We start from the raw sequence: 72,089 nt of genomic DNA on the forward strand, positions 1-72,089 counted from the left end.
TCAGCCCCTGGGGCCAGACCATCCATTCATACATCCAGCAGTAGCAGCGGCCCTGCTCATCCTTCCAATTGCTCCCGGAGCACGGCTGTCTTCCCACTCAGCTAGCCACTCCAGGCAGAGGGAGGGAGGATGAGTCTCCCTGCATGGCTGCTGAGTGGCTAGCCGAGCAGGAAGAGAGCAGTGCTCCGGGAGCAATTGTAGAAAGATGAGCGGGGCTGCCACCATCACCAGATGCATGATCTGGACCCAGGGGCCGGGCCTTCTTTAAGTCCAGCTGTGAGAGGATATTCGTATACAAATACGAATACTCCATTTCTACTCATCTGTAATATTTGATATATATGCTCAAGAAATGTCACATGTTGTCTCTCAGTCACTCAGCATCACTCACTTGCATGTTCTCACCATGTGCAGAAATATCAGTTATTTGCTATCAGTTATTTTCATAACAAATTTTCTTTGTTTTTAATGGAGGCTGTAGGTGAGCACCCACAAACCAGGCTCCGGGGAGGCAGTGGAAGACAGGAGGGCCTGGCGTATTCTGGTCCATGGGGTCATGAAAAGTCGGACACAACTTAACAACTAAACAACAACAATAAGTTAGAAAAGCCACTTTCTTTCTTTCTTTCTTTCTTTCTTTCTTTCTTTCTTTCTTTCTTTCTTTCTTTCTTTCTTTCTTTCTTTCTTTCTTTCTTTCTTTCCATTTTAACTGCAAAAGATCATAACATTTCTTCAAGCCGTCATGGACCCCCTGTGAGGATACTGCAGTCCTCTGCAGGTCCACGGACCACAAATTAAGAACCTATGACATAGCACAATTATCATAAATCTCATTGACTGACTGCCCCAAAATTAGAAATCAAGCAGTTGCAACCTTAGTCTGCTTCAGCATGCAACACCAAATTCTCACACTAATTGTATTTTGCTGGTGAACACAAGTAGTTGAAATTTGGCCAATGTAAATTATCTGGAGAACCAGTGGAGTGGATAGAATGTCAGACTAGAACTCAGGAGGCCAGGCTTTAGGTACCTGCTCTGCTGTCGAAACTCACTGGTAGAACTACTCCTTAAATATCTCACATTCTTTGAAAACCAAACAAGGGTTGACATAGGTCAGAACAGACTTGGCAACACGTAACACAGATTAAGAATTACACTAGCTGTTACAGAAGCCACATTGTTTTCTAAGTGTCCCTGAAATAATAACTGTTCTGTTCCAGAGAACCAGAAGATGATTAGGGAGAGCAGGTGGTTATACTTTGATGGTATAATTTTGAACATGAATCATGATCTTCTGACTTCTATTCAGACAAATTTGCTTGGAAAACAAGACAGTTAGCACTGCTGGTTCTACAGAATATAACACTGATCTACAAACCACAAAATCCCTCTCCTTGAATATACGTTCCACATAAACTTCACTAGATGGGCTTAGACAACCCCATCTCCCCCTCCATGCATCCCCCAGAACTGCAATATATGAGTAATAACACAGAACTATTTTGCAGACAGTTGTTAAGAATTATACCAACAATGTGTGTAGAACATTTGAGAGGTTTATGTAAATTTGAAAAATTATTAAGTCCTCTTTTCAGGCAGATTTTAAGTCCTGTTTCTTTTTATTCCTTTAAAAAAAAAAAACAATGTTACCATATTATATATTCTTTAATTCTTGAAATAATATATTGTTTAGCCATTGAAGATTTCAGTTCTCTCGATATTTACTAGAATCACAAAATTATTTTCCTTTTTCCTAACCCAGGTCCTAGCATTTCAATGTTCTATCACAGTTTTCTCATGCTGGTCAAAAGGATGTAGATCAACCTGACCAGGATTAATGGTGCCGTTAAGATAAAGGATCATCAAACTGGTTTTTTAAAAAATAAATTTACAGCAGAGCTGAGGTTTCGGGAGGAGTTAAATTCTACTGTAACAATTTTGCAGCTTATTCTAATTATCTTAAGAGAACATCTGAGGTTTTGTAGCATGGCTTTGTTTTCATCTGCCAAGATCAGCTCTTGAAAAATCTTGAATTACCAGTAGCACCATTTGGGAAAACTTGTTATTTAGAAAAGTAAACATCTAAAAACATTAGGGACTTTTTGTTATAAATACAAGTGGCATGAAAAACATGATAACAGAACTGGTCATTAAAGCAGACAAAAGATTGGTCAGCTTCGGAAGTGACAAAATACACTACCTTACATTTGATCACAAAGAGCAGAGCTGACAGATGTGATATACATCAAGCGTCATGCCATGTGACCCCACCTCACTATCCGTTGGTTCTCAGAGGATTCCCACAATTTTTTCCACCACCAGAATGACTTGGCAATACTCATAAGAGCTAATGGTGGAAACAGAGCCACCATCATCATCTACTTCCAATTGCTAGGTGAGGTCAACCTGGATTTTTGTGTGTGGTGTCATCAGTATGAAAAAACATGAATAAAATGTATATGACATGGAAATGAGATTGGACATGCTTTGAAACTGCCACTTCAATATCCAGTCTGCTTTGATGCATGAACAGGAATTATATAACCATCCTTAAAAGCTGACAATTAGCATCTAACATACAAATAAGTATGGCTGCTTTCTTGACAATAGTTCTTACTGAGTAGCATGATGTATCAAACCACACAGCCTTGGAGATAAACCTTGCTAATCCTAGTTCTCTGGTTAGAAGTTTGTGTTGGGCTGTTTCCAATATTGTGATATTTGAAAGGGGCCATATTGGGGCTCCATAGAACATCTAAGAGAGTAATTCATCTTTATACAACTGTATTAGAGCCACCATGATTTTTCCACCTACTCCAGAAAAAAATAAATTGCATTGGCAAGACAGATTGTCTGGAGTTTGGGGATTAAATATCACCAGCATGCAGATAACACCCAACTCTCTCTCTCCTTGCCACCTAAATCTGAGGAAGCTGTTTCAGCTCTAAATCAATGTTTGGCATCAGAGGACGAATAAACAACAAATAAACTGAAACGTAACCCAAACAAGACAGAGGTGCTCCTGGTCATCTTTTGTCCTTTTCTAATGAGAAAGGTGGGGTAAAAATATTTAAAATAAATTAAATAATAAATAAATACCATGGTGGCGCTGCGGGCTAAACCGCAGAAGCCTGTGCTGCAAGGTCAGAAGACCAAGCAGTCGTAAGATCGAATCCACGTGACGGAGTGAGCTCCCATCGCTTGTCCCAGCTCCCGCCAACCTAGCGGTTCGAAAGCATGCAAATGCAAGTAGATAAATAGGGACCACCTTGGTGGGAAGGTAACAGCGTTCCGTGTCTAAGTCGCACTGGCTATGTGACCACGGAAGATTGTCTTCGGACAAACGCTGGCTCTATGGCTTGGAAACGGGGATGAGCACCGCCCCCTAGAGTCGAACACGACTGGACAAAAATTGTCAAGGGGAACCTTTTTACCTTGGCTGACAGAGCTATAGCTTTTAAGTTATACAACCATGTTTCTGAATTTTTAAATGGCACTCCAAGATATTTATACAAATTTGGCTGCCTTTCAACTGCCATCTGTATTTCTTCTTTTCCCAAAAAGTAAAATGTTGGTTTTGGTGTCATCAACCTGGAGATGTTCTTTGGTGCATTAAGTACCCAAGGCCATAAATAGTCTTCACATCCCCTGGGTATATGACAGGAGGACAGTGTGATCTGCATACAGAAGCACTGAAATATTCCTGTCCTTTACATGGGGCAGAAACACCTTGGGGCTAGATAAGGAGGAGACTATATCATTTAAATATAAATTAAATGGAAGAGGAGCCAATAAACATCACTGGTGCACTCCCTTATTTACAAGGATTAGGTCTGAAAGATTGTCACCAGAAGTGACTCTTACTCATAGGATGGTATTCTCATACTGGATTTGCCTGAGCAACCTCTTATCTATATTCAAGGATTCAAATTTTCTCCATATACAGGGTCAAGATATTGAGCCAAAGGTTGCTTTAAAGTCTACAATAGTCACAAAAAATGAATGGTAGGGATGAGAGGTATATTTCCCCACTAGGTATTGCAATAAAAAAATCAGTGGTCAATTGTCAACCTGCCACAGCGGAATCTTGCTTGTTCTTCTGCCAAGAGGTTATCTGAAGAATCTCTCATATCTATTTTTAAAGTAAATAAGGCAACTATCATTGGGGTCCAAAATTGTGAATCAGGTTGGGATGCCATTTCTGTCTAAGGCCTTGCCCAGGATATTAAGAAGCTGTTATATGCTGAGTCAGCTGTTGATCCACTTAGTAGACGCGCATGACTGAAAGAGACTGGTGGTAGCATTCCATGGTCTCTGTTTGGAATTTTACCCACCCACCCCATCTGGAACTCTAACGGTTAGACAAAGCAGGAGCTCTAACTTCACTGAGCCGCAGCCCTTCTGCTGCTTCTGTAGTACGACATGAATGTTCTTTAGCCGGCACAGACTCAAGAAATAACAACAAACACATTCAAATGTTGTAAAACAATGCCCAGATTTGCATAGCCATCTATGTGCATATTGCAAATGACAACATTGTGGACAAAGCCCATGAATGATATTAATCATGTTCAACATATAATCTGGACAGAAATGGTGGTGTCCGTGGGGGAGGAGGGATTCAACCATGGATTGAGTGCTGGTTTGCTGGGCATCCTTGCAACAAAAACTAACAATGGTCCTTCTGGTGTCACAAGCTCTCTACCTTTCCATGTAGGACAATTCTGATTTTACTTGTAGTTTCTGATTGTTAACTTGTAGTTTTAGAGTGGGTGACACATCATGGGAACACTGGAAGTTACTGTAACACCCATTGGCCCCTCTAGCACAGTATTGTGATCTGGCAAGAACTGGCTCATCCTGTATGAATCTAGTCAACTTTCAGTATCTTCTGGGGAGGCCCTTCTCTGTTTCACTACCTTCCTAAGCTTGTTTGTTGAGGGAACGAGAGATAGAGCCTTCTCAGTGGCTGTTCCAAGGTTTTGGAATGCATTGCCCTGAGAAACCAAGCTGGCCCTCTCCCTCATGTTCTTCTGACATCAGGCAAAGACCACTGCCTTTAAGCAGTGAGTGGGTGTAGCAGCAATGCTATGATTATTAAACTTAGAATGCTATATTTGCTAAATGTTTCAAAAATGTTTTTAATCTAGGTTTAAATTATGCATATATACATACATACATACTGTATTGTTACAGCATCAAGCCATACATAAAACAAAATTGAATGCAGAGCTTCAAGTAGTGACATATACTGCAAAAAGCCAAATTAAAAAACAAGAAAAAGCAATAAAATTACAAATATAACAATATAGGTTTTAATTATGACAAATATTTTATTTTTTTATAATAATGTATTTTTTAAATATTTCAAAAAATGTGATCATTGTATAGTTTTAGTTGTGAGCTACTTTGGGTCCCCTATAGGGAATAAATAAAATTAAAAAAAACAATCAATTAAAATTAAAATTAAAAATCATCATCATCGAACTGAAGATGTTGTAAGCCGCCTAGAGTGGTCGAAATGACTAGATAGGCGGGGTATAAATACAATAAATAAATAAATAAATAAATAAATAAATAAATAAATAAATAAATAAATAAATAAATAAAATAAGAGCTGGAAGGAACCTTATGAGTAATTAAATTCAGCCCCTGTCAAGGAGGTACAGTCGGGAATCAAACCTCAAGTTCCACAGCCAGATATTAGACATAAACTTTAACGAACTGTAAGTTACCTCTTCAGATGCTACAGGCCATGAAGGTTTATGCCAAATACATCTGTAAGGCAATGACTCTTTGTTGTTTTTGGTTCAACAGAATAATACATTTATCTTCTTGGAAATTAATGTTTTGCCATTAATTCAAATGAATTATTCATTTTGTGCAGTATACCATTTTGCTTGTCACTTTTACTTGCTACATTTTGCTGTCATTTTAAATAACTTTTAAACCATTGAGGGCTATTTTTGTGTTTTCAAAGACTTTTAAAAGGGTGAATGGAAAGAACTAGTACTATGGTACTTTTGAACCAGTAAGTAGTGAGAGAGAAAAAATTAAAAAAAGAAAAGCAACAGTAACATTAACACATTGTATGAGCTAAATCCAATTATTAGTCCTGATTAACATTTTTAATGACTATGGTTTTATCACGCAATTTTAATTTCTTGGATCAAGAAATTAACCAACAAAGAAGTATTAAGAAGGATGAACAAAGGCCAAGAACTCATAAAATGCCTTAACTGCAGAAATCTAGAATACTTTGTCGTTTAGTGAAAAACAAAAAGTACAGACAGTTACAGCTGATCATTCTATACGAGATAAACAGAAGAAGTTTAGGAGGATGAGGGGAAGAAGGGAGGAGGAAGAGGATCTGGACTGAAAAAGATTATTTAGGATACACCAAAACATCATTGTTTAGAGCTGCCACACCCAAAGTCAGAATAGCCACAATTATCTCCAATTTCTTCAGGAGAAAAGAGGAGGAGGAAGAAAGAGAGGGTGAATTTGTAGCTAGAGTGGACCCACTCAATCAATGGGTCTTTGGTAAGTCAGTATTCCTACTTCAAAGCTATGACTTTTCAAGGGGATGAAAAAGCCCTGGAAGAACACTGAAGATTCTCAATGGATTGTATCACCATATCAACCCCATGAAACTCTGAGTGACTGAAGCCTAGTTATCCCATTCATGTAGAAGCATCCTACTTCTGTTACCCTATAGACCACAAGTGCTTCCAAATGAAAGGCACAGTGTAGGAGCACACTAAGTCATCCACAGATGCTTACAGGAGGTCCAGATGTTGTCTCCCATAACTGGCAGCCAGTTTTCCTATTTCTTTTTACTGTTTTCTTACCAGAAAGCAAAATTTCAGGGTGAAAAAGAAAAAAGATCAACACAGTGCCTTTGAATTGTGAGCAGTAGGAGTTTTGTCTGGAAGCACTGATGCCATCAGTTAACAAAGAAGAATCTTGGTACCCTGAATGTATAAGGTTAAAGAGGGGGAATAACAACTTCCAGGCCACCCACCCACCCATGGTCTTGCTGGTTAATGGTTTCTGGATATTCCAAAATGTGACTTTTCAAAACACTCTTAGTATCTAGAATTAAGCTCTATTCTTATAAGTCCTCAAAAATAAAAAAAAACTTATAGACTTACCCTTTGAAATGGAGACCCCCTCTGAGCCAGGCTACAATGCTACTCCATAATACTATCAAGGTCCTTTGCCAGAAAGAGAAGGCCAAGATCATGTGAATCCAATCTTGGGAACTCTTTAGAAGACTCTGTTGCTCCATCCTGAACAAATACACCTTTGAGCTAATAAACTTTGCATGGAATTTGCACCTCTTGATGACAGCTGCAGGTGAGGCCCACAAGTGCTCTAATTCAGCTCACGTAATGTTCTGGCAGATAACAAGCAGTTGTGTGACACTGAGCTAGATTAGAGGTTCTATGGACTACATTAAAATACAAAATAAAAGGAACCAATGGCATATTTGATTGAACAAGTCTAACAAGTCTCTGTGATCAACATTTAGGGAGTATTGCGGTTCTAAGGACGAATGACATTAATTTTTTAATTTTACTTTTGAGATGAAGAAAACAATTGCTCTTCTTTGCTTTGTTTACCCATACTACAATGTCTTATCTGATAAAGCCTTTTTTTCCTTTTTCTTTTAAATGTTTTCTGTTCTCAACCCTCATCTCCTGTATGCCCACATAAGAAGCTACTTGGCCTCAAATTAATCAGTTGTCCATGTCGTGTCTACACTGAAGGACAGAGTTTCAGATGGAGACTATCAAATTAGCCACACTTGAAATTTTTACCATCATTAGCAACAGTTTCTCTGTCAAGCTCAACAAATATAGGTCTAGTTTCTTCACCGTGTCGTATTTAACGCGAAACAAATACTGTAAGACAGCTAACCAGAAACAACAAAAATTGTGTCCCATAACTTTAAGGATAGCACAAAAACCCCAGATTTTAATAGAGTTTAATTTTTAGCAAATATGGTAGGTTACTGTCACTGAACCTTTATTTATTATATACTGTTACACTTTTTTTAAAAAAAAGTTGTATTTATTTATTTACTAAACTTTTATCCCATCCATATAGTGGCAAGGCCATTACTCTGGGTGGCTTACAATAACATCATGTAAACATATAATAAAATTACAGTAGTAAACTAATAAAACATCACATGAAACCAAATTCTAAAAATAAAAGAATTAATGCAAATAAGTGTCTGTGTATACAGTGTACACAGAACTGAGTACAGTCCCTCACCTTTCATAAATATTTTAGTATATCTTTTCATGTGACAACACTGAAGAAATGACACTTGGCTACAATGTAAAGCAGTGAGTATACAGCTTGTATAACAGTATAAATGTGCTGTCCCCTCAAAATAACGCAACACACAGCCATTAATGTCTAAACCACTGTCAACAAAAGTGAGTACACCCCTAAGTGACAATGTTCAAATTGGGCACAAAGTGTCAATATTTTGTCTGGCCACCATTATTTTCAATTATACTACCCAAGACTGGATGTTCACCTCGACTCCTCAACATCATCAGGTCCTTTCATGAGGAAATGAAGGGCACTCTAGTTTTTGATGGCTCAACATCAGATCCCTTTGACATCCGAAGTGGAGTGAAACAGGGCTGTGTCCTCGTGCCAACCCTGTTTGGGATCTTTTTGCTGTCATGCTGAAGCACACCTTTGGAACTGCAACAGAAGGTGTCTATCTCTGGACTAGATCAGATGGAAAGCTCTTTAATGTCTCTAGACTGAAAGCAAGTCATGGGCCAGGACATGGACTCACCTCCCTCTATTACCATCTCCACACAAAAATTGGAGGTTGTTCATGACTTCGTGTACCTTGGCTCAATGATGTCGAGCCGGATAAACACACTGGCAAAGCAGCTACCACGTTCTCTAGACTCACAAAAAGAGTATGGCTTAATAAGAAGCTGACGGCATATACCAAGATCCAGGTCTATAGAGCCTGTGTCTTGAGTACACTCCTGTACTGCAGTGAGTCCTGGACCCTTTGTGTATGGCAGGAGAGGAAGCTGAACACGTTCCATATGTGTTGCCTCCGATGCATTTTTGGTATCACTTGGCAGGACAAAGTTCCAAATAGAGTAGTCCTAGAACGAGCTGGAATTTTTAGCATGTATACATTACTGAAACAGTGACATCTACATTGGCTCAGGCATGTCGTGAGAATGGCTGATGGTCGGATTCTAAAAGATCTCCTATATGGAGAATTAGTGCAGGGAAATCACCCCAGAGGGAGACCACAACTGCGATACAAGGATATCTGCAAGCGGGATCTGAAGGCTTTAGGAATGGACCTCAACAGATGGGAAACCTTGACATCTGAGTGTTCAGCCTGGAGGCAGGCAGTGTTTCATGGCTTCTCCCATTATGAAGAGACCCTTGTCCACCAGGCCGAGGCAAAGAGGCAGTCCTGAAACCAGCCAAATCAGGGAGCTGGACAGGGGACAGATTGTATTTGTGTTTAGTGTGGAAGGAATTGTCACTCTCGAATTGGCCTTCTCAGCCACACTAGACTATTCCAAGACCTCTAGTCAGAGCACATTACCATAGTCTCTCGAGACTGAAGGATGCCTAATCTAATCATCATTTTCCAGCACTGCCTTAACCCTCTTGGGCATAGAGTTCACCAGAGCTTCACAGGTTGCCACTGGAGTCCTCTTCCACTCCTCCATGATGACATCACAGAGCTGTTCGATGTTAGAGACCTTGTGCAAGTCCATTTCCATTTCAGGATGCCCCACAGATGCTCAATAGGGTTTAGGTTTGGAGACATGCTTGGACAGTCCATCACCTTTACCCTCAGCTTCTTTAGCAAGGCAGTGGTGATTTTGGAGGTGTGTTTGGGGTCGTTATCATGTTAGAATACTACCCTGCGGCCCAGTCTCCAAAGGGAGGGGATCATGCTCTGCTTCAGTATGTCACAGTACATGTTGGCATTCATGATTCCCTCAATAAACTGGAGCTCCCCAGTGCCGGCAGCACTCATGCAGCCCAAGATTATGATACTCCCACCACCATGCTTGACTGCAGGCATGACACAGTTGTCTTTATACTCCTCACCTGGTTGCCGCCACACACACTTAACACCGTCTGAACCAAAAACGTTTATCTTGGTCTCACCAGATCACAGGACATGGTTCCAGAAATCCATGTCCTTAGTCTGCTTGTCTGCAGCAAAGCGTATGCTGGCTTTCTTGCGCATCATTTTTAGAAGAGGCTTCCTTCTGGGATGACAGCCCTGGAGACCAATTTGATGCAGTGTGCGGCGTATGGTCTGAACACTGACAGTTGGACCCCCACCCTTTCAACCATGGGGTGCCATGTGGAACTTCCAGTGACTAGTCTGAGAGAGTGAGAGCAATAGCACCTGCTCCCCCTTCACACCTGAGACTTGTGACACTAACGGTCTCATGACACCAGGGAGGAAAAACGGCTACTTGGGCCCAATTTGGACATTGTCACTTAGGGGTGTACTCACTGTTGTTGCAAGCGGTTTAGACATTAATGGCTGTGTGTTGCGTTATTTTGAGGGGACAGCACATTTACACTGTTATACAAGCTGTATAATCACTGCTTTACATTGTAACCAAGTGTCATTTCTTCAGTGTTGTCATATGAAAAGATATACTAAATATTTATGAAATGTGAAGGGGTGTAGTCACTTCTGTGATATACTGCATGTATATGTATATGTATGTGTATATATATATATGTTTGTGTGTGTGTGTGTGTGTGTATATACACACACACACACACACACATACATACACACACACACACACACACACACACACACACACACACACACATATACACACATACATATACATATACATATATATATATATACTTATACCTACCTACCTGCCTACCTACATACATACATACAAACGTACATGCAAACATACATACATACATACACATGGCTTTCCCACATCTAAGCATCTTCTGCAGTAGAGTGCATGGGGCAGCTGAAAGAATGACCGTTTTTTGAAGTTAGATGCTCAAAAACCCATGGCCACGTGGTGGCAGTAAAGCCTCATAGTCATTTTTATAACTGCTAAACTGTTCAGCATTTGTTGGGAGTTTGATTCTCCATTGGGGGTCCTAGGTGAAAAGCCACCCTGTATAGCTATCAGCAAGATATCCCCAAAAGAAGGGAATGATAAATCATTTCTAAGGGCTCTATACTTAGGAAAGCCTGGAGAGGGTCACCATAAGAGAGAACTGACTTGATGGTACACTGCCTTGCCCTAGCATTACTTTCAGTTTTTACCATCATAAATCTCAAATTGTCAAAATACGTACTTCATAGCTATTGCATTGCCTCCTACAGCAGATAATCTCTGCTGGAGGAGAGGGCATGAAGTTGAAGAAACCCACAAAGTTATATCATTTAAGAAAAATAAGCTACACAAATGATTATTTCTCTACTGTAATTGGGTAATTTAATAATTAATTACTGTATATGCTGTCCAGCCCATTCCAATTTGTGGTGACCCTTTGCAGGATTTTCTAGGTGTAAAACACTCAGAAGTGGTTTACCATCCCTTGATTCTGGTGGTGTTCTGAGAGTGTGTAGCTTATGCAAGGCTTCTTGGGAAACCCAGTGGGAAATCAAACTCCCAAGCTATGGCTCTACAGCCAGGTACCTAACTCACTGAGCTATCGTGGTAGCCTGGTAATTATTAGTCCTGCAAAAAGACAAGCGTTTGAGACAACGTTTATCAGACTGGTTGTTTCAAACTTTGGGATAGAGGGAGAAGCAGAAAGCTTCAAAAATCATCCTGGCCAGATGGTTTAGCAATGGCCATAGTGGTTACTTAAGTCCTAGTTTCAACATGTGTCATTTTTTGAGGCACAACCAGGAGATACCCCATTTCAAGTTGACTCTTCAAGCCTGCAGTCACCATTTGGGTCTTTTGTAGCTATAGTTCCCAAGACTATAATATCTGGTCCTGATAATTCTGGGGGAATCATCTTGACCAGGTTGTCAAATGACAAATTTCTGCTGTGCCATGCCAGATCCTGAGTTGCTATTGTTTAACTGAGGCATTCAGCCCCAAAAATTTTTATCAGTTGGTGAGGTGGGGGACAAAAACAGCATGTGGGTTAGGGGTTTTCCTGCTATTTTTATGAGTTAGGAGAAAATCTAATTATTGGGGTCATGATTGTTCACTATGTTTAATTGAGTTTACTATCTTTATTAATTTTTTTAAGAAGTCTTGTACAATGCTCCAAGTCCAGTGGCTTTCCTCCTTGTGGGCACATCTTATGTAGCATCAGCAGCAAAATCCTTAGTAGAAAGAAAGAAAAAACCTAAGAAATGATGGTTTACCCTAGTGAAACCATTTCATAGCCATTGCACGCTCCTGAAAAACAATTATATGATCCTCCTCGCACAGGGTCATTTCCATAATTGCCAGTGATAACGCAGAGAGCAGCTAAGGATTTTGCATTACGGTTAAGAACACATTCCATTAAAATACTGGATGCAAGTCAAACTGGATTTCTGCAAGACTCTATAAGCTAATTTGCACCACAAATGTAGGAAATTCCTGTCTCCCACTACAGTCATAACTGCCAAGGCAGTGCCTGATTGGCTTGACAAAAGATAATAGAGGAGGAGATAACAAAGGAAGAGATAATAACACCTGCAACAGGAAGCAATATTATGAGAAGGGTTGCAACCCATAATGTTCAAAACATGCCAGGAAATAAACTAATTGTCTTTACAATCACTCCATCATATCATGTGAATTTACGATGAGCATCTTTGATTTGACCTTTGTAATTTGACCTGCTTAGAGTGAAAAAAAAATCTTTTCATGTGTTCTATTTCAAAATCTACATTATCTCAGTTTACAAGATTCTTATCAAATCAGGGTTGTGATTCCCGTGGAGCAAGTAGAATATCACAAAGGAGAACTATATAGAGCTGCCACAACATGGTCAAATACCGTGGGATTTCCCCCCCCCCCCGCTTATAAAACAGGTGAATTCGAAATATTTTTATTGACCTCATGATGCACAGGCTGATTCCAATCAATCCAGCCCTATACAGAAAATATATTCGGTATGAATAAATATAAGAATAAAGTTCACACACACCATATATGTATATTCTTAATTTTCATTGGTTCTTGGATTTTTTTTAAAAAAATGGTAAGAACAGGCAATGGAGTCCATTTCAGGAATTTGCGGGGAAGGGATAATCTAAAACACACATTCTCTTTCAATATTTTGCATTTGGGTAATTGTGTGTGTTGTGTGCTGTCAGGTCAAAATTGACTGAAAATGGTCCTAACAGGGCTTTTAAGGTAAATGAGACATTTAAAAAGTGGACATTCCAACTTCCCCCACCCTGGTGAGATTCTATGATGAGCAGAGATTTGAACACAGGTCTGTCAGATCTTTTGAGCCATACTTAGAGGAAATCAAACAATAGCCTGCAAATGATACATTTCTCATTTTTGCAGCTTCAATAAAGCAATGTTGTCACCTGAGTAATTTTTTAAGTGGAATATGGGAAAGAAAGTACATACACCCACAACTGCTGGATTAAGAGATGTATTTTGTGTTCAACACTCTGGTAAAATGAATTTTAATTGATTCCAAGTTGTTATTTACAAATTATAGTCATAGTTAGTTGGGACTGGGGAGGTGTTTTTATTCAATGGCAGAGCATCTGTTTTGCATGCACACATTTCTGGGTTCAGTCTGGGTCTCCAGACTTTCAGTTAACACTGGGCTTTATGGACCAAAGGTCTGACTCAGGATAAGGCAGCTTCTTGAGTTCATCACAAGGCATCCTGAGCTGAAACAGAACATAATGACTACAATATTTTACTGCATATAGACTATTGCTGATGCACTGCATCAGTTATAAAACAGTGCTCTTTGGAGGCTGCAGCATTACAAACAGCGGGCTAAACAGCCCATGTAGTCAGCCTCCAAATTAGAGTATCTTCTTGTTATAGTCAAATACGCAGTCTGTATCTTTGAAAGAAACAACACCTTGACTTCTGACATTTGCCCTCACTTTCCCCTGTAGCTTTTCATGCAAATGAAATCCCCATGTTTTCCTTGTGGAGGAATTTTATGGGGTTCTCATGGATTTATTGTTTTTGTTCTTTGTTTTTTGTTTTCCTCTTGATAAAAACTGATGGTGATAATAACCATCTCATGAGTGTATCGCCAGAAGGCCATGTTTCTGGCCAAATAATGTATTTTCTTTCTTTATATGCACCAGGGATGTGTATGACGAATCTAATCCCTTACATACTCATGAGGATCTTGCTCCAGAATGGGCCCTGCAGAATTAATTAAGGGAAGAAAGGTTCAGTTGCAAGCTATGTATTTAATATATAATGTCGCCTTTAGCTCCTCAAAGTATTTAAAAGAGGAAAGAGGATTACATGTATTTATCAGTGTTATCGGTGACTTGTAATTATCCTGGCTGTGTCATACTTGCTGGCTGTGTAGGCATCTGGCTGTGGAGTCAGAGATTGGGGAGTTTGATTCCCCACTGTGCCTCTGGGGACAAGAGCCAGCTGTGTAGCCATGGGCAAGCTGCACTGTCCGAGACTACCTGCAGAAGAATGGAATGGTAAGCCACTTCCGAGTCCTCTCTACCTAGAAAACCCTGGTAAGGGTTGCTGAAAGTCAGAATCAGCTTGACAGCATGCAAGAAAGAAATAAAATAAATCATACCTGCCATTTCACAAGCTTGTACAAGAGGCCATAAACAAACTAAGTGTTAAAAAAATACCTCAGAGCTTTTGTTCTTGGAAATCATCGAGTAAATCTGAGGAATACTGAAAAAACACAATAAATACAAAGTATTTTCCCGGGGTCTGTGTATTGTTGTCTAATCTAAATAAGATTATGCTTATGCCGTTTTGTATGCTTGTTTTGTATTTTGTATTGTAAGCCGCCTAGAGTGGTCACAATGACCAGATAGGCAGGGTAGAAAGAAAGAAAGAAAGAAAGAAAGAAAGAAAGAAAGAAAGAAAGAAAGAAAGAAAGAAAGAAAGAAAGAAAGAAAGAAAGAAAGAAAGAAAGAAAGAAAGAAAGAAAGAAAGAAAAAGAAAGAGCAATGGAAAAGCATTGTTGGGCACTTCTTCCACAGAGTCTATGTAAGCCAGCATTCTGGGCCCAGAGAGGCACCATACCTATAGGAAGGTGACAAGCAGACACGCACAACAGCTGCCCCCCCCCCCGTTATTTCCTGACAATTTGCAAGGAGAGACTTATCTCCTCTGGAAATGAGAACACGGGAATTGCAATGGTTCCCACCAACCTTTGAACTCCATAAGTAGGGTTGCCAGATACATGGGTACCAAAAGGAGAACATAGAAAGACAAAAAAACAAAACAAAAAAAGGACAGAAGAGGACGTATTGATTGTTTCATTTGAATCATTCCAGATTAAACCTGCAATCAACATAATTTTATTACAATAGCTGCCAATAAAAGTCTCTTAGTGAACTGACCAAGAAACAGTCACGTTAAAAAATAAAAATAAATAGAGCAACTTGTAGTACTAGGCTGCCAGCTTGCACAAAAATATATTCCTTTAAAAATACAGTCTCCCTGCTTAGACACTCCAGAGGTTGTTCTACAGTCCCCCATTAGCAAATTTTGGGAAACCCTTTATTTATTTACTTTAATGTTAGCTTAGTGGGTGTTGGATTTCAACACCATCTGGAAGGCCACAGGTTCCCAAGCTCTGAAAGACACCCTTCTCTTCACAACCGCTCCTTTGGTTCACGACGACGGCTGCTGCTGAAGGAGGAAGCCCAACTCTAAAGAGTGCCACTGCCCCTCCTTGTTTCTTACCTGACCTGAGCAACTGGTATCAGCCTCCTTCCTAGCAACCAGGGAGACAACGAACAAAGCAGGCACCCTCTGATCACAGGACTTCCAGCCATTAAAAAAAAAAAAAGACTATGGCAGAACCAATTAATATCACAGTCAGTGGCTAAGTTTTTATTCTCAGTTTTAAGAATCTGTAAAGAGTTGTGTTAAGACAGATGCATGATTCAAGTTTTATATTCCTGTTATCTTCTAATATCTAACTTATTTTGTATATTTTGTGTAATATTTTTATCCGTGTATTTTGGGGTCTATGACTGTACAATAAACTCAAGTCAAGTCAAGACTATGGCATGATTCCACTATGGGTTCACTTCAGCTCTTACAAAATAATTCTTCATTACGGTGTCCCCTTAGTTCCAAACCATCTGTTTTTCCTTGGGTAAGACGAAGAGGAAGATGATGATGAGGAAGGCCATGTAGACAAAAGCTGGACATTTTAAAGGTTTTTAGCTTTGCCTGTCAGACGGAGGACATTAGGCTAAAAAGGAGGACATGTCCTCCTTTTGCTGGAAGTCTGGCAAACCTGTCTGGAAGGTCTTGGAATAAAATTCCCAGAAACACAGAGACATACTATAGAGTCATGGCTGTGTTACACAACACTGGATTTATAGGACCCAGGTTGGGGCTAATGTGTAAAAGTCTAGCCTTCTAAAGGAGGCTCCCCTTTGGGGAGGCACAGTGCAGACTTACAAGTGCCCTCAGCAGACAGGACACTGTAACTAACATTTTGCTTAATATATTCATACATTTATTTCATCATTGCTAACATTTGATGATAACTAACATTTAAGGAAAGTGTGATATTTAAGGAGTGGTTTTACTGGTTCCACAGTCCCAGTGAGGTTCTGTGGCTGAGCAGGGATTCGAACCCAGGTTTCTGAGTCCTAGTCTCTGATTCTATCTGCTACAACACTATTTATTTATTTATTTATTTATTTATTTATTTATTTATTTATTGATTTGATTTGATTTGATTTGATTTGATTTGATTTGATTTGATTTGATTTGATTTGATTTTGTACCCCTCCCATCTGGTCCATAAGACCACTCTAGGCGGCTAATTGATATCTGGGTCCCTTTATCTTTTGCTGTACATTGGATCCGTCAATTCATTGGCACCTAACCAGGGGGCAGGAGACTGTGAGAGCTTCAGTAACAAAAAGTAAAATAAAAAAATATTTTAATCACTTTTATTAGCATAAACATTGTCCTCAGTGTGGAAGGGATTGTCACTCTCGTATTGGCCTTCTTAGCCACACTAGACGCTGTTCCAAAAATGTCTGTGGTTGTCTCATTAGGATTTCTGAATAAAGGACAATTTGTGTTTAATTTTAATTTAAAATTTCTTCATTACATTATGAATTTATTTTTAATTTTAAAGTACAAAGTGGATTTTTATGAAAAGGCAGTGGGATGGTAAAGGAGAGGTGGGAAGACGTGAGGGTTTCTCAAAAATCAAAAAGATGGTTATGCTACTGAAAATATTTCAGAACCACTAGCTGGTGAATATGTTTCTCTACGTGAAAATTGATTGTCCTGAACTGTGCATTTTTCTAACTTTAAGTTTAATTTCTCACATAAAGTACTGGAGGAATCTGTAGTGCTTTAGCTTCTTGCGGCTGATTGATGAGGCTTTTGAATAATAGCAGTAGTAATAGCAACTCCAACAATAAAAATAACAATAATAAGGAATTAGGGCAGCAGATCATTCCCGTACATGCCTATTGAAAAGTGAGCCATGCTTAGTTCAATAATTCCACAATACTAGGTATAGGATTGCTGCCCTAACCATTTTAAGACTTTAAGAAGTAGTACAGTACTTTTGAATACTTGAATGTAAGTCTAATTCAGTAGAGTGATATTTATTTTTGAAAAATTGTATGTATGATTGTCCTGGAAGATAATGAAACTATTTTATTTTATATCTTAATACACATATCCAATACACTTTTATCTTAAAGTTACAGTTTGAGACCCTGCTTGCAGCCAGATCGGGCAGCTGATTTGGTGGTGGACAGTTTCCTGACCTGCCCTTTAAGACAAAGCAAAGCAAAGTTTTTTTAAAAAAAACATTCTATATTGCAGTGAATTTTTGCTGCCCTAATGGACACCAAAAATAAAAATCACTTGCTCTACCATTCCACTGAGGAGCAGAGGAAATGTTTAATTAGCCAGTATACTAAAGCCACTTCATGATACTGGCAAATCAAAAGAGGAAGGCTTTTTGGTTTGTTCCCAGTGATCACACACACTCTGGAAATGGACCAAGAGAAAGAGTGATCCTCACTGGACCACAGCAGTAGTGGGTCTAGAAAGAGGCAGGTTAGGACCTCTCTGGGGGCAGGCTGGTTTGCTTCAGCAAAAATATTATCTGATCGTCTTTAGGAACAAAAGTGGCAAAACAGCCTCTCAGACTTTAGAAGACCCAGGTTATATTCTAGACAGGACAAGAGTCTTGAATGCTGCTTTGAGCTCATTAAAGGAAAAGTGGGATATAAATGCAAGTCAATCTCCTTGGAGCTCCCATGGAACTTGGCATAGGCTACCCATCCTCTCCCTTTGCAGTGGCTGCAGAGGAGAAGAAGATCTGGGGCTCAGGCATATTCACGGAAACTCCTCAAAGTTTTTTGACTATAGCTGCCAGAATTCTGGTAAGGGGAATTTGTGGTGAATGGTGGTAGTTGAAGTCGGGGGAAAAAATCCTAAAATCCCATGCCTACTATTCACTGCAGGTTAGTGGCAAACAGGCACAAGATTGCTTGTAAGATAAGCTCAAGGTTTAAGGGGGGGGGGGCAGAGGTGAATCCCCAGCCTTGGATCCTGAGCTCCCTGGAGGCTCTGCAGGGTGCTTCCTGAACAGCAATGGGCTCCTTATGTTTTATCTTAAGTAACTACCCTTCTTAAGTTCAGAATAGCCCTGAAGGTATACAAGAACCAAGAGATGGTGAACAGGGAAGGTGGGGAAGTGTTGGGCAGACGACTGGTGGAAAAACGGGGTGGCCCAATAATACCACCCAATAAGGTGGTCCCATCACCTCCTGGGAAATAGAAGGGGAAGATATGGAGGCAGTGACAGATTTTATTTTCCTGGGCTCCATGATCACTGCAGATGGAGAGAGCAGCCACGAAATTAAAAGACGCCTGCTTCTTGGGAGGAAAGCGATGACAAATCTTGACAGCATCTTAAAAAGCAGAGACATTACCTTGCCAACAAAAGTCCGAATAGTCAAAGCTATGGTTTTTCCTGTTGTGATGTATGGAAGTGAGAGCTGGACCATAAAGAAAGCAGACCACCGAAGAATTGATGCCTTTGAATTGTGGTGCTGGAGGAGGCTCTTGAGAATCCCCTGGACTGCAAGGAGAACAAACCTATCAATTCTAAAGGAAATCAACCCTGAGTGCTCACTGGAAGGACAGATCCTGAAGCTGAGGCTCCAGTACTTTGGCCATCTAATGAGAAGAAAAGACTCCCTGGAAAAGACCCTGATGTTAGGAAAGTGTGATGGCAAGAGGAGAAGGGGACGACCGAGGATGAGATGGCTGGACAGTGTCTGCGAAGCAACCAACATGAATTTGACACAACTCCGGGAGGCAGTAGAAGATAGGAGGGCCTGGCGTGCTCTGGTCCATGGAGTCACGAAGAGTCGGACACGACTAAACGACGAATGTGGTATAGCCATGAAAACTGGACTGCAAAAGAGCTAGGTTAAGCACCATTTTGAACAGTAAGAAGGCTTGGTATTGTATGATATGGCACGTCACTCCTAATTCCATCCGGTTTTTCCCAACATTGTAGTTCTGGCCCAAGATACCCACCCATTCAAGCTTTGGATCAGCTGCTTATAACTGGATGAGGATGACAAAAGTTAATCTAGACAAGACAGACACAATCCTGTTTAGCTGAAAGGTAGTCTTGGGTGATGTTGTGCTCCTGTTGAAACCTCAGGTTTTCAGTCTGAGGAAGATAGACAGAAGTAATTGCTAATGACAGGATGTTATTTTCAGTTTTGCTCTGCAATTAGTAACGATAATATGTTATCTGGAATGTGTCAGAAAAAAATTCCTCCCATGAACCTGAAAAGCCCTGAAGGGTTTTTCTTTCTTTCTTTCTTGAAAATATCTCCCAAGATTACAAGGACTTTGAGTGAAGGCGTATTATAGGTTGGGTTAGACTAGTTGGGTGGAGGACGGAAAGAAGAAAGAAATAGCTCATTCACAACAAGGCGAACTTTGCTGGGGTGATTTTTATGTCTGCATGTATATTTTTGGCATTGCAATCTACTGCACTTCTAACATCCAGGGATCCATGAGAATCTTACCAAGGCATTACAAATATAGAACAAACGTTGATAAATCACAAAGTGTCTGCAGACTAGGCTGTGAAAGTTGTAACCCAAAATGGTAAGGTAAATATTCGCATTCCAGTATTTCTGGAATAGCTATTAATATAGAATCTCAAACCTGATTATCTTAAATTCCTACAGACAATTATATGCTAAATGCAGCAATGTTAGCATTACTACTTCAACCAGCCTTCTTAACCTGGAACAGCCAGCTCTGGAAAGGCACCTGGAATTGGAATAAAAGTGGGGTGTTTGCCCAACCTAATGTTTTGTCTTGTCAAATAATCTCTCTGTTGGTTTCTCCCCCATACCCCAAATAGGTTGCAAAGTCTTATTGGCAAGTGTAACATCTAGTGTGGTCCATAACTTCAGAGGTTACTGTTCATATGTCTAGATAGTGATTTCCCACTAACGTAACTCACTACAAAAGCTTACAGTCAGACTAAGAGTTTTTAATAAATGGAAAGCATTCATCTGATTGACATTACACATAGGAACCTTTAGAGACATTTAAACATTAACATGTATAGGAGATGAATCCATGAAAAAGCAGACCCCATATCAGGACTGTAACATCTGTGAGTATCTTAGATTGATAAATATATAATATATTGTACTGAACATGAAATTGTATTTTACTGGGAATTCTAAGCAAACAGCTCATTGGAATTTTTAGAAATCTTTAATTGAGTACCAGTGAAGGAAATTGTGAATACAAATCTGTCTCTACTTGGTCAAGTTGCCCAAGGATCTAATAGTTTCACAGTTAATCAATTCCAGCTTAAATTATTTAGTTCATAGGAATCTTATTTTCCAGAAAGTTGTTTTGTTAAAAAAGAACCAAAATAATTGCCACAATGTGTGGCAAAACAACTGGGATCATAGTATTTCATTTTTGTAAAGCTTGCCTGGAAAACATGCCAGCAGATTAATTGTGATCTCCCTGTCTGACAGAAATGTGTTCTCTGACTGCTCTTCTTCTCCTTCCTGCCTGCCTGAAATTTTCACTTCATGAGGTTGGAGTTCTGTCACATCCAAGGAAAGTGTCTGTATCCTATATCTAGAGTATGAAGCCAGAAATGCAAAACAAAACTAGATCCTGATCTCACATTTAGGTCTTCTGTGTGTAGGAAAGTTGTGACTGGTGGCAAACAATGCTCTAGATGCAAGTCTGTAAACACAAAAACAAAAATCCAGGGTTGCCTAAGCTGTATTTTTGAAATCTCCCACATCAAGTTCTTGTTTGAAGTCTATTCTTCATTTCAGCAACAGAAAAACCCTCAAAATAATCCAGTGAACAGTTCTAGTTTCTGTCATCGTGTGGACAGAGCACCCCTATACAACCTGATAGCGACTAGGAGGGACAACTAAGCAAGGTGAATAATTCAGAACATGAAGGGTAATTACTTTCTGACTAATGAGACGATGGCATCCAACTTAGTTGCAGCCTGACATGTTGACTGAGATGACAATGAACTCTTAGAGGTTTGGACAAGGGCACATGCCTTTTTATGAGTGTAGCTTCACAATCCAGCATAGCAGCTCTCCTTTTTTTTTCTTGCTCTTTAGCTTTCTGTTACTACATCCAGGCATCCTGACCATTAATCTTCTGCCAATATATGGCAAAAGGCAAGCTGGGGGTGTCATCTTGTGAAGAAAAGACATGTAAAAGATTTGTTTGGCTTGGTTGTCCAAATTTAAATTATTTTGCACTATGTTAGGACCTCACCAGGTAACCTGAATAGCTTGTCAGATAGGAAGAAAAGAAGAAAGGCAAGAAAGGTTTGAGTCTAATGCAGCAACTAATAGGAAAGGGGGGAAAAAAGAAGGGACAGGAGGCTTACATTTGCTTTTGAGCGACTTACTCGCCTCCTGTTTATGCGAATCTGTGTGAATAATGCACATCAGAAACAAATTGAAGCAAGAGTTCCTTTAAGTCTTATATTGTGTATGAAAATGCCATTATTTGTAACTCTAGCCAAGTCTTCCCAAGTCTGGTGCCCTCCATGGCTATAGTTAAACCAAACTGTAGAACAACATACAGTATTGTGGAAAGCTACTTTAATCCTGTTGAACTCCAGAAGGCTCAAGTATTTTTACTCAGAAGTGAGTCCCATTGCAAGACATTAATTCCACTGTATATATATAAAAAAGAAAATCCCAATATGAAAAGGTTTATAAACTTGAAATGTGAATTAATCACAGGATGCTAAGAATTCCTTGGAGATCACTGACAAAGTATTATAGTATACAAGCAAAGAAAGAAATCATAAAACCACACACAGTTGACCCTCGACTTACAGACGGCTTGACTTACAGACTTCTCTGGCTGCAAAATTTAGGTTTGACTTGCAGCCAGAGAATCAATCTACAGACTGAAAAAAAAAACCCCAAAATGGAACAAAAACGGCCAGTTACAGATTAATCGGTTTTCAATGCATTGTAGGTCAATGAAGCGTCGACCTACAGACTTTTCAACCTGCAGCCACTGTTCCAATATGGGTTAATTCCATAAGTTGAGGGTCCACTGTAATACAGAAAATTTCACTCACAAAGAATGAGAAATGAAAAGTATAGATTGTTACAACTAATTATTCAAGGTAAGATAAATGTAAAAGAAGTACTGTACATGAAGGAGAAGGATATATTAGCTAAAGAACACTGAAGACTGGTTTGGATGCAGCATAAAATCACTGTTTAAAGGCACTGCATCAGATAGTATAGTCATGATGATGTCCACTCTCTGGTATAAGAGGAACCACAAGTTCTACTAAGCAAAACTTCCATTTAGGATGACAGCCTTAAAGGACCGTACTATGCCTATCTGACATGACCGACCTGTGCCAGATTCTTTCTCACAATGTTTATGTAACTTACTTGGGTGCAGATATAGAGAGTGGCAGGGGAAATATAAAGGGACACCACAAAGGACTCTGAGCTGTTTCAGCCTGTGTGACATCCCTTTCCTATCCACCATTCATGAATTAAGGTGGACTTAGCATCCCAAGATGGCACATTATTGGCTATGAAAGAGAGGTCTTGAAAGAAAGAATCCAGTGAAATACATCCAGTTTCTGTAAGATAATGTGCAGTGATTTTCCTTGAATAAAATAGCACACTTTAAAATATGGTCAACAAGTAATAAAAACAGATATGGTTGTAGGAGATCCACAGCAATCAAACAGAGTCCCAATGGTGCCATGTTTTTAAGGCCTGAAAGAACTATCATCAAATGTCTTTTGGCAGCTATAATTCTATGCCTCCCTCTATTCTTCTTCCATTACAGAAAAATAAGGTTGATACATAAATAAGGCTGGTGGACTGGGCTTAATTTGGCAAGAAAGTTATGTTGACAGCTCCAGCAGAGACACCAGTGCAATCTCTTGGAACCAGACCAAAGCAACAATATCTGTCTGAAAAAAAATATTGAGGTATTGTCCAATTTTCTTGGTTCCCAGGTGTGCATGTTGCTTGGGAGGCTCATGCTTCCTGTCAACTTCAGATCCCAGTCTTGGAAGTGATCCAGTCTCGATAGTAAGTCACTCGTGTATAGACTCCGGGCTTGTTTGGCTTTGCGCATTCATCACCCCAACTCACTATGCCAACTAGGTACCATATTCTTCTGGGATCAGACGTAACCAGTGGACCACCAGAATCACCCTAGAAATGAAAAAATTAATAATTATATGCTGTCAAGTTGATTCCTACTTATGGCAAACTTTCTAGCATCTTCTAGATATTAAGTTCTCAGACATAGTTTCCCAGTCCCTCTTCCTGGTGGCATCCTGTGTCCATGCAGCCTGACCAACACTGCAGATATAATAGAGCATGTTATCCCTTCAGCCACACACCGTCTGGGTGATCTCAGCTGGCCTCTCTCCTGATAGGCACAGTGGGGATTTGAACGTTTAACCCCTGGCTCTGAACCCAGGTGCTCCTACTGACTAAGCTTTGCTAATTTCAGAAGAGGAAATGAGATCTTTTTTAATATGCAGAAAGGAAAATATTATTCTTTGCAAAGGCAACATCAGAAGTAGGGTTATATCTTCTAGAAAATGATAGATTACTTAGCTTGGAGGGACATGATTTGCAATTAGGCTGGCATGCCTATTTATGGTATAAAAAGGACAAAGAACAAAAATTTTTTAATTCACATATGATAAGAAGAGCTTTACTGGGAATGTGGAGAAAAACTGTACAACAAATTTATTACAAAATACCTGTATGGGTGTCACCGTTAGAGGCCTTTATCCAACCCAGTCTTATGACAAAAACAAACTTTTTAAAATATCAAGATCTATTAAAAAAGGATGGTGAACTAAAGTCTAAAGAAGAGCTAGAGTCACAGAATATATATATAGAGTGGTGGCCTAGAGCACAGCTAGAATCTAGATATACAAAAGATAAAATAGAAGGCTTCTACTTAGAGCAAACGATTTTTGACAAACTTTTATTAGGTTCAAAAGAACAAACTGTTAAGAAAATGTATAATTATATGTTGGAAATTAAGATGCAAGATGAAATGGTTAAGGAATGTATGATTAAGTGGGCACAAAATATAGGGCATAACATTGATATTGATCAATGGCTGAAAATATGGCAAAATAATATAAAGCTTACAAGATCGGTGAACTTTAAAGAGAATATATATAAGATGTTTTATAGATGGCACATGACCCCAGAAAAATTGTCAAAGATGTATACAGATGTATCAAATAAGTGTTGGAAATGTGAATCACAAGTGGGAAGCTATTATCATATGTGGTGGTCATGTGGAGTAGCGAAACAATATTGGAAAAGAGTACATGTAATGTTGGAACAAATATTGCTCTGTAAAGTGCCATTAACCCCAGAACTGTTTTTATTGAGTATGATACCTGAAAATATAGATAAGTCAAAGAATTATATAGTTATATACATAGTTACGGCAGCTAGAATTTTATATGCTAAAAATTGGAAAAGATCAACGGTACCGAAACAAGAAGATCTTATTGAAAAGATACGGGAAATAGCCGAAATGGACATTTTATCAGAAGTTATGAAGGACTATCCCTTGCAAAAGGCAACAGAAAGATGGGATCTATTTAACAAGTGGACAGAATCAACAGGCAGCTTGTGAACAGTACATATTGAAAGGAGAACTGAATCTAGAAGGCAGAAAAGAGTAAATAGAATAATTTAAAATCTTGATATGGCAATAGGTACAGAATGGATGAAAGTATGTTATTGTCTCCCCTCTTCCTCATCAATCCCAATTCCCTTTTCCTTTTTGTTATCCCTTATAAAAAATAAAAAATACCAAAAAAAAAAAAAAAAGAAGTAGGGTTATATCTGCCTGCTCAAGTGTCTTCATAGATGGCAAAGATGACAGAAGAAGATTAAGACCAGCAGATTAAGTGGTGATTTGTTTTGATTTGTGATTCATCAAGGTTGATGAAACATGAATTTAAAAATTATGACTATTTTATGAATTGAGGAATGAATTTGACAATTAATGTTTTAGCTCCAAGCACCTAGAGACGCCAACATTTCAGGGAAGTTTCCCCTGACCCTCCTCTACAAGCCCTACATGTCTGGTGAAGTTTGGGTTTCGAATGTCCAAGTTATACACCCACAAGGAGGGCCCCCCTGGAAAGTTCTCCCCAGGCACCTAGAGAAACCAAAATCACAGAGAAGCTTTAATTGACCCTCCTCTACAATCCCTCCAAGTTTGGTGAAGACTGGGTTTCAGATATCCAAGTTATATACCCAGAAAGTGGGTTCCCCCCCCCAGGAAATGCCCTTTAGCAGCAGGCTTGAGGAAACCCAATCTTCACCAAACTTGGAGGGCTTGTAAAGGATCTCTAACATCCTCCACTTTATCAACTAAATATCATCTCCCTGTGAGTGCAGAAGGGCTGCACCTCCAGCTTCAGCATTTGCTGGTGTCCATCTTTGGTTCACTTGCACTAAGTGCTTCAGAATTTCCTTAGCTGTTGGAGGGAATTATTAAATCTGTTCAGAAACCTAAGCCTGTAACTGGTTTATAAATGTTGAATAGATTTTCAAAAGAACTTAGAAAAATACAGAATTAAGAATTAGAAGTTCACATACAATCTAAACCAGTGGTTCCCAACCTTGGCTGTTCAGATGTTCTTGGACAGCAACTCCCAGGAATCCTGGCCAACACAGCTAATGGTGAGGGGCTTCTGGCAGTTTTAGTCCAAGAACATCTGGGGACCTAAGGTTGAGAACCACTGATCTAAACAATGGAGAATGGCATTAGAATCTATATGGGATATTTCCTTAGACTTGAATTTGAGATAAATCCAACAACAACAACAACAAAACAATATTTAGAATATACTGAACTCCACCAGTTGTTTAGGAAGGGATTGTAAATCTGACAGGTGTTGGAGATGTAATACTAGAAATGTATCCTTAAGACATATGCTTGTATTAATGTATGGCATTGCTGCTTGTATTGGGGCTCTAACAAATGGGCAACAAAACTGGACTTTCCTCATGGAGGCTAAGAGACTTGGGGGGTGATCAAACAAGGATATAATTGACTATTTGGTTTGATTTGGTGCAGATTGGTCTGCCTGATTTTCTGGTGACTGCATGTGTTTTATTTTAAACACAATAATAATAAATAAGAGTAATCCATCCTGCCCATTTTGCAAGCTGTTTCACTCTTTTCTGCCACAAAGCTAGAGCTGCAGTTTATTTGAGGCAATTGGGAGTGCCCTGCGAGGTGCTAGTCCCCTTCTATTCAGCACTGGCTAGGCCTCACCTTGAGTATTGTGTCCAGTTCTGGACACAACACTTCAGGAAGGATGCTAACAAATTGGAACAGGTTCAGAGGAGGGCAACAAGGGTGATCAGGTGGCTGGAAACCAAGCCCTGTGAGGAAAGGCTGAAAGAATTGTTTAGCCTTGAGAAAAGAAGACTGAGGGGAGATATGACAGCACTTTTCAAATATTTGAAAGGTGTCATACAGAGGAGGGGCAAAATATGTTCCCCATCATCCCAGAGTGCAGATACACAATATTGGGCTCAGTGTACAGGAAGCCAGATTTCAGTTGAATGTCAGGAATAAATTCCTAAGTATTAGAGCAGTACGGCAGTGGAACCAGTTACCTCGGGAGTTGGTGAGTGCTCCAACACTGGAGGCATTCATGAAAAACTTAGGTAATCACCTGGCAGATATGCTTTGTTTTCCTGCATTGAGCAAGGGGTTGGACTTGATGGCCTTGTAGGTCCCTTCCAACTTCACTTTTCTATGATTCTATGCTCCTGTTCTGCAGTCTGTGTGGTTGTTTAATTTGCTGTCAAATAGAATTATGGGTGGCATTCTCTTTGGTGTCCACCTTGTGATTTATGCAGTGGGCTGCCACAGTACAAAGGAAAGCAGTGGAACTCTCTCCTCTATGTTCCTCTTCTCTCAATTTTTTAAAATATTCTCCTAAGTGATGCAGCACTATTTCAGGTATAAGGGAGCATCCATGCTAAGTTGAGCTGTAGTGCTATGCCATTTAGTAAGTTAAACAACAAAAAAGGGAAGTTAGCACAACCAATGCAAAAGGTGAGAAAAGGGACAGGGTGTCAATAATGAAAACAGATAGAAACTTGAAGCATTTGTAGCACTGTCTCGATCCTTCTCACAGGAGAAAAAACTACTCCTATGTGAATGGAAGGATTGCTCAGAGTGAGATAAAATAGATTGCACTGAAAGTATGAGCTTTAAATGTGAACCAGAATGCTCCATATTCCACCATGTTGCACCTTTATACTCCAAGCTTGGAAGATAAACATCCATCATCCACTATCCACCATGGTTGGAGGATCTGTTAGCACTAGTTTCATTTGAACTATTATACAGATGCTAATTTCATGAGGAAATTTACTTGGACATCTGGTTTAATTGTACAATTTGAGATGTATGGACTGATTGTTACAACTGTATTCATAATGCAGACTTATAATGGTGGTTTATGGTGAATACTAACATTATTGTATTTGATTTTTATTTTTTGCCTCTGTATGGAGAGGAGGCTGTACTGCTTTTATTTTTCTCTGTGTTCTATAAAAAGATACAGCACTTTCTATTTTGCTTACACTTACTGATTATCTCCTATATTTTCCTTTCCTGATCCATTATTTGGAGTTTTTGATGTCTGTCTAATTGCTGTTAGTGCCTAATATCTGATTATGATTTATTTTTGTTCTCCACACACCATTGCCATTATCTGCTTTTGGAGTAGATGATTGTTTGTTGCATTCCATGTTTTTTTTTAAGTAGCTTTGAGGGATCTGTAGGGCTTAATTTGGTCTAGTAACAGAAACTTGAAAGAGAAACTGAAATGAAAGAACCCAACGGATCCAGTCCACTTTGTGTTTACTGAAAGCGCCAGCACCCAAATTACCCCAAAATTAATAGGACACCCTCAAAAAAAAATCCAAAATGAATACAATCTGAAAGTTCCCTAGGGACTGTTGCCTGTTTCTACTACAGCGCAGTAAGGAAGCATAAACACTTATATTCTGCAGCATGCTAAGGTGTTCAGAAGCTTTCTGAGAAGGAGTTTCCCCCTTAAACTTACTATTCTCTTCTATTCTGATCTATTAGTCTTACCTGACAAGCATCACTCCCTCCTTCTAAGTACCCAGCACACAGCATTCCAGGTGTAATGGCGTAATTATACACTTCTCTTCTGTTACAAATCTCATTGCTTATAATTTTCACTTCTGTTTGACGAAGTTCACCAACACTTGGACCTGGGAAATAATTCAAAATAAGATTAGAATTATAAGCAAGACTAGTGATATTTCACAGAATGTCTGAAGGGTAATGCAATCATACCAACTGCATATAGCTCTCCTCCATGTGATAACCCAACATTAGCCATATCTTTCTGACACACAATCACATAGCATTTACAAAAGCACCCTATCCCATCTAGTCACTAATGCACACACAGCATCTCACCTTGAATGGAGGAACTGGCCATGGGGTAAAAGGCTCCAGACTTGTGCCATGAAAAACCTTTAGCTTTTAAATATTTTTAAATGTTATTTAAAATATTTATATCATGTCTTGAGTCCTTTTAGTAAGCCATACTAGAGCAGGCCCATTGAAACAGTGGGAATTTCAGTGAGTTAACTGCTCCATAGGTTCCTTTGATTCAAGTGGGCCTATGCTAGCTGTGACTCACTTTAGTGTAGGAAGTTGCAACTAGAGCAGGTCTATCTGAATCAATGGAGCTTATGGAGAAGTTGACTCACCAAAGCACCACTGGTTCAATGAGCCTATTCCAATATAATTTATTGTGCTAAGCAACAGGATTCCAGCCAGTGTGTGTTCTGAGTTAAGAACTGTCTTCAGGCATATAAATAAACAGGCAGCCCACCATCTCCTTCTAGAATGGTTTGACATTATGATGCCTCTGGATGATCAGGCTTGATTGCATTCTAGAAACCCAACCCTTTCCCTTGTCAGGTCAATAACATGTTATGACATGGGTCTACCAGATTACATAGACAGCAGTACCTGCTTTACAAGGAATGGGATAAAACAGACATGTCTGTCTTCAGTGCAACTATTGTCAAAACTGACATTACAGACTGATATTATTATTGGGTAGCTGGGAAAGTCTACCTATCCAGACTGCTGATTATCTGATCGTAACAGAAAGAGCTTTTCTGCTTAGCTTCCAATATTCTCTGGAAAGTTTAAGCCCCTCAGGTACTAGGCCCAACTCTATCATGTCTGAACCCTGTGGTAGCTGCCACAACACCCTCATCTTGCTCCGCACTCTTTGGATGCCTGGTGGTTGGGACTGGACCCCCTGGAAAAGGCTGCATTAACAGAGTGTTTCCATAACACAGAACAAGGCCCATCATGGTGAAGATCCCACTGGGTCAACAGCTATATTCATTTTCTATTGACTTGACAGCACACAACTATTATTATTATAGGTAATGATGACTAACCATCATCTCTCAGAGCACCATATCCTGTGACAAAACAGGTCGTGTTTTCCGGAAAGAACTGTGTAGCCTCTGGAAGACAAACATGATGTACAGCCGCAGAAAACTGCACTGGGGGCACAATCTTTACGACTGCAATGTCAAAATTATGATTCATTACATTATTGGCATAATCCTCATGAACAATGATCTGTTGAAGGTTCCTTCTCATTGTTGGAGGGTTTAACCGGGCCCCAAAACTAGCTGTCCACCTGCTGATATCCCTCGCTCTGAAAGACATTTGAAATTGCAGGTAACAGAACAATAATTATTTTAACTTAGTAGTGACATTATTTTGTTTTTTACTCTGGCCTTTCTGAAGCCCGTACTTCCCAATAAATTAATAACAAGGCATAGGAAGAAACATCAAAGCAAGACTTCTTTCTTTTCTGACTAATTCAGCACCACAGTTCCTCCCCACAGATCTTCCATTGCCCCAACACAAAATATAGATCCATCTTAGAAAGGAGAAGACCGCATGGACAGATATTTGCAGAAGAGAATCAGTGGGCAGATTTATCACTAAGTCACATTTTTCTCATATACAGCAATATCTATGAGAAGTTGTTAGTGCACATATGTGCATAAATTAAATGTAGTAGTTGTAGTAGTAGTAGTAACAAATAACTTATATTCTACACAAGAGCACATTCCAATAAAATCAATAAAACATACAAAACATGGAAACTCAACATCTAACAACTTTAATTTGTGCATCAACATAAAATTTGGAATGAGCAGTCATCCAGGAAGAATCAAACTAACTACCAACCAATCTATTAGAAAGTTTAAATCAAAATGCATTGGTTTCTCTCCTCTCACAACACCTGACACCTACAGCTTCTTGTTGAACAGATAGGTTTTCAAACATCATCTAAAATTGTCCAACTCTGGTTCTATATGGAGCTGTAGGAGGAGATCATTCCACAGCTTTGGAGCCAAATGGGAGGGGAACTGCTGCCGTCTGGAATGTTCCACCTTCATCTAAGAGACCAACAAAAGTCCCAAATCTGTGGACTGAGTTCTTTTAAGAGGAATATGTGATGCCACTTACTAAATAATTAGGCCAGGAAAAATGTAAGGCTTTCAATGTCAAGACAAGTAGTTTAAAATATGTCATCGACCAGACAGGCAGCCAATGCAATGCCCTATGATGCTAGAAAATATGGGACTAATTTGGTAATTCTTTTTCATAATGTGATAGTGGAACTGTATTGGTCAGACATAATATTGGACCAGGGGTGGGAGGAGGGTTCTCACCCTCTAAAGCAGTGAGCTGCAGTTACAAGCCATCTGTCACTGATCAGTGTTGCCCCACAGCGATGGATGCCGTTCAGCTGAAGACTAGCTTGCCATGGCCATTCCCCTTCTTCGGCAATGTTTCCTCCAAAGATTCTCTCCTCGCTTCTGTTCGTTCGTGTTCCACAACCTGCCAAATAACATTTTCTTAGCCCAGTTTCTTTCCAGGAGATAAAAACTTTTGACGTAATTTGATGATTGTCCTTTTAAAAAGGTAGATTAGCTTTATTTTTTCTCCTTCAAATTTATTTTTCATACATTTTTACAAAAGAAAAGCCAACAAAAAAAATTGTCTGCATTCTGAAAATATGAAAAATGCCCCAATTCTATGTTAGACTCTATGGCTTTCCCACTGCTCTTAGTGGGACTTGTATAACCTCTGTATGAGGCTTTTGTGTCCCATTGATGGAATTTTACAGGGGGTCCAGGTGTTGTCTTTTCTCATATGTAACCCTCTCATGTTTTCCCACCACTTCTGAGGCAGGCTAGTGGCTTAATGCTTGACCCTTCTTCTATATTACAGCATTGCCTAACCTGCATTACAAACAAATTATCCAGTCTCTGGTCTCTAGTGTTTAGAGATCCAAAGGCCTTAAAATGTTCATATGAAACAAAATGGCAGCCTGCAAACTTAGGCCTGATGTCACAGGTGCAAAGACATATGATTCAAGAAGCAACATAAAAATATATGTTTATGTTTATTGAACCATATAACTGTTAAACATCTAAAATGTTTCATCAGTACTTGATTTGGTATGAGTGGCTTTCTTAGTGTGTATTGCTAGAAACTGGCTTCTTTGAGCATTGTTTCAATATTCCCCATCTTTCTGACTTTTATATGAACATAACTCATACTGCAATTGCGCCCAAGGGTGACTCTTCCATCACTTAGAGGATCATATATAGGTAACAGGGCAGCTATGAGAGAAGGAAAAAAAGAGGGTGTATCAATGGTTGTCATGTGTCAAAGACTACAGCAAGGTGCTGACCGTAGCCATAACTAATCTCATACCTAAGAAGACAGAATCTGGTGTATTAACTGACACCACAGGATATGGAAATCCTCAGAAGTGCAGCACAAGGACAGCTAGAGGGTCCTGTTGCCTTCAGTTACACCACATAAGACCAATGACATCAGCAGCACTGACAATTTTTTAAAAATAAAACATTCCTGAATTCTTCCCTGCAGGTCCTGAGGTTTCTGTATAATCACTTTCATTACTAGGAAGCCATTGGGGGCTTCAGGATGGGAAGAAAGGTATTTAATTACAGATGATTGCTGCCACTGAGGGTCTGACCATGTTGGCTAAAAATGTGGGGAATGCTAAGGGGTTTAGGACAGGTTGATTTACATTTTTTTCTGTTGACCACATAATTCAAAGGGAAATGCAAATCATCCTGAAACTCCACCCCCCATGTGTAGTTTTTCCCTCCACCACTGGGGCTTTTACTTTTAAAAAAACAGATCTATTTGCATTGGTTCAGAAAGTATGGTCATCTGAGCTGATGCAGAAAAGTGCAGCAGCTGTTGTGGGGTTGGATGGGAGAGATTTCTAATTGCAAGTATCCCAAGAGGCAATTGGCTTTTTATAGGGGACATATCCTGGCTTCACCAGTTAAGAACTGTTCATTTGCTTCACTTTTATTTCAGTCTCTACTGACATGATTATTTATAGTGACCCTCTCTCCAGCCAGGTCCCTTGTGAACTGTTGTTGTTCAGTCATCAAGTCAGGTCCAACTCTTTGTGACCCTATGGACCAGAGCACGCCAGGCCCTCCTGTCTTCCACTGCCTCCCAGAGTCAGGTCAAATTCATATTGGTAGCTTCAATGACACCTCTTCTTGATGTCTTCTGCTTTATCTGTCCTTTATCATGTCCATCTTTGCACAAAATGTTCCTTTAGCATCCCCAATTTTCTTGAACAGATCTCTGGTTTTTCCCTTTCTATTATTTTCCTCTATTTCTTTGCACTGTTCATTTAAGAAGGCCCTCTTGTCTCACCTTGCTATTCTTTCGAAGTCAGCATTCAATTTTCTGTAACTTTCCCTATCTCCCTTGCATTTTCTTTCCCTTCTCTTCTCTGCTCTTTGTAAGGCCTCGTTGGATAGCCACTTTGCTTTCTTGCATTTCCTTTTCTTTGGGATGGTTTTTGTTGCTGCCTCCTGTACAATGTTATGAGCCTTCATCCATAGTTCTTCAGGCACTCTGTCCACCAAATCTAGTTCCTTGAATCTGTTCCTCACTTCCGCTGTGTATTCATATGGGATTTGGTTTAGCTTATACCTACTATAAGAAGCTGATGATCAGAGGCACAGTCAGCTCCAGGTCTTGTTTTTGCTGACTGTATAGAACTTCTCCATCTTTGGCTGCAGGGAACATAATCAATCTGATTTCGGTATAGCCCATCTGGTGATGTCCATGTGTAGAGTTGCCTCTTGTGTTCTGTGCACTGTACCTAGCATTCGTTTATTTTATTTTTATTTTTTGGCCTTCAGGGCTACTTTCAGCTACTTCCAGATATGCCTTTTATTCAAAAGGAGATTGCCCTTCTTTGACACACCAACTACACAACTTGCCTGGCCTTACATTCCCCCCTGTTTTTTTGTGCTTGAAATGGATCTGATTGGAGAAAGTGAGCAAGTGGGGAAAATATCATTTACTGTATTTCATTTAAAGAAAAGCATTAGGCCCAAAGCTGGGGGAAGCAGATAATGGCAACATTCCTCAGGATGCTTCTCTCTCTCTACAAAAAATAATTTACAAAATTAAACAATTAAAAATTGAGAATGAGAGGAGGAAAATGCCATCTTCCTTGTTTATAGTTCTTCTGAACCCGTTCCCCTCCATAGCTACATTAAGAAACTGTAAACAAAGCTGTTTAGCCACTTTCCTTCTTTGCCTGTATGTCTAGTTAATTGGAGCAGATTCAGCAAAACCTATATTTCCTGATGAGATTTCACAGGAAGTGAATTCACATTTCTCTCACTATGTAGTCACACCTGAGATGACTTTACTGGCAATGGCAATTTTGATAAGTTTTGCTTTCTGATGATGAAACTGATTACATGGCAGCCTTGGAATCTTTGGGGGAGAAGTAGGAAATATTTTATTTCCAAAAAATTGTTTAAAAAAATCACCGCTGCTGCTGATATCATTAGCCTTATGCAGATGAACTGATGTCAACAGGATTTCAAACAATGTCTTGTAGTAGTTTTGGAATGGATATGGATAAACAAACTGAAGCTTAATCCAGTTAAGACGGAGATACTGTTGGGTGAGGACATGCTAATTAAGGTTGAGCTATACAAGATATTTTTAGTTTCCTTGAAAAATTATGTCTCTAACATGTGGGTATCCCCAGAGGAAGTTCTGCTTCTGAGCAAACAGGAAGGAAAGCATATTTAAAGATAATAAAACAACTAAGCCATAAATACAACATTCCCTCTAATTTTCCATCAGTGATGGGCATGAGCAACCCCACATGACTGAAAGCAAATAGGCAGCAACTCTGGCTGCATGTGCACATGGAAGGGAACGTTGCCCAGATACCTTAGAGGGAATGTTGCCCAGATACCTCTGAAATATGGGGTGCGTCTGAATGGACGGCTTATTGTTTCTCCTTGCTATCAACAACATTTTGCAACTAGTCTGTCTTCCCCTCTTAATCTATAGTAAGATGGAAGAAACAGTGGGAAAACACAGGAAAGTTGCCTTCCTTTCTTCCCCTGCTATAAAATTCCACAATGGAGGCACAGCTATTTCACTATTAAAAATGAGCTGGGAGCAATCATGGAGCTCAAAGTGTTGTGTTGGTGTTTCCGAAGTGCTGTGAACTTTTCCAAAATGCTGAGTGACTTGCATAAATTTCTTGTGGGAGCAAGAACATCCTTGTAATCAAGGTACAATTTCAAGATATTTGAAGCCCCCCCAGTTCCACATCTCCTCTGGCTCCCTCTTGCTAGTAGCTCAGGATGAAGACTGGGGCCTCATCATGCTTGCTAGCAGTGAGGTAAGTAAGCACATTCCATAAGCCCTTACAGATAAATAGATTATAACCATTGCTTTTCTGCTGTGAACTACGAAAACTGAGCTATAGTTCATTTTCCACACTATCTGGTGATACTATGCATTCTCTGTGTATAAAATTCCACTCAACTGGAAAAGTTTTATATGTTAGTAATATATTCTTCTACAGTAGCCTTATTAGGCATTCTCTTTTAAACTTCATCGAACATGTGAAGAGAGGAACGGTCTAATCTGGCCCTCTTCAATCACCATTTTGCTCATGTGAAAACCTAAATGTCTAAAGAGGAGATTCTCCTGTACATGAGAAGACTCTCCATATAGTTCTGACTTTCCAATGCAAAGCAACAAAATAGCATTTCTCCCCTCCTTAACTCTAAGGATGCTGAAACAGAACTATTATTAATCTCTCCCTCTCTCTCTTTCCCTAGCTGTGAGTGACTCTGTCAACCTCTTGTTGACCATGACATGCATCGAAGGTGTGCCAGCCATTTTCTGCAGATCCTTCCTCCTCCTCACCACAGCTCATCTATTTCACAGAACCCTGGAAACTGGAGGAGCAGCTGTGAGAAGAAAGGACAAGGCCCATTCTGGCCCAGTTGTTTGTACCTATATCTTATTCCCTCTTCTGTGGTTTCAGTCACTGACATTTTAGCAGGGTGATTAATGGAGGAAATGACCGAAAATTTTCTCCATTACTTTTTAAAATCAACCTGATACAATTCAGTCCTTTGTAACATCTTGACTGACACACGTCTTAGTGAGGCAATGCACTCAGTAACCATGTTGTTGTTGTTGTTGCTACATGCCATCAGGTCAGGACTGACTTATAGTGACCCTAACAGGGCTTCCAAGATATGTAAGGAGTGGCTTTATGAGTTCCCTCAACGAGCTTTAATGGTTGAGGAGGAATTCAAACCCAGGCTTCTCCGTCCTAATCCATCACTCTTTCCACTACATCACACTGAGTATCCAAAAACCACATAATGCTCCCTAGTTCCTTTACCACACATTCAGAAGTGTAGCATCGTAATACAGAAATAAATTATGTTTTAAAGAAGCATTTCAAGTGGCTTTGCATGTGATAACCACCCTATAGGAAACCTGGAGGACAACAAAGAACAAGCAATCTGGGAGAATACAACAAGGTCTAAGCATTGTTGGTCTAAGGCAGTTGTCTGTAGAATTATGCGAACTGGAAGATACCAGGTAGAGAAGACTGCTGTTTGTCGTTTCTAATAAACGTAACCCATTTTTAGTACTTACAACTGTAGATAAGTTTTTCACCATTTTCTGCATTAATCTCTGGAAAAGAAGACAGAGGAGACATTAATACTGTCAATTTGAGCAATTTTCACTTCTTTGACTAGATTTTTAAAACAAGAGAGTTACTCAGCTCTTCATGGGCTATCATATGCAGTTGCAGTGAGGGCTCAGCCTTTTAAGTTATCAAAAGTTGCACAAATCTGTTACAAACTGAAATATTTAGAATTATTTGGGGTTTGCACAAATCATTTGACTAACTGTCAGGAGCTTTAAAAGTTCTTGTTGTACTTTGGCAGTTTCTTAATAACCTTTCATACTCCAATATCTTAAGTAGTGTATTCCAATATTAGTATGAAATCACCATCTATCAATCTTGTTTTGTCAAAAGAACATTATCATTCATGATCATGTTATAAAATATATAGAGAAAACTACATATAACTATATAGAAACAGTTCCAGCTTGATGCTTTTGCACAGTGTAACAAATTTAAAAAGTGAAAGCAACATTTCTAATTCTAAGTTTTTATCCAAAAAAACGGATAAAACAAAACGTTATTCTGGACAGATGGCTGTATTCCAGAATGTGGTCAGTTAATTATTAAATAAATTAAGAACTTCATTTACTGGAATGATCAGTTCGGATGCAATTCTGTACAGGATCCCATCTTTTTAAGGTATAATATGTAGCCTGTAATTTCAGCCACAAATTGTTGGGAGAAGTGTCACACAAATATGCTGCCAACTTTTACCAAATGCCAATAAGTCTTTCCGAGCCTATGAAGGGCAGAGGGATCAGACAGATACTCCAAACCTGACCTATCATGGTCATTCTCTAACCCAGGATTACCTGGAGGTCAACTATTTGACTGATGGCTTGTCTTAGAGATGAAATCTTGGGCCTCAGCTTGAATTTGAATGGAAGTCAACGAATTTTGGAGTACAATTCCTGAGAGTATCAGGAATTGTACTCCAAAAATCCTAACTCTTTCCACCTTTAGATAAGAGTGGGAACCTTTGCACTTGCCTTGTCGAGACCTAGATAGTTCAGAGGTCTTCTACCTGCCTGTATTAGGATCTACTGAAGCACACTTTTAGCCACTTTTATCCTGGTGATTGAGGCCTGAGCACATACAGTGCCATGTTGCTCATCAAACCAGATCCCAGACTCACTTGAGAGAGTTCCTAGATCAAGCCCTGAAATCCTTCCTGGTTTGTCATTTCCATGGTGCCAACCACAGTTCTCCATCATAAAACAAGCCTGAGGAGGGGACTGTACAGCATTGGTCGTCTAAAGCAATCAACTCTTTTGTTGTTCCTGGAGCCCGTTGGGCAGCTGGTCCCATCAGAGAGGGAAGGTCTAGCCTTCAGTAGACCAAATCTCTGCCTGAATGTGGAGGAACAACATCCAGAGGGGCATCACAGTATGGGGCAACAGGGGATTTGCTCCAGGGCACCCATATTAGATGGTGTACCCCTTCACCAGTATCCCATGGCAAAAGCATCTGAAACTATACCTCAGGTATTGGCCATAGGTAAAGCTAATAGAAGACAAGGACTTTGGGGCAGTTCAGATTTTCAGTGCAGTGCTGAAGAAGTGGAAACAGATGGTTAGTATATCAGGGCTTGTTGAGGCAGTACACGGCAAGTCTACAGCAGGCTCAGTAGAACCAAGCCTTACCCTTTGGAGGACAGGTGTACCCAAGAAACGGTAGACCAGGTTGTTGGACCAGATGTGGAGAAGCAGGAGGCATAGGTTTCCAGACAGACAGAAGATCTACCAAGATTGTGAGTAGACAAGATCTCCCCTGTCAGAATACATGCCCTTCCAGAGCTCAGTAGATCAGACCTCAGGGCTAAACAGTAGCATTCTCTCTCTCTCTGTACACATATATATGCCTTACATTGCTAGTTATGCCTCTGTCTGCATCACAGATACCACCTAAGCCAGTGTAAGCACTGTAGCTTGCTACTGCAAAATCATACACCAAATAGTCAAATACAACTTCAAAACTGTGTTCTTTATCCACTGTTCTAGTCAGAGATGGCCAAAGATCTTTCAAGGTCAGAGACTAAATACTCATCAGACTCTTCCCATTGAGAATGCCATTAAGAAAGGTAAAGGGAAGACAAAAAGATCAGATCTACAATGTATTATCTTCTGCTGCTTGAGAAGAAAAATCTTCTGCTTGAGTCTCATTGAAATGAATGGAATCTATGGAACTACATGGCCATGGAACTGTCCAACGAAACTAGCAATCGGAACGATCCATCTCCCAGTCTCTTGGCCTCAAGGATGACCAAGTGTCAGAAAACAGCAGATGATCATATGTATAATTAAACCTCCTTCAATTTGTTAGCAAAAATTCTGTAAGGGCTGATTTCAAAGGATTTACTACTGGCTGCCATTCTTTCCAGCTGTTTCCTGGCTTTTAAACTCATAATTATCCATTAAGAAAGTATGTACTCTTCTTCAATACTACTGTCACCAGAGCTTAAACAAATGGAGATTATGGTTCTGCCTCTGAGGCAATTTAGACATGAGTGAAAGATCATAAACCTGTCCCACAAACTTCTTTCTTCTCCTTACAACTGGCTCTGGGCATCAATTAGTCAAGCAATTTATACTTCCATTTGTTCGCTGGAGTTAAACAACCATGATAAAGATCAATCAATCAATCTATATATATATATAGGGACAGAGTCTGATAGGGTGGAACGAAGTGCATTCAAGGGAGTAGAGTTAATTAAAAAAACGGAAGGTCACTAGTCATAAGACAAAAGTTCTGTAGCATACAAGCATCCTAAGAAAAAAGAATTTAAAAGCTTATGATAACAGAATACAGTTCAAAGTACAATACAAAAGAAAAAAGAATTGTGGAGGTTGAGGGAGAGGTAACCAAGATTAAGATTGTTTTTGACACTTGCCTGAGAGCTTGTAAGAATGAAGGTCAATACTCAAGGGTTGCGTTGGTAATTTCAGCCTCCTTAGCAAAACATTATTAACGTTTATCCAGAGTGCTTCTTTATTATCTGAGCCAGGGAACCTAAGTATCAGCACCACCTCTGCCAGGACTCCACCATTGACTGAGCTGAGGGGAAAAAGTCCCAGAGAGCTGTTCAAGTAAGTTAAGATTATTTCTCCAACTTCTATGGGTTCTTCTACACAGTCTAGATTGGCTTGAGACAACTGACGTGGAAAACTGATGAAGTGTCTCTACTGGGGCACAGCCACAGATTTTCCCCTGCTCAGTTCCTCTTGAAATTGACAGGTGCTGACCATACAGGAACTCATGTGAGTGAAAGTTCTTTGAAGAGAACATTTGGCTGAAATTTCTGCTGTTTCCTCAGCCCCTCACCTCTCAAATTTGAAGAATTCCCTCATTCCAGGTCACCAAATGTCCCTCCAATGGTAGAGCAAGGCAAACACCACCATGTTCTTCTACATGTTCTGCTAAACCTCTTGTTCCTTCACTAAGCTTGTATTTCCCACTGACGCAAATGAGGTTTGTGCAGAAGACCATCCAGAGTATTCCATCCCTTCATTTCTGTCTGTGTCCCACATTGTCCTTAATGGCACCATGAACTTGCAACCTGAGGTAGCTATAGCATCCATTCTGACTGTGATCATGGTCTTTATTCAAGGAACTTTGGGAAATACAAGCCTAGTGAAGGAACAAAAGGCTTAGCATTTCATTTACATGAGTATAACTCTACTGCTTTAATCTTTGCTTAAATCTGAAGTAAAAAAGAACCCAAGGGGATATAAAAATACATAAACCTTTCTTCCCTAGTCTTCTCTGCTTTAAAAAAATGCATTTACTTTTAGTATTATCTTTGGAATCTCTATCCTGCCCTTCAACAGAATTCCCATATTCCCAATATGACCAAGTGCACAAAATAAAATACAGACAATATATATTTAAAATACAAAATCAAAATGCAAATATATAAAAACATCACAGCAGCCTAAAATCTTGTGCTTGAGATAGGGAGCATTAAATCTCATGCTGGCAATAAAAAATAAAGTTGAGCAATAAAACTGATTTAAAATAAAACAAACCGGCCTTTGCTTGGCATAGAAAACACATTTTTAAAGGTACCATGAAAGCCTTCTGGAGTGAGCATTCCAAAGTCAAGGTGTCATCTTCAAAAGGCTCTCTGATTTGTAGCCATTTGCTGTGCCTCACTTGGCAGGGTCATGTGGAGAAGATCCTCTGCTAACAGGCCCAACCCAGCTATTTAGGCTCAAATTCAGAAGAGTCCAGGCAGATTTGGATACAATGTGAAGGGGCCAGAGCTACTATTCTATCACCCCTTAAAAAGACACACACACACACACACACACAGAGAGAGAGAGAGAGAGAGAGAGAGGGGGGGGGGGGAGGAGAAAAGGGAATAAGATGGCCCCTGCTTCTGAACTCAGCTTTAATTGAAAATAATCAATTTTCTCCTTTCCTCCAAACATTGCTGTGGGTGGTTATATAGTAGGGTTGCTCCCTTCTCATCATCTCCATGGAAATGGCTTTGAGCAGAAAGCACAGGGCCACCTAAGCCTCCTACTTCTCTGCTTGCAACCAGAAAGGGCAACATGCACAAGCAAACCTGGCCACTGCTGCTTGCCATCGCTCATCATTGCTGCCACTACTTGCATTTTCTCCAGAGTAAGGAACTCCTCGAGGTGTCCCTTTGCTATTTTTCTCCTATAGTGCAGTACGTACTACTTTTTCCTCCTCTATATCCTGCACTGGAGGTGTACCGTCTTTTTATTACTGCTACCACCACCACTTCTTTCAATGGTAGTGGGCAGAAAAATCCACTCATTTGCAGTTGCAGCTGATTGTGAGGATGGCTTATTGCTTTCTCCCTCAAGCAACAGGAGATCTTGGTCTGTCTCTGCCTGACAAAGATCTCAAAGTCCGGGCAGGTACGTGCAGAGCTAGCCAATCCATAAACAAATCTAGTCCAAGGAATGAAATGGCACAGATCCAATGCAATTGGTAAAATATGTGAAAAATTGACTGTGATTCCAAGTTTGAGTTAGCAGTCTTTGTGTTGCTCCTGTTTCCTAGCAACCATCAAGGATAGTCCCTCATATAACTTATTGCACTAGTCTAGTCTGGAGGTTAACTAGAACATGGAGTTTAACAACATCATGTGGCTCAAATACAGGTATTAACTCCAGTCCTTGGCCTACATTCAGTGACTAGAAAAGGCAGACTGAATTGATGGAATCTATATAAATGTTGATTTACCAATTTCTCACTTGCCCTAATTGGGACTAACAATTAGTGTTGCCAGTTCAGGAGCATTTCAGTTCCAAACCCCGAGACCTAGCTAAATGGCCTTGCAATGTTGTAAGCAGTGTGCTCAGGCAATGTAACAAGGGGCAGGTATCTCAGCAACAATTACAAAATTGGGGGCGAGGGGGACGACGGACAACATAGCGGCTAAATGATGACCTTTCAGGTCAATGAAATAGTGATGTGCAGAATTTATTGGGAAAGATTTACAGGCTGAAAGCTACAAAACAAAGTGAGAAGCAGGGCAATACTAAAAGGAAAACACACCCTGTTTTCTAAGCCAAGAATGAGAGGAGTTAATTTAGATCTATAAATACATCTCTGGGCATTCTGCAGCCAGTGAGAATGAACCTTCCAAAGCAGCATCCGACTGTCTCAGATTTCAAGTCAAAGTATATAACAACGTCTGCGTTGGCTTGGGCACGTCGTGAGAATGGCTGATGGTCGGATTCCAAAGGATCTCCCGTATGGAGAATTAGTGCAGGGAAATTGCCCCAGAGGGAGACCACAGCTGCGATACAAGGATATCTGCAAGCGGGATCTGAAGGCCTTAGGAATAGACCTCAACAGATGGAAACTCTGACATCTGAGCGTTCAGCCTGGAGCCAAGCGTTACATCATGGCCTCTCCCAATTTGAAGAGACCCTTGTCCAGCAGGCCGAGGCAAAGAGGAAGTCACAAAAGCAGCAATACCAGGGAACTGGACAGGGGACAGATTGGATTTGTCTTCAGTGTGGAAGAGATTGTCACTCTCGAATTGGCCTCCTCAGCCACACTAGACGCTGTTCCAAGTCCTCCATACAGATAACATTACCATAGTCTTTCGAGACTGAAGGATGCCTACTACTACTACTATATAACCCAGAGAAGGAACTCCCAAACCTGAATCTCAGGGCCAAAGCCCGAGTCCTCACTATCACACCAATAGTTGGATTTAGTATGCAGCAATTTCTAATTTGCACTATTCTAATCCATGCCAGTCCTACTCATCCATGCAATTTGATGTCTTCCTCTGCTTCTTCCTCTGATCCAAGGTCACTATTGATATACTTCTTGATTCCATCACCCATCTACTTGTCTTCTGGTGTGGCCCATCCATCTCCGTTTTAATGATGGTATTTTTCTTTTATATCTAACTTGGTTTTTCACTTTAGCTACCAGTTGGATATATGTCGTTGTTATGTGCTGTCAAGTTGGAACCAATTTACAACAACCTTAATAGAACTCTTAAGGTAAGTGAGATGTTTAAGGAGCGGCTTTATCAGTTCCAGTCCCCCAGTAAGTTTCCATAGTTTAACAGAGATTAGAACCCAGGTCTCCTGAGTCCTGGTCCAACACTCTGTCAACTACCCTGTACTGAGTATCCTAATTAGATATTTAGCATCTATCTTCCCATGGATCTTTGTGGTTTTGCAAGCATTGCCATTAGGGATTTTGTTACAGTCCACTTCTGTGCAGTATCAGTCAGTACAGTACTGGCAACGCTGATTATAAATTGATCTTAATTGCAGAGTTTTTTTCTCTTGGATGTTTAATGGTTTTACTTTGCTTATCAAGAGATGACTATTCAAGTCTTATTCATCTTTTCACTTTGCTTTCTGGTTTCATTTCCCACAATGTGTTACCTGTGCCAGAGAAATATATTCTTGTACATATCCAAGATGACAGCCGTCATATAAAAGCACTTCATCTTACATTAATTGTTAGTCTCAAGACAGATTTGCCTACCCCTCCCAAATTTTTTCAGAATCACACCAATAAGTACCACAAAGGTTTGGATTCAGTTCTACTAATGCAGATCTATTCATGGGTTGTACCTAGTTTCCCTGTACCTCACTGAAATGCTTTGAAGTGATTTTGATATGGCTATATTTTTTCATCTCATCAGCATCAGAAGGTGCCTCTAGGCAGGAAACTTGGATAAGTAGGACTATGAGATGCAGGCAAACCCTGTTTCAGCACACACACACACCCTGGCTGGATTACAATAAGGGCTTTAAAGGGCGCTATTAACCCTAATCAACCAACATGCCTGGAGGAATATACTTGCAGTTGTTCAGGTCTGTTCAGAAACAAGAAAAGAAAAAAGAGTTTCTTTTGGTTTCCCCACTGCTGTTGTAACTTGTACACGGAGATTTCTACAGGAAGGTCTATTAGGGTGACTCACTCCATTCAGTGAGTTCAAAGCTACTTATGTCTGGTTCCTAGACAGTCTCCATCCAAGATTACAAAGCCCAAAACTGCTTACCCTCAGCAGTTTGTTTATTACATTTTCATCCCACACGTTTTCCAGGCAGCTGAACAGGAACCTTGGCTCCATGATGTGCGGACTGCCCTTTGGATTCTAGCTCTAATCCTGCCTTGGCTATTTTCTAAGATCCACTGAGAGACTTTCCAGGTTCATATGCCTATCTTGCATCCTTTTGTTTGCTTGTTTGTTTCTTGGTTATGAGAGTTCCCAAGATTTACCAGGCAACATATAATCATAACAGTCAACTATTTAGTACTGCAGAAATATACTTGCCAATGTCCAGCCGTCTCATTGGCAGCTTACTTGCCTTTCTATGTATTTCTGCCACTTTTGAATGACAGGTGAATGCTTCCATAGCCATTTAGCAATTGATTAGTATACAAAGGCATCCTTTTGGGTCAAGAGATGTAGCAGAATCCACAGAAATAGTCAGGAGCAGCTTGCAAAGACATTGTGTTCATGTAAGGGGGTTTAAAAATCTAGCAAGCAAAGGCAGCCCACGCAAGAACTGAAAGAGAGAGAGAGAGAGCAGCTCCAAAGGAAAGAGGAGGTCATTTGGACAGTGACTCCACAATCATTTGCATCTAAAATGTTCATAGAATCATAGAATAATGGAGTTGGAAGGGGCCTATAAGGCCATTGAATCCAACGCTCTGTTCAGTGCAGGAATGCTAGGAAAAGTTTAAGGCAGCAGAAAAATAGCATAGCCAAATATGTTATGAGATTAGATTGACTTCAAAAGAGATGCTACAGGCATGTATTCACAAGAGCTGGACAGGGCTATCAAAGACAGAACATTTTGGAGCTCACTCATTCATGAGCTCACTATAAGTTGGAGATGACTGGGTGGCATACAACAAAAACAAATCCAGATCATTTTCCTTCCTGTAACTAGGAAAATTCATAATAAAATAAATCTTCTTCAGATTGGGATATCTTTACAGAGATTTCCTATGCTTGTCAAGGAGTTGTTGCATTCTTTTCAAACCCTTCCAGCTGGCATTAGGACTTAGTTCTTGTGCAGTGCCATAGCGCTACATTCCTTCCCGATGGTACAAAGTGAGTAAAAACCCAAGTAATTCAGGGGGTGAGGGGAAGGTGCAGAACTCATTTTAAAAAGCCAACAAAAAAGGTAAAAGGAACATCAGCTAGGTGGTGGGGAAACCTCCAGTGACATCACTGCACAATTCCATCCTTACAGTGGAAAAATCTTCTTTCTAGAAGACGAAGGTGACATGAATTTATTCCCAAATTTTTCAAAATCACCAGTTTCCTCTACAGTGGGATATGGACTGATTAACGGTTTTTAAATTGTTCAACCATTTTTAAAATCTGTCTGGGTCTATTAATGAAATGTGGGAGGTATTTCTATTTAAATATTGTTTTGAGCAAAGTCCAAGCCAAGATCATACAGTAAAAACAATCAGATATCTGATCACACCAAAGAGCAATCCAAGTTAATTAGCTCTTCATCAACAGCAGTTTGTAGCTGCTACAGAGGGGGGCAAATGCAATTGGTCTACTGCATGGATCTAAACATGGGTCCCTCAGATGGTTTATGGTTGTACATACCTTAGGTTTACAACACGTGATTTAACCAGTTTTTTCTTTAAAGTAGTAGCTTCAAATGCCTGAAAAATCTGTTGAAAAGAAGAAAAAGTAGTAAATTAAATTTTTCTTAAGTAGGGCATGGATGGGAAATACTACTGTACATAATTACACTGAATTGTGATTACACTAAAAATGGAGTTCGCTATTCCTTTTTCTGGGGGTGATCTGGGACTGCACAGCTTGCCCAGGGCTACACAGACTGGCTTTACTCCTGGAAAATCATAGAATCATAGAATAGTGAAGTTGGAAGAGGCCTACAAGGCCATCAAGTCCAGCCAACTGGTCAATGCAGGAATACAATCAAAGCGTATCTGCCAGCTGATTATCTAAGTTTTTCTTGAATGCCTCCAGTGTTGGAGCACTCACCAACTCCTGAGCTAACTGATTCTACTGTCGTACAGCTTTACTCTAACAGTTAGGGAGTTTTTCCTGATATTCAACCTCTCAAACTCTGGCTCCTCCGACAGATGCCTAACATATCGAGCAGTATTCAGCCTGTACCATATTTGATGTAGCTATACAATTCCATCACACATATGACTTGATTTATTCTCAGCTGCTTGGAAATCTAGCTGATGGAGCTCATAGTCAATAAAACCTCATGCTAACAGAAGGGATGAGGGTAGTGTAAATCAAGTATAATGCATTAATAAATTAATCTTTTAGGTAAAAGCATAGAAAAGGGGTATTAATTTCAATGTGGGAAGAGAATATGTCTTACAGCCTGGCACAAACTTAAAATGAGAAAAAAAATGCAAGCAAGATTTAGGCAACGCAAGGAAACTGTATCTGTGAGAGAAAAGGCCTTCTCAATGTCTGCACTCTGACTTCAGAAGGCCCTGATCCATGAAGCTAGGTTGGCCTCCTCTCTCTTGTCCTTCTGTTGTCTGACAAAAACCTTCCTTTTCAGACAGCCTTTTAAAAGTAATAAGTGGGGATCTCAGGAATGCTATTTCTATTGGTTTTAGAGATGTAAAATGTTTTTTAAAATGTTTTTAAAATAGTTTAAATTGTGGTTTTAATATTGATAAGCGCTAGCTTTAGTACAGCTTTTAAAATGTCATTTTAAAGTCTGTGGTTGTTGTAATGGAGAGCACAGCCATCTTTCTATGTGAGCATTGCCCTTTCCTTGAACTATTTCTCTAGTTGGCTAAACCCTCGTGACTTCTTTCCATCTGTACAATGGCAACCAGGGCACATCCAGAGAAGCAATATACTAAAGTAGCAAGAATAAACATGGAAAGGCTGTGGTAGTGCCATAGCTCTGCCTCCTTCATCACTGCTCTTCTCATGTGAAGAGTGACAGTCTAAAACTGAGGGCCTCTTCGATGCATGGAGACTCTTCCTGTGATTCTGAATGGCTAATTTCCCACTATTCAAAATCCACACACACAGGCGGCACTCTGTTTCAAACTATACAACATGTTTATTTCTTCTAGTGTAGATTACTTGAATAGGGCTAAATTGTAATAATGGATTTATTTATTTATTTATTTATTTATTAATCTAGTCATTGCAACCACTCTAGGCAGCTTATAACACAAATACAAACACAAATATGTGTGTGTGTATATATATAGGCCTGCCGAAACATCCATGTTTTCAGTTGGTTTTTAAAGGTGCCCAGCAAGGGTGCCGCGCGAATCTCTGGAGGCAGATTATTCCAGAGGCGAGGAGCCACCACAGAGAAGGCCTGGTTTCTTGTTTTTTCCTTCCAGGCCTCCCTCGGCATCAGGCTCCTCAGCCTCACCTCCTGACTCACATGAGTGACACGGGTAGAGCTAGGTGGGAGTAGGCGTTCCGCCAAGTATCGAGGCCCTAAACCATTTAGGGCTTTATACGTAAGCATCAAAACTTTGAAGTCAACGCAAAATCAGATGGGCAGCCAATGCAGCGTGGCCAAAATAGGAGAAATGTGGTGGTATTTTCTCGCTCCACTAAGGAGCCTGCCCGCCACATTCTGCACCACCTGGAGTTTCCGCGTCAGCCTCAAAGATAGCCCCACGTAGAGCACATTACAGTGGTCTAATCTCGAGATTACGAGCACATGAACCAAGGTAGTGAGCGCCCCCACATCGAGATAAGTCCGCAGCCGGGCTATCCACCACAGATGGATTAGCTACAGCTCCCCTGGGGAATTAATTAATGTTGGCTCAGTCCCTCTTCATGGATTCATACACATTCTCCATTACATGTGTGTAGTGGGACAGTGTGGCGGCTGACTATAATAGTTGTTTAGCTTACTGTTTGGAATACTGTAGGGATGGGCTGGTGCATTCTTAAGGATAGTGATCAGTTGACTACAAATGCCTGAACAGGGATTAAGCCAACATTCACTCAAGACAGTATCTCCTTTGTGAACCCACCTGGGTGTTAAGATCATCAGGGGAAGCCTTTCTCTCAATCCCTCACAAATCCTTTTTTTTTCCCCACACAGCAAAGTCACCACCTACCTGGACCTTCTCTGAGCACCCAGCATCATCATTGCCCATGACTGGAAGATAGTTGATGGCCTTAGAACAGCCATTCTCAACTTTTTTTCTTAGACTTCAGGGCCCCCTTTCAGAGAAGGATACTGTACTAACAGATATCTTTTAGAAACTTCTCCTGTTTTTCAATCTGTGCCCCCCCCCCTTCAAATGTGCCAGAGAATGGCTGCCGTAAAAGACCTTTGTGCTTTGGATTAGGATTTGGCCAGAGAATGTTTTGTATTTTAAGTTTGACACAAAACAATGCTCTACCCAAAAAAAAATCACTTACTTGAAACATATGTGTGGACCTCAAAGGAACATAAAAATATAAAATGTAATTTATATAAAATATAATTTATATGGAAGAGCTCATTGAAACTCCGTAACTAGAAAGCCAAAGGGGCTGGCGTATGTCATGCATCTTCTGAAATTCTGTATGCAGAAAGAGTTGTCAAATGCACCATGTTTTGAACATGTGACCTTGATTTATAATCTAAATGGAAAATATCAGAAATGCCTTTCCTCGTGATTCTGAACACCCAATCATGATTCAGTACTGGATTCTAGGTTCTTGACTTCAAAATCAAGTTCTTCAATCATTGCATCTCTTCCTTTTTCCTTGTTTCTATCAAGCAAGATGCTCTCACAGTAGGTTGTGGCAACACTTGTTTGTGATCTACTGGTGTGTCTCCAGGACATTCCAAACAACTTGCCATAAATTATCCAAGAGTTCTCCAATTAATTTTCTGGAGCAGATTGTGTAAGATCTTCTAAATTAATTTTCATGTAAAGTCAGCCTGGTTCTCAGTTCAAGGACATACTTGTGTGAATCAGCCCAAATTTCAGGTGCACTTTCTTTACCACCAGTTCCCTCTGTTGCCATGGTGAATCTTAGTGTTTTGTAAACAAAAACAAAAACAAAGAAAATCCCACAAGCCTAAAGTTCATTTGGCTCTGCCTTAGAGCATCATGTCATGACTGTTAAGATTCCAGTTTTAAGATTTTGGAATATGTTTATGTATCCAAGAGTGGCCATTTCTCCATTTTGAATGAGATAGTACAAGAAAAAGAAACTATTTCTCACTTACCAAAGTCTCAATGTTTGTGCTGAGATCTCTAAATTCTCTTGAGGCATGTTTTGTCAAACCAGGACTGAATTCTACATTATTGATTTTGAAGGAAGCACGATAAAAGAATAGTTTTTGATCTGCACAAACAAGAGAGAGAGAGAAGAAAGGGAGCAGGGGAGATTAAAATGAAGCAATTAACAACATATTGGGTGTGATAAGATGGTTTTGATCTTGCATCTTGGCCCACTTTTGTCATGGTTGGGTTTAGACTATTTCCCAGCAACTGCAGTGTGGTTTTCTGTCCTAAAACCATCTAATCTAATTCTAAATATCAAACCACAATTTCAAGTCATCTTGTGTAGCCCAGGATAAACTTTACTGTCTATTTGCACTCTTATTTCTACCCTGGAATATCAGCAATTGTATCCTTTTGGAAGAATATGAACAGTTGACATACCTTTGACAGAAGTAGCTGGTGAAGACCTTATGTTCTGGAGGATCAAATGTCAGGAAAAAGACATATTATAAGTCTGCAGCAGAGAGCTTACACATCTGTCTGGTGATGGAAAAGATTCCACAGCAACATTCTCTCTAACTGCCCGGCTGTGCAGTGCTGCATCAGTCCCGCACAGCCAAGCCAGTGTTGCCACCCATTTGCTTCTAGTTGTGGTTGGAACTCCCCATTCATGGGGTGGGGCCCCTGTCCAGCACTAGCGGAAAATTAGAGGGAATATTGTTGCACAGTAATAAGAAATCTGGCTGCCGACCTAGCTGAGAATATACATATCAACAAAAGCTGATGCCTTGTTCCCAGTCTCTTTACCCACCTGTTGTTGAAGTAGGGGTTGTAGCACACCTTAGCAGTACTACTGTTTAGGACAACAGCTCCTAGAATCCCCCAGTGAGGATGTCCGCTGGGAGAATCTGAGATTCACAGTCTTGAAAAAACAAGTATGGTAACTGACTAGTTCAACTTCAGGCATTTAGCTTGCCCCCTGGGAAATGTCAAAAATGTTTCCTCCTATCATGCTTCGGGGTCTCAGATCTAAAGTCTAATGTTGTTCCAGGGCTTTCACCTCCTTCTTAGGGGTAGAGGGGCCTCCGAAGAAAGGACTAAAGTTCCAGGGTATAAACACAATATTAGGTGCCATTTTACATCTTAGGACAGTGTATGCCCTTGCATAAAATTGGGGTGGGGCAGCCCTGCAAATATTACCAGACTCCAAGTCTCATCAGTCCTACTGAGCAACATAGCCCATCCTGGCAATGCCCAGGAATGCTGGGTTATGTAGTTCAACAATATACACTCTGCTCCTTCCTGGGATAAAAACTATGCTTAGCACCAACTTGAATAACACCACTGCTGAAATATTGGGAAAGGGAGAGCAGTTCAGGTCAAAGAGACTGACAAGAAACACACTCACCATAGACCAAAAAATATACAAGCAACCCGATGACAATGGCTAGGACCACTACTACTGCTAGGACAATCAAAGCAATCATCCATGGCTCCAGGGAGTTCGTTCTTGTTGCTCGCCTAGCCATTCTGGGGAGAGTGGACAAGATTAAGATTTTGTAAGAGATACAACAGTAGTAAACTGTTAAATGGCATCATTTATCCCTCTTTTGGTGAAACAATTTGAAATGAATAGTAACTGTCCTCTGTGAAAGCATACTCCCTCTGTAAATAGTCCTCTCTGGAAACTGCACATATACATTTCATAAACCCAATAATGCTCTTAAAGTGGTACTCTGGTCACTGAATCATTTGCCAATGCTACTTCATACTAAAGTATGAACACTTTTACTTACTGTAGCTTCTATGCACATCCAAGCTCTATTCATTCCCCCCTCAAGCATTAACAATCGCATGACAAGAGGTTCTTGCTGGTTCTAAACATCCATCATCTGCACATTGGTAGGCACTTCTATAGAGGGGTTAGTATTTTTCACAAACAAACTCCCCCCCCCCCCCGATATTTAAAGAAGGCCTGCATTACACAGTTGTACCAGCTTGGTAACACTTCAATTGTCATGGATCCCTTCTGCAGAATTTCAACATCTGTACTTTGATGAAAGAAGGCTGACCGCTGAAGAATTGATGCTTTTAAATTGTGGTGTTGGAGGAGACTCTTGAGAGCCCCCTGGACTGCAAGGAAAACAAACCTATCCATTTTGCAGGAAATCTACCCTGAGTGCTCACTGGAAGGACAGAAGCTGAGGCTCCAATGCTTTGGCCATCTCATGAGAAGAGAAGACTCCTTGGAAAAGAACCTGATGCTGGGAAAGTGTGAAGGCAAGAGGAGAAGGGGACGACAGAGGATGAGAGGGTTGGACAGGGTCACCGAAGCTACCAACATGAATTTGACCAAACTCCAGGAGGCAGTGGAAGACAGGAGGGCCTGGCATGCTCTGGTCCATGGGGTCATGAAGAGTTGGACACAACTTAACAACTAAATAACAACACTTTGATGAAGCACTCAGAAATGCCATGTTCCTCACCACACTTAATGTACCAAAATGGTTTAGGACTCACAACAGTTAATGTAGTATCAAAATGATGTAATTTTCTATCTATTTTCCAGATGATCAAAGTTCTTAATCAGAAAAAAAGTTTCAGACTTAGAGGAGGCTGCGTCACCTCCTCAAGCTACAAATGAAAGAGGTAGGCTGGTCTCCCACTCATAAATAATAATTTGTATGATAAAAAACACCAGAGCAGAGCTCAAAATGTCTCTTTACCAAGTCAGTCCTTTGTTCTTGGTACATGTCCCTGGTATGGTACTGTTCTTGTTTTGCCCCTATTTTGGTCTTGTGTGAGAGTTTGGATGTGTCTTCTTAAAAAGTAATGCATGCACACTTGCAGCAGTTGCCTTTTATTCCTTCCTTCCTGAAAACAGCATGATGACAGTAAACAAACATTCCTGAATGTCGTTGAATTGCAATTACTGCATAATTACTACAATCTGTATATGAGCTCAACTATTCTAATAAAATCTAGGTGGAGAAAAGTCTGTCAATTATGGGCTATCAACCTTTCCAATCCTTCTTTCAGCCCTGATCCCGTTTGTTGCCATGTAAGTAATCCTATCATATTTTAAGATGCTGCTGATGAATAAACACTAAATCAAGGAAGCATAAGTAGTCTGCCATCCAGAACTTAATCTAGATATATATATAGTAGTGTGGCACTCATTACCCAGTCTTGGGCAGGGAATGAGTGTGTTTCTTTCAACTGTTATCAGTGAGGTTTCACAGCTGAGCAGTAGCTTAAAGTCAATGAATGTGGAGTATGATTGCTAGAGATGGACATGAATCAGAATAATGATGACTCATTTTGATTCATGATTCCTCAAGGTCAAAGAATCACAAGTTATGAATGTATTATTTCTTTCCCAATAGGGTAACACGTTTTTTTAGTTTTAAAACCCTATGAAACTATCTCCAACACATCTAGAGTCAGCTTCCCTGATGCTCCTCTACAAGTATGGCAAGTTTGGTGATGTTTGGGTTTCAGATATCCAAGTTATAGACCCACAAACTGCATACCCCTAGGAAAGTGCCCTTTAGCAACTGGCTCAGGGAAGTCCAATCTTCACCAAACTTGGAGGGATTGTGTTCATGAGAAGCTTTTCTGTGGTTTTTGTGTTTTTAGGTGCTTGGGGAGAACTTTACTGGGGGGGGCCTTTGTGGTGTATAATTCGGACATCTGAAACCCAATCTTCACCAAACTTTGGAGGGATTGTAGAGGAGAGTCAGAGGAACCTTCCCTGCAGTGTTGGTCTCTCTATGTGCCTTGGGGCTGCTGTATAGCCAAACAACTCAATGAATCAAAAATTGCTAAAAATTCATTGATTTGTATTTGTTGGGGCCATTGATTGATACGATTTGTAGAATGCACCTAGATAAAGGTAAAGGTTCCCTCTGACATTTAGTCCAGTCATGTCCGACTCTAGGGGGCGGTGCTCATCCCCGTTTCCAAGCCGTTGCGAACCAACGTTTGTCCATAGATGGTTTCCGTGGTCACGTGGCCAGCGCGACTACTGAGTGAATATTGACTACAACTAGGCAACCGAACACATTTAAATGGCTTACTCTCTATATTAATTGCCTATTTGTTTATGGGATCAATTCAAGGTGTGTTTTTCATCTTTTAATCTTTAAATAAACGCTGCAGAACCTTAGGCTCTCCAGATATTTTAGAATACAGCTCCTATTATCCTTTATCACTGACCAGGCTCAGATACGAACTCTGTAAAATGTGGCAGAGTCCCCCAACCCTGCTCTAAATTATTTTGGGGAAAGGAAACTTGAAGAGTTGACTCTGCATCCAAGGATCATCTTCATATTTCCTCTACTATCACAAACAAGGTGTGCAGCTAAATAGGGTAAGGCTTTCTTGGTAATTTTGGCACATTTATGGAATGGCCTTTCCAGACAGGTTAACCCAGCTCAGTTTTTGTTGAACTTTCCTGATGAGGATGGGGGCGGGGAACCACAGCAATTTCAGAGACCATTTAAGTGTGTGTGTGTGTGAGAGAGAGAGAGAGAGAGAGAGATCGTGCGCGTGCGCACGTACACACACACACACACACACACACACACACACACACACACACACACACACACACACACACACACACACAAATAGTTCTGCCATGCTGCTTCTGACATTCTCTTGTGTATCCATAAAGTTCCTCCTTGTTCATTGTTTCACGGCTTTGGTTTCTTGTTTCAGGTTCTCCACCATGCTGTATTATTTCAAGACGGGCACCTTCTGAGTGTCATGTGAAACTCTCATAATTCCTCAGTGGCTCTGCTGGCAAGGCCTCATGGGAGCTAAAGTCCAACAATATTTGAAAAGTACCAAGATGCCCTCTCTTTGATTAAGCAAGCAATAAGACAATAACACAACAGTTTGCTAACTCAGTCTACCTCAGACGTCAAGGGGGGAAGGGGAAGGCTGCTTCGGAGTAAATGAACTCAGTCTATATTCTGCAGCAACTGAGAAGGGATTCAGCATTCTGTAGTTCTGAGATGGGTCAAATTTTGAGTAGAACAGAACTTTATTCTAACTTGAGGACTTTCAGATTACGGTATAATAATATTTAGTCCACGACACAGGAGGATGCTGTAACAATAAATCTCTTTGGGAAGAATCATCTTGTCCATTCTGTGCACACTATGACTCCTTTGTGTGTACAGTGGGGATTTAATGGAGATCACCTAAAGAGATGTCTAGAACCTCCATGGGTGAAAGTCAGTCATTATAATTAATAGCTGCTATCTCCATGTGATGTAACAGCAGGCTGGAAATTATGAGAGCTCCACCTGTAGTAAAAAGAATACCAGCCTTTGTCTTTAAAATGCAACAAGACCTACTGCCTATTTCAAAATGGACTAACATCCTTCTTTACCTGGAAGGCGTTCTGTCCGACTCTTCATGACCTCGTGGACCAGAGCACGCCAGGCCCTCCTGTCTTCCACTGCCTCCCAGAGTTGGGTCAAATTCATGTTGATAGCTTTGGTGACACTGTCCAACCATCTCATCCTCTGTCATCCCCTTCTCCTCTTGCTCCCACACTTTCCCAACACCAGGGTCTTTTCCAGGGAGTCTTCTCTTCTTGTGAGATGACCAAAGTACTGGAGCCTCAGCTTCAGGATCTGTCTTTCCAGTGAGCACTCAGGGTTGATTTCCTTCAGAATGGATAGGTTTGTTCTCCTTGCAGTCCAGGGGACTCTCAAGAGCCTCCTTCAGCACCACAATTCAAAGGCATCAATTCTTCGGCAGTCAGCTTTCTTTATAGTCTAGCTCTCACTTCCATGCATCACTACAGGAAAAACCATAGCTTTGACTATGCGCACTTTTGTCAGCAAGGTGATGTCTCTGCTTTTTAAGATGCTGTCTAGGTTTGTCATTGCTTTCCTCCCAAGAAGCAGTTGTCTTTTAATTTCGTGGAAAGGAAAATTCCCTGGAAAAGACCCTGATGTTAGGAAAGTGTGAAGAGGAGAAGGGGATGACAGAGGATGGTATGGTTGGACAGTGTCATTGAAGCTACCAACATGAATTTGACCAAACTCCGGGATGCAGTGGAAAACAGGAGGGCCTGGCGTGCTCTGGTCCATGGGGTCCTGAAGTGTCTGAAACCATTTGGAGCTGAGGATTGCATCAAATGGTATATTGTACCTCCACCTGTTTCCAAATGACCCTATTTAGCCTGCACCAGTCTGCTCCAAAAGAGTCACTGTAGGCATGCACTAAGGCAATTATTATGTTACCTCAGTTTATGGTGCTTTGGGCTGAAATATAGCACTTCATTACCTGGTTTTGATTAAATTTCAATGAGAGCAAGAGATGTTTCACTGTGACACATCAGGTTACAATATTTCTTTGTAGCCAAAGGATTACAAAGCCACCAGGAGACAGCCATCAGGTTTAAGCAACTGAGAATGAAACTCTCTCTTAAAATGGTGGGTTAAATAAGAAAATAGTAATGTGTCCTGGAATTGCTTAAATTATAGGTGACACAGCTATCTAGACTGACTGAAGAAAATAACTTTACACTTGGTGACCTTAGAACAAAGCAGAGCAAAACTGAAATTCATGTTCTCCTAACAACTATGAACTTCATATTCAAATTCACTTTGCATTTTGTTTGTTAATTTGTAGTCCTCTGCTCATGACTTTGTAATATACAGATTATGAATTTGTAATGTAAATTCCTCATTATGCCCAAAGCATGTACATAACCTAAGTCATTTACCTTGTCTGGTATGTGCCATGCTGGTAAACAAAGTTTATCTATCTTGAATTTTAGTCACTAGTTTTACATATTAATTATTTGGAGCCAGGATTCCTGACAGAGATGATAATTTGCAAGCGTTAAAACGGGAACTTGCTTCAGAGGGAAATCTGAGATTGGTGTCTATGAGACTGGAATGCTAATGCTGGTGTTCAATATTCTAAGCATAAATAGGTAATCAATTAGGACTAGTTGTTCTGTTCTTTGTTACAACTGTGTCTGGGAACACACAGGATTAGGCATGTTCCAACAATGTAATGCCATAGCATAAACACTATATAGCACGCATTATATAGCATGCATTATGACCATTAGGGATGGGTTCTTCAGATTTCTTGTACTACAAATCCAATAATTCTCCATTGTGGGAGTTCTACCTGATTTACACACCATATAAACACCTAAATGTAGCTCCTCTGAGAGAAAAGGAGGCTCTGAAACTTAGCTAGACCTAACTCTGCATAGCTTCCTGTTCAAACAGGAAGCTCCCAGCTAGCAATTGGGACAGGAACAGGATGTTTGGGTGGAACTAGGTGCTAAGCCTCACAACCTTCCAGTTGTGCTTTTTCTCCCAGATGAGCCACATTAAGATAACTGCAACATGTGTGTTCCCAGACACAGAACCACAGAATGGGATTTATAGTACAAGAAATCTGAAAATCCCATCCTTAACGACCATTTGTGTGCTTGCAATACCCATAAACCAGCAGACGATGCTGTCAAACACCACATCACTATTCATAAGTGTTGCTGAATGGGTACAATAGGAGGAAGGAAAACTGGATTGCCCTATGACTCATATATTAATCATTGGGAATATATATGATGATTCTATGTATCAGTGTGATTTAAGGACAAAGTGATCACAACTCTTTCCAGTATCCCTGAGTTCAAATTTCAGTTTGTCAAAACACTTTGCCTCCATAACGAGCCATGTGAATGGTGAAAACCTTCAGAGGCAAGGCAGACAACAGAGGATCAAAACAAAAGCTCTGAAAAACATTTTAAAACAACGTTTAAAAAGCAGAGAAGCAAGGCAACAAAAAAATCAATCTCCCTCAAAAGCAGACAACAGTACACAAGAAAGAACAATTATCCAAAAAAGCCTACCAAAATATACACTTTTAACAGAATAAATGTAAACACCGTATTTTTCCGTGTATAAAATGACCCTTTTTCCTAAAGTAATTAGAGGAAAAAATGAGGGTCTTTTTATACATGGAAGGAGGGGGAAAGGGATCAAAGCACTTTGATCCCTGCTTTCCCCCTCCATTTTTTGCAGAGAAAGTGGAGGGGGAAAGCACTTTCCTTGCAAGAAAGTGGAGGGAGAAAGCGATTCCTTCTTTTCCCCTCCACTTTCTTGAGAGGAAAGTGCTTTTCCAGTCCATTTTCTTTGCAAAAAGCTGCTTTCCCCCTCCACCTTCTTTGCAAAAAGCTGCTTTCCCCTTCCACGTTTTTTGAGAGGGAAAGCAGCTTTTTGCAAATAAAGAAACTTTGGATTAGAAAAGTGGGGCGTCTTATACATGGGGGTGTCTTATACACTGAAAAATATGGTAAATTAACCAAATAACATTTATTTAAAAAATCAGTTAGACAAGCAAATAATCACCCACAAACACAAGGAATGCGCATAAAGAAAAGGAAAAAAAAATCCTCTCCCCTCTCATAAAAATTACTATAATATGAAAAGATTTCTCTTCCTCCATCATTTGATGCCTTCTGTTCTGATTTCAGCACCAGGCAGGCTGGGAATATAATACAAGATGGAAGAAATTGGGAGCTAGCACACCAAGAATAACTGAAAGAAAGCACTCCTTTCACGAGGTTCCAACAAATCCAGGCCCTCTTATAGATTCAAAATTCCTGCTTCCCTATTGGATGAAAAAAATCCTGAGGGATTTGTTAAACAAGAAAGGTTAAATGAAAGATAGAAATATGAATGAACATAAAACTTTGGTGTACCCTCTTTCATTTAAGTGAATCATTTGTGTTTTAGAAGCTCTATTTTGCGACTCAACAAAAGAAGACAAAACCAAAACAAAACAGCTTCTTCTGGGTGTTTTTTCTTTTGTGTTCAAAGGAAAGTCTCATCTACCTACGGCAATCAAATATAATTGCTGAAACAATATGAAGGTTCACTTCTCAAATATGTCATCATAATTTTCCTCCAAGAAACAGTATTCTTCTCTTATCAGCCTCAAATTTCTGTCACCAAAATCATATTTCAATTCTATATCTCCTCATCTTATCAAGCATTGCTCTGTAAATTGACTGTATGAGAAATGCTGGGATTAAGAAAAGATTCAGATGTTGGGAGAAAATTAAGTGAATGTGAATGCCTTAAAAGGTATTTGAGCAGCTGCCACTAAAGACAGAATATTGAATTTTGTGAACATTTGGTCTGAACCACCAAGGCAGTTAATGTATTCTTATGTCTATTAATGCCTCATCTTTTACTGAAAGATGATCCCCTAAAAATTATTCTGTGCAAACTCAACTGAAGTAATTGGAGGAGGGCTGCAAGAGCATCTGTTTGTTTCAGTGACACACACAGGAGAACCTCCCAATAGATTATGCCCGCTCCTATCAACATTGCTTACTCAACAATAGATTTTAAAATAATGGTATGCTGAATATACAATAAATGAAAATGTATGTGCTTTCAATATCTATAATAGCATGCAATAAAAGTTTAGAACCCTACTTATGAAGAAGGAAGGAAGGAAGGAAGGAAGGAAGGAAGGAAGGAAGGAAGGAAGGAAGGAAGGAAGAAAGAAAGAAAGAAAGAAAGAAAGAAAGAAAGAAAGAAAGAAAGAAAGAAAGAAAGAAAGAAAGAAAGAAAGAAAGAAAGAAAGAAAGAAAGAAAGAAAGAAAGAAAGAAAGAAAGGCATTCTCTGAGGAAGAACCAACAATCACAAAGTTTTAGTATAATCACACTTTATGAAAAACAGAGTTAAGTCACAAATATGCAAATGGCTTTTCCTTTCCTTTGCTTTGGCTGTCTCTTATCTTCAGCCATATACCCCAGTTTTATCTTCCTTGTGGCAAAAGTCAGTGCAATTGACACAAACAATAGCCTGAGTTGGGTATCCTCCTAAATATAATCACCTGATTCTCAGCTGTCATGTGGCCTCACCAGACCGTATCCAACTTAGATCTTGGTGGAGACGCCCACTATGAAGGGCACCAGGGTTCCCATTTCTTTACCAGCAGTGTTGTGCCAAAGATGATTTTGGCTTTCTTTTCCCTTTTCTGTTCAGTTGAAGAAAGAAAAGAGATCTCTTGTTATTGCATTGTTCCTCTAATCAGTAGTTCCTGCAGGAGGCCTAGGAAAACGTCAGACATTGTCAGGTTTTCCCATACAGCCATATCCCATTGATAAGAATAACTCAGGTTGGAAACCACCTACCAGATAGCATTGACTAGTGCAGCATATGTGTCCTCAGTCCTAAATTATGTCTTGATCTGTCATCACCTTGAGGCCTCTGATTATGCCTGATGCAGATGATTTCAACTAATACACTGAGTTGTCACTCTTCCTTGCTCCTCCCCTCACCCAAGGCAAGCCTGCAGTGACAGGACCTTTTCAGGGAGGTGCCAGATCTGGGGACAAAGAGAATGAAGAAGAAACATTTCAGGAATCAGTATTAAAATATGATAAAATGTTCAAAGAGCACAAAACCCTTTTCCATTTGTAAACAATGATCCTTGACAGGAACTGCTGCATAGCACTGACAAAAACAAAAAAAAACACCCACTGAAATCTAGGTAGGTGGACTTCACTCTTCATGGATCTACTGGGGTTTGTTGTGATGGTTGTTCACTAGATTCACCAGCTGAAGTCAGATAGTAGTCCATGCAAAAATTAAGTACTTCTGATCAGCCCAGTACTAAAATTAGCTTGCATGTTCTTTTGCAAATCTCCCCCCCCCCACACCAACAATTTAATTTAGAGAACTGGGAGTCATAATCTCTTTCTGGTGAACTGCCAATCACACACAAAAAAACTTTTGCTCTCTCTGATCTACTTTTTGCCCATGTCTGTTTTAAAATCCTCAAGAAAATACAATATGTTCCCAGCTGAAGTACTGTAACCATTCAGTAAAATTCAGGAACTTGTCCTGACGATCAGTGATTGGGGACATCAACTAGCAGCAGCCAGCAAAACCATGAAAGAAAAATATTTCTCAAAGTGCTGTATTTATTGTTCAATAAATAGAAATAAATATGCAGCATTTTAACATGAACAACTACAGAAAATTTTAACAAGTTATACAGAAAAAACATGGAATATTTCAGAAATATATGGATGTACTTACATTAAGTTGTATTTACTGTACTTTTATGTTGTAACTATGTTATTCTGTATACAGTAGTTTATTTATAGTTGTCCCAATGAAGAAATTAACCTTTTCTTTAGCACATTGGGTGTGGTTGAACAATAAAGCAAGGCAAAAAAATATATATTTCTTTCTTGGCTTTGTTTATTGTCCTTATTGCCTTTCCTCCTTTAAAAAAAAAATATTTTATTTTTGGGGGGGCTGGTGTCAGCTAGTGCAACATGTTCTATACTTCATCTGTTTATATGACACTTTTTAACAGGCAGAACAATCACATTATTTGTTCAAAAATCTACTTGCCCTCTGTTAGAAGGAATAGAGAAATGTAATGGAGCAATAAATGAAGAGACACTCTAAATCTGGTGCAGTGAATAAAGATTTTCCGTGCATAATCGTTAGGAAAAAAATTCATGACTTGACATACTGAAAAAAGACCAAGGACCTTCTGGCTCTTACTTCTTGAGACCAACAAGATATTTGTCTTTTTCTGTCCACTTTCTCTCCAGAAATTTAGCAGGATAATTTTTTCTTTCTTTCTTTCTTGGCATGGAGATTAAATCATGGCAAAAACTGTACTTACATAATTTTTCCACATCAGGGTGCTGTTAGAGGCACATGAGGTCAGTAATTACTTTGGCAGCTGTGTGTTGCTACAGATATTGTTAGTCTCCAAAGACGAGAGAGTGACATCTTGAGACTTTCAATATGGCAGGGATACTCAAAAGAAACCTGCAGTGTAATTAGTCTGTGGAACTCATTACAACATAATATTAGAAAATGATTAAGCAAGATTGAAAGAGGTGCTGGAATCCTTGACAAATACCTGAAGGATCATCATGATTAATGCTACCAATCCCTTTGAAAAGGGAAGGGCTTGAAGATGGAAATCACAATAATACTTATGCTTCTGGATTGGGCATGAAGCTGAAGTTTCAGTCAGAGCATGATTATTGTAACTTGGAAACCTAATTAAAATTTTACTGGATTCTCTTAAGGATCTTCACAGACCTTAGAACCAATCTGGGCAAAGATGTTTTACTACTTAGAAGAACTAATTATTTCTCTCCATTATTACTTTTCTGGGAATGACCATCTTTTTCTGTGGCTCAAACCGTATGCCAGCAATAGTGGTGGTAGGAACAAATCTAAGGCCACAAATACTCTTCAGTAATGACATCTGATTGCTTTTTCAGTTTGTACACTATGTAATGCAGATTGCTTCTCAGTCCAGATTTTATATTATTATTAATTCTGGTTAACTCTCTTTTTCATGGTTGCCTCCCATCTGCTGTTCCTAATTTACTGACATCACACCATCCTTTACCACTTGTAGCCCTTTATAGATGTATTTAATTAGGTGCCAAGCATTCCTGCACTCAGACCAGCATTCCTGCACTCGGGGGAACCGAGTGTCATCTGCCTTCCGCAGCTCACCGAGTGAGAGACGGTGGGTTTGTGGTTGGCCGGCTGCCAGCCTTTTGACAAGGGAACTGGCTAAGTCACCCTTTGCTCTGCAGGATTGGGCCCTGTCGCTTCTTGGCTGCCTCCTCCCCTCCCTACATCAGCCACCTGGCTCAAGGGGAAAAGAAGGCTTTTAAGTCGGAACTGCTTCTGGGGCCCTTTCAGACCAGCATTCCTGCACTCGGGGGAGCCGAATTTCATCTGCCTTCCGCAGCTCACCGAGTGAGAGACGGTGGGTTTGTGGTTGGCCGGCTGCCAGCCTTTTGACAAGGGAACTGGCTAAGTCACCCTTTGCTCTGCAGGATTGGGCCCTGTCGCTTCTTGGCTGCCTCCTCCCCTCCCTACATCAGCCACCTGGCTCAAGGGGAAAAGAAGGCTTTTAAGTCGGAACTGCTTCTGGGGCCCTTTCAGACCAGCATTCCTGCACTCGGGGGAGCCGAATTTCATCTGCCTTCCGCAGCTCACCGAGTGAGAGACGGTGGGACTATGGCTGGGCTCTCGCCGGCTGCCAGATTCCCTGAAGGAACCGGCTGGGGAACAAGCTGGGAAACAGGGGGGTCTGAGGGGTCTCTGGGGCAACCAATAGAGACAATATACGGCAGGGGAAGATATGGCGTTGGGAGTAGAGCATGCCTGAGTAGGAGAAAGGAGGTTAGATACCTTACACCTATCCCCCTTTCTAGCTCTACTCCTAGCCAAATGGTACCAGGTGACCACATCAGCCACCCCCCGGGCCACATGGTATTGTTGGTAAATGCCAGGTCGGCAAAAAACAAGACTGCCCTCATCCATGACTTAATTTTGGATGAGGGGGCCGACCTGGCATGCATTACTGAGACCTGGGTGGGAGAAGAAGGAGGAGTTCCTCTATCTCAGTTATGTCCCCCTGGGTACTTGGTCCAACACCAGGGTTGCCCGGAGGGGCGGGGAGGAGGTGTGGCAATAGTCTACAAGGATTCCTTCCATTTTTCCAGGCTCCCTGTCCCCTTGGGAAATGGTCTAGAGGGCCTGTATTGTGTGTTGGGCTTGCGAGACAGACTAGGGATTCTGCTGGTGTACCGCCCACCCTGCTGCTTACCAACAGTCTCCCTACCTGAGCTGACGGAGGTGATCTCGGATCTGGTGTTGAGGACCCCCAGACTTTTGGTACTGGGGGACCTCAATCTCCATGCCGAGGCCACTTTATCAGGGGCAGCTCAGGACTTCATGGCCGCCATGACAACCATGGGGCTATCTCAACATGTCATCGGCCCGACTCATGAGAAAGGCCATACACTTGACCTAGTATTCTCTACGGGACAGGGGGATGGTGGTCTGGATGTGGTGGATTTATCTTTGACTCCGTTGTCATGGTCGGACCATTTCCTGGTAAAATTTAGACTCTCAGCCACTACTACCCTCTGCAGGGGTGGGGGATCAATTAAAATGATCCGCCCCCGGAGACTTATGGATCCTGAAGGATTCCTGAATGCTCTAGGGGAGTTTCCAGCTGATATGGTTGGCGCTCCTGTCGAAGCCCAGGTCGCCTTGTGGTACAAGGAGATGGCCCGGGCGGTTGACACGATCACACCTAGGCGCCCTCTCCCTGCCCACAGAGCCTATAAGGCTCCATGGTACACAGAGGAGCTTTTGGCCATGAAACGGTTGGGGAGACGGCTTGAGCGCAGATGGAGGAAATATCGCTGCGACTATGACCAAACACAGCTTAGAGCCCATTATCGGGCCTACTCTGTGGCAATACGGCTGGCGAAACGCCAGTATTTCTCCAGCCGTATCGCTTCCTCGGTGTGTCGTCCAGCAGAGCTATTTCGAGTGGTCCGGGACCTTCTTCAACCTAATGGTTCGGTGGAGGTCCTGGACTCCTCAATGGCTCACTGTAACGAATTTGTTACACACTTTGAGGGAAAAATTGCTCAGATTCGCAAAGATTTGGACTCCACTGTTGATGCAGAGCCCATGGTTGTGTCCAGTGCTCCGGACTTATGTCATAATTTATTGGATGAGTTTCAGTTGTTGCGACCTGAGGATGTGGACAGGGTGCTTGGATCGGTTCGTGCCACCACTACACAACTCGACCCTTGCCCATCATGGCTAATAAAGAAATCTGCCAGGGGAGTTTGCACCTGGATCCTGGAGATCATCAACTCCTTGTTAAGAGAGGGAGTGGTTCCTGCCCCATTAAAGGAGGCAGTGATTCGCCCACTCCTAAAAAAACCTAATCTGGATCCAGGTCTAGTGAACAACTATCGTCCAATAGCAAACCTCCCTTTTCTGGGCAAGGTGTTGGAACGTGTGGTGGCTGAGCAGCTCCAGGCTCTCCTGGATGAAACAGATTATCTAGATCCATTTCAATCGGGTTTCAGGCCGGGTTATGGGACGGAAACTGCCTTGGTCGCCCTGTATGACGACCTTTGCCGGGAGAAAGACAGGGGTAATGCATCCCTGTTGATTCTCCTGGACCTCTCAGCGGCTTTCGACACCATCGACCATGGTGTCCTTCTGGACAGACTGGCTGGGATGGGAATTGGAGGCACTGTTTTACAGTGGTTCCGTTCCTACCTGGCTGATCGAGTCCAGAAGGTGGTGCTGGGGGACAGTAGCTCTGACCCATGGCGGTTGCGTCATGGGGTTACTCAGGGCTCTATACTGTCCCCCATGCTGTTCAATATCTACATGAAACCGCTGGGGGAGGTCGTTAGGAGGTTTGGGCTGAGGAGTCAGCAATATGCTGACGACACCCAGCTCTACCTCTCATTTTCTACCAATCCAGGTGTGGCAGTCACCGTTCTGAACTCGTGCCTGGACTCGATAATGGTCTGGATGAGGGTCAATAAACTGAGGCTCAATCCAGACAAGTCTGAAGTGCTGCTGGTAGGTGCCCCGCCAGATAGGTTAAAGGGCCATCTCCCTACCTTAGACGGGATCACACTCCCCCTAAAGGATAGGGTCCGCAGCTTGGGGGTGCTCCTTGACCCCAGTCTGACCTTGGAAGCCCAGGTGGACTCGGTGTCCAGGGGTGCCTTCTTACAGCTGCGGAGAATATATCAACTTCGCCCTTACCTGGATGAGCGGAGCCTGGCAGCAGTCACTCATGCACTGGTAACAACCAGACTGGATTACTGCAATGCGCTATACGTGGGGCAGCCTTTGAAGACGGTCCGACGACTGCAACTGGCACAGAACCGGGCTGCGCGGCTGGTAAGTGGTGCCGCCGCACGGACTCATATCACACCGGTTCTGAAAAATTTACACTGGCTGCCGGTTGCTGCTCGGGCCCAATTCAAAGTGCTTACTTTGACATATAAAGCCCTAAACGGCTTAGGACCTGGTTACCTAAAGGACCGCCTTCTTCCATATGTGCCTGCCCGTCCTCTAAGATCAGGCCAGGAGGCCCTTCTGAAGGTGCCATCCCTGAAAGAGGTGAAGGAGATGGCATGTCGGAATAGGGCCTTCTCGGTTGTTGCCCCCCAACTTTGGAACACCCTCCCTAGAGAGATCCGCCTGGCTCCGACACTCTTGGCCTTTCGGCGCCAGGCAAAGACCTTTCTGTTCACCCAGCATTTTAATTAATTAATTTTAATGTTTTAATTGTTTTAAGAAATATTTTAATATATGGTATTTTATACTGTTTCTTAAAATGTTTTTAATGTTTTTAGGTTTTAATGTTGTACGCCGCCCAGAAGCCACTGGCAATGGTGCGGCTAAAAATATTGTAAATAAATAAATAAATAAATAAATAAATAAATTCCTACATCTTCTGTTTAATCTAGTACAGGATAAAAATCCTCCCTTGTTTCATCTTTGAATGGGAACAGCAACAATCTTTTCTCACCAATAAGCATGATGAGGAAATTTCCTGGTATTCAAGATAAGAGTTCTTACTTTAGCAAGTACAATGTTTTCTGTAAAATTGCCCCCCTTTTTGTGCAAAATGCCCTGAATTAAGATCTGCTTTGTTTGAATCTCAAGCAAGGGATGGGTTGTTCCCAGTTTTCTGAAAAATTATCAAGCTGTCCAATGCTTGCTGTGTGTGTGCTTTGCATTTCAAAGGGCAATAAAGACATCTGCACATTTACAGAGATCTTAAGAGAAACAACAGAGCTTTATACTACTCTCAGCTAGAGGTAAGTGATTGCTTTAAAGTTTCTAATCTGAGATGTCTCATTATGTTGTGACAGCCCACATCTGAAATCTAGGAAAGAGGAATGCAGTATTATTTGCACCTCTAATTCCAGTATCCTCTTTTCCCACTCTTTTTGGCCTTTTATTTGAAACTTTTAACAAAAGCAAAAACAATTTGTTTATGCACAGGGTGGCTGTGTGATCTCTTTCACAGAGAACAGTCCTAAATTTGAAATGTTGTCAAGTGACACTCACTTTTTGTAGGACTTTCTAGCTCGTGTCTAATTTAAAGATCAAGAACCACAGAGAGAGAGACCTGGTGTGTTAAAGTTGCTGATCAGCAGTTGCATCTGGACAGCTGACTCAATTTTGTTTAAACTTTAAATGTCCAATTTCTCATCCATACACACAGTATATGTCAACATATGCAGCCGTAAACATATTGGTGCCATCCTTTTGTTTCTTTTTTGGTCTTGTGTAAGAGACTGCCCTATTTATGCATCATAATGTTCTACTCTTCAGCCAATTATTTGTGTCTTTCCCCAGATTTGCATTTATAGAAGGAGCTGAAGCTGGAAGCTCAAATGTTTTGCTTAAATGTTTCTGTTTGCAAATCATGCTTATAATTGTACATATATTTTACTGATTAACGGTATCCTTCCAACAGATCCAGAGAAACCTTGAAGTACTGTTTAGTTTTCATCATCTGTTTTTATGCAATAGCATAATAGAGACACATTTTGTGAGATTCAGATACAGTTATACATAAAATGGACCCACTGAAATAAATGGGACATAAGTAAGGAATTAATAATTTAAGTCTGGACCCAAATAATAATATATTATATAATTTAAAATGAAAAACATTTTAACAAAAAAAATTCTTACCACTAATATCTATACTATACATAATTTGTATATATCTGAGTAAGAAGAAACAGTGCTATTTGCTATTGCTTAAACACAATTCTTTGCAGCATCTCAGTAATTTCCAACATTTCTCCAACCATTCTCATTAAGTTAGCAAAGGCAGCTTGATTCTCTTTCATTGCAACCAGATTTGCAGCTGGTAATAGATTTCAAATGAGCTCACAGGGGACTTGTTTAACCTGCCTGATGTCAACCATGTAATTTCCAGGTACCAGGCAATTCAGAGGAAGGTAGAGATATATTTAATATGCTTATAAATGTATATTAATAATAATGTCTAAGCTGGCTGGATATATTAATAACGTCTAAGGCTGACTGGATAACTCAGTGATTTAGGTATCTGGCTGTGGAGCCAGAGTTTCGGAGTTTAACTCCCAGCCTGTGGGAGAGGAGCCAGCCTGTGTAGCTTTGGACAAGCTGCAAAGTCCCTGGGTGCCCCCAGAAGAAGGAATGGTAGATCACTTCTGAAACCCTGAAAAGGGTTGCCAGGATTGACCTGACTTATCTTAGCTTGCCAGGTCAGCAACATCTGACTCCCCAAGACTTTAGGACCAAAACCTAGACCAGCAAGCAGGCCCCTGTGCTGTGACAAGGGTGGATCCTGTCACAAAGGCAGGGGACCAAAGATGGCAGAAGTGCTTGTGGATTACCTGATTCTGGAAATGGGCACAAGATGCTTCTCTCTGTGCCTTGCTCCAAATGCACCTGCTAGCTCTTTTCCCCAGTCCTCTCCCCTTGCTCCTAGCTCTTGGATGCCCTGATATTGTTTAAGAGCAAACACATGTACAAAACACCTTCTCATTAAGTCATGGAGCCCGGCCATTGGCTGGAACACACACACTCTTTCTTCTCACCTGGCATTGCTCCCCATGAGATTTGTCTCCCTATCTGAAGACCAGGAAGCATCAGCCATCCCTGAAGCTCCAATCCACATCCTGAGAATTGGCAGTTCTAATGATATCAAAAAGGTTTCCCAAAGAAATTAACCAAGAAGAAACCCTCTAGATCTGTGTTCCCCAACCTTGGGCCTCCAGATATTCTTGGACTACAACTCCCAGAAGCCTTCACCACCACCTCTGCTGGCCAGGATTTCTAGGAGTTGAAAACCAAGAACATCTGAAGGCCCAAGGTTGGGGACCACTGCTCTAGATCCTAGAGTTCTATTAAAGTTGAAATTTCCTATGAGCTGTGTCTGAAGAAGTAGATTTTGATTTATGAAAACTCACAATGAAATAAATTTGTTAGTATTTAAAAATCTACAGTATTCCCCCCTTTTTCTCTCTCCCCATCATGATCTGTTGAATCTCCTTGGGTGCCAGCTAATGACAGATACTGACTTTTGAAAAGTCCATACATTCTTCTGTTTCAGGTAGACCAATTCACACAATCTCTTATAAAAGATAACAAAGGTTATTCATTACTATTAGATTTGTTACTTTTCAAAGGAAATAGATGAAATTATCCTCCCCTCTCCCCAGTCAAATTTGTCTAGAAGTACAGATTTTATTTTCCTGGGCTCCACGATCACTGCAGATGGAGACAGCAGCCACGAAATTAAAAGACGTCTGCTTCTTGGGAGGAAAGCGATGACAAATCTTGACAGCATCTTAAAAAGCAGAGACATCACCTTGCCAACAAAAGTCCGAATAGTCAAAGCTATGGTTTTTCCTGTCGTGATGTATGGAAGTGAGAGCTGGACCATAAAGAAAGCAGACCGCAGAAGAATTGATGCCTTTGAATTGTGGTGCTGGAGGAGACTCTTGAGAATCCCCTGGACTGCAAGGAGAACAAACCTATTCATTTTGAAGGAAATCAACCCTGAGTGCTCACTGGAAGGACAGATCCTGAAGCTGAGGCTCCAGTACTCTGGCCATCTCATGAGAAGAAAAGACTCCCTGGAAAAGACCCTGATGTTGGGAAAGTGTGATGGCAAGAGGAGAAGGGGACGACCGAGGATGAGATGGCTGGACAATGTCTGCGAAGCAACCGACATGAATTTGACACAACTCCGGGAGGCGGTGGAGGATAGGGGGGCCTGGCATGCTCTGGTCCATGGGGACACGAAGAGTCGGATATGACTAAACGACTAAACAAAACGAATGACAACTTTGCTTCTGTTGAATCTGTTTGACTTAGGCAGGGACACTTTCTTCTATTCGACTCTAAGGAAGTCCTGTTCCAGGTTCACAAGACTTCCAGTTAAATTAAAAATAAATCTGTTAGCAGTTGGTGTCTTTTTATCATACTTGATACAGTACTACCATCCATTTTCATCATCTCAATTACAGAACAACCTTTCCAGGAAAGTTTGCCTGACACTTATTTAGTTGTCATTTCATTATCAGGTTAAGAACATTTTATTCTCTCCGAGAGTTTAATGAATTGAAATTTAAGGAATGAAGCAAGTAATGCTTTTGAAAGGAACTGGCTTGTGCTCTGAAAGAATATTTATAAATATGTTTGCTTACTGATCTAGTATCTAATATCTTGTGTAACTGTGTTAACTTTTTTAAAAAAAACTGCTCTGGGAGAGATTTTATAATTTTTAGTTAATTGAACATTAACTAAATCTAGATTAAGAATTAAATTTATTAATCTTTAGTTAATTGAACATTAGCTAAATAGAGGAGTGAGTTAGAGAGTTCAATTCCCCACTGTGTGTCTCAGGAAAACAGCCAGCCTGTGTAACTTTAGGCAAATTGTATAATCCCAAATACCCCTAGAAGATGAGAATGGTTCAAATCCCTCCCTTCTGAGTACTCTCTGGCTATAAAACCCTGGAGTCCATGATTCCATGAATTGGAATCAACTTGACAGCATATTGTTGTTGCTATGTGAATGTTGGAGGCATTTCAATCAAATATTTTATACAAGAACTACAAAACTCCACCACTAGACATAAAATTGAATTTACGTGGTTGTGATATGAAGCAGCAAGGGTTTTATGAATCATACATTTGTAACAACAACAACCTTTTCCTGTATATTCAAAGCGTAAAGTACTTAGCAATAGCTTACTATTCCCTTCTTGGGTGCGATCTGGGACTATGCAGCTTGCCCAATGCTACACAGACTAGCTCTCCTCCTATAAGGCCCAGTGGGGAACTCCACAGTCAGGTAAGCTGTCTAGCAGTCTGTATTAACTAAGCTACCTAGCACTCCCAATTAACTATATACAAAAATATCTAGATGTAAAAATAGGTTAAATTCTATAAAAATACTATATTTTATAAAATATTTAAGATTTATCTACTGTGTACACATTATGACTGAATATTACAGAATTTGTGTCCCTTGCCAATTTTTAAATTATATGGCAATTTAATCTTTTAGAGAGTTGTGTTCCTTCACCCGGTGCCCTCCAGATGTATTTGTCCACATCTGCCATCTGCTTCGGGCAACATGGCCAATGATCAGGATTCAGAAATTATGGCCTGCTTTGTCAAAAACATCTGGAGTATAACAGAGTGGGGGTGGTTGTTTTGGAAAGATGGAGGAACCAATTCATTCATGCAACTACATTTTTAAAAATCCAAGGGAGGGGAGGCAAGCTAATAGTTCTGGATGCTCTTACGTCCTTATGCACAAGTCCAAAGGTAGCTACTCAGTTTCAACAGCAGCAGCCACTAGCTGCTGGAATTTGGACTCAGAGGGGACATTATTTTATTTTTATTTTTTGTCCCACCAGTCCTCATCAGTCACCATGGCTAAGGAGGGATTTTAACCAGGAACATTCAAACCCCTGTTCAGCCCCAAAATTTAATATATTGTGGGATTTGAGACAAGACTAGTTTTACCATCACAATAAGGCAGCTGCAGATTTTGTCATGAGAGGACAGCAAATTTCAGTTGCTATCTTTGTATTTTTACTGCTAAAGACAGAGAAACGTGCTCCAGAGACTTTCTGCCCACAATTTTTATTTTTATTCTATTTATTTTATTAGATTTATACCCTGCCCATCTAGACAGAAAACAATATGGCTGACTTTGAGTGGCTGGGAGGGAGGGAGCGACAATTTGCTACTCTAGCCCACACATCAACCTGTTTAGGGCCATTCCTAGTTTAGTCCCTCATCTTAAATCCAAAACACTAGCCACTATAATGTACTTGCTGTTAAAAAGATGTGTTTGCTATAGCTGCAGCTGCTTTCCTTCTGAAGTGAAAAAAGTCACATGAGCAAATGTATTGACACATAAAATGGGTACTGACTAAAACTGAACAGGAAAAAAATCAAGAATGAGTGTTGGCAGGGCCAGTAGCAATGGCAGCAGTGGTTAGCTAAGTCAGCTCCCTCACTGGCAATTGTACGGGCAGGAAGGATTCTCGTTGTTCATGCACCTGTTCTGTCTGCCGGGGACAACAGCCCTCTATCCTGTTCCTCTGGAAGGCAGTTCAGGCTCAGACACACCTCGTTCTGTCCAAGTGATCTTCCATTAAAAAGCTCATATGTACCTCTATACATAGAGAAAGGCATGTACTCCATGAGGTATGAACCACAGCACATCTTCTGTGGATACCCAGAATCTCACACAGCCACAGCACAGGTCAATCAACTAATCTGTGTACTTGCAGTGTTGCCTGAACTCACCCCCAATGGAACAGATTTACCCACACTGATCAGTGTTGCTCTTCACTAATTAATGCTCTAGACTCTCCTTCCTGTCAGGAGGCACACCCAAAATAGCAGATCATGCAGAAACATAGGAGTGCCAGTGGGCTTCTTTCTGGGCAGGTGATGCTCTCCTTTACATACACTAATCCTCATATCCATGTCTATTCAGAAGGAAATTGCAATATATCAATGTATCTTCTTGAATATAAAGGTGCCACGTGCCTCTAG

General features: G+C 40.6%; 1 protein-coding gene and 1 long non-coding RNA gene across 2 annotated transcripts; one reads left to right on the forward strand and one right to left on the reverse strand.

Annotated features, from left to right (window-relative positions):
- Nucleotides 1-22,333: 22,333 nt before the first annotated feature.
- LOC110088962 (transmembrane protease serine 11E) lies at nt 22,334-51,137 on the reverse strand. The gene is made up of 9 exons (XM_073003972.2): nt 51,017-51,137; nt 49,611-49,729; nt 46,013-46,080; nt 39,815-39,978; nt 36,888-36,926; nt 31,559-31,727; nt 30,263-30,528; nt 28,905-29,047; nt 22,334-23,947 (listed from the first exon to the last, which is right to left on the reverse strand). The coding sequence occupies exons 1-9, from the start codon at nt 51,135-51,137 to the stop codon at nt 23,786-23,788; spliced, it is 1,251 nt and encodes a 416-aa protein (XP_072860073.1). The 3' UTR covers nt 22,334-23,785.
- LOC144583587 (uncharacterized) lies at nt 35,572-54,364 on the forward strand. The gene is made up of 3 exons (XR_013537466.1): nt 35,572-35,607; nt 52,178-52,257; nt 54,331-54,364. It is a non-coding gene; the product is annotated as an uncharacterized LOC144583587 (long non-coding RNA).
- Nucleotides 54,365-72,089: the final 17,725 nt, after the last annotated feature.

This window comes from Pogona vitticeps, chromosome 6, assembly GCF_051106095.1.
Source record: "Pogona vitticeps strain Pit_001003342236 chromosome 6, PviZW2.1, whole genome shotgun sequence".
NCBI classification, from domain to species: Eukaryota; Metazoa; Chordata; class Lepidosauria; order Squamata; family Agamidae; genus Pogona; species Pogona vitticeps.

Bases quoted from the DNA above. Each gene is read 5' to 3' on its own strand.
- LOC110088962 (XM_073003972.2), bottom strand. From the start codon at position 51,137: ATGGCTAGGCGAGCAACAAGAACGAACTCCCTGGAGCCATGGATGATT. The intron at 46,081-49,610 runs GTAAGTGAGAAA...TCTTTTCAACAG, and splicing joins GCACAAACATTGAGACTTTG to ATTTTTCAGGCATTTGAAGC. The intron at 29,048-30,262 runs GTTAGTCATCAT...ATTATTTCCCAG, and splicing joins TGGTGCTCTGAGAGATGATG to GTCCAAGTGTTGGTGAACTT.